The sequence below is a fragment of the Capra hircus genome, chromosome 3 (genome assembly GCF_001704415.2).
Source record: "Capra hircus breed San Clemente chromosome 3, ASM170441v1, whole genome shotgun sequence".
Taxonomy (NCBI): Eukaryota; Metazoa; Chordata; class Mammalia; order Artiodactyla; family Bovidae; genus Capra; species Capra hircus.
The window spans coordinates 107,454,225-107,526,313 of NC_030810.1; the positions used below are offsets into that span (position 1 = coordinate 107,454,225).

The window sequence follows — 72,089 nt, forward strand, 5'->3', positions numbered from 1 at the left end:
GGTTCTCAAGGCAAGAATACTGAAGTGGCTTGCCATTCCCTTTTCCAGTGGACCACATTCTGTCAGACCTCTCCACCATGACCCACAGGCATGGCTTGGTTTCATTGAGTTAGACAAGGCTGTGGTCCTAGTGTGATTAGATTGACTAGTTTTCTGTGAGTATGGTTTCAGTATGTCTGCCCTCTGATGCCCTCTTGCAACACCTACCATCTTACTTGGGGTCTCTTACCTGGGGCATGGGGTATCTCTTCACGGCTACTCCAGCAAGGCACAGCCGCTGCTCCTACCTTGGACGAGGGGTATCTCCTTACTGCCACTGTTCCTGACCTTCAACGTAGGATATCTCCTCTAGGCCCTCCTGTGCCTGCAAAGCCACCGCTCCTCGGGTTGCTCCTCCTGGCCACTGGCCCTGGCCTCGGGCGTGGGTGCCTCTTCCCAGCTGCCGCCCCTGACCTCAGGCCAGGGTGGCTCCTCAGGGTCACCGCCCCTGGCCTCAGGCGTGAGGCAGCTTCTCCCGACAGCCCCTGACCTCGGACGCAGGGTGGCTCCTCCTGGCCGCCCCTGACCTCAGACGTGGGGTAGCTCCTCTCAGCCACGCTTAAGTGCACCGGCTCGCCGCCGCCTGGGCTTAAGTTATGGCCACACAAAAATCTGCACATAGATGTTTATAGCAGCTATATTCACAACTGTCAAAACTTGGAAGCACCAACATGGGATTCAGTAGATAAATGGATACAAAACTGTGGCACATGCATACAATGGAATATTAGTACTAAAAAGAAATAAGCAATCAAGAAACGTAAATAGATAGCACTAAGTGAAAAATCAATCTGAGAAGCATATATACTGTACAATTCCAATGATATTACTTTCTTGAAAAGTTAAAGCTTTTCAGTAAAAGGATCAGTGTTTGCTAGGGGTGAGAAGAGAGTGAGGGATAAATGAGGATTTTTAGGTATTGAGACTTTTCAGTATGATACTATATTGGGAAATCCATGTTTACAAATGTACCAAAACCCATAGAACAACATCAAAAGTGAATCTTAATGCAAAGGATGGAATTTTGGTGATAATGATATTTCACTGTAGCTTCACTGTTTTTAACAAATATACTACTCTATTGGGAATGCAGAGAATGGGATAAGTTATGCATGTGTGAGGGCAAAAGGTGTATGGGAAGTCTTTGTACCTCCCATTCTGTTTGGTTGTGATCCCAAAATTGTTCTTAAAAAAAAAAAAAAAGTCTTAAGATATATACTTTAAAATGTTGGCAAAGAATTCTCCATGAGCACCTTGCATAGTTTCTAGAGAAAAGGGGGACTCAGAAGACCACCAAAATAAAAATACATTAATTAATTATAGTTAATTTATAGTAAAAATAAAATGAGTGGGCCAAATTTCATGTTTCCTAATTAGCATGGGATACTAGATATCTAGAGGCTTTGAGGAAACCAAATGATCATTAGAAATTTGGGGTAGGGGAGAATGAAATTTTGCCATTTACAGAGACATTGAAGGGCCTAGAGACTGTCACACAGAGTGAAGCAAGTCAGAAAGAGAAAAACAAATATCATATAATAGTTGCTTACATGTGGAATCGAGGAAAATGGTACAGATAAAGTTATTTGAAAAGCAGAAATAGAGACACAGGTGTAAAGAACAAACATATAGACACCAAGGGAAGAACAAGGGGATGGGATGAATTGAGAGATTGAAATTGACATATATACAGTACCATGTATAAAACAGATAGCTAATGAGAAACTACTGTAAGCACAGGGAACTCTACTCAGTGCACTGTGGTGACCCAAATGGGAAGGAAATCCAAAAAATGGGATATAGGTATACATATAGCTGATTCACTTTGCGGTACAGCAGAGACTAACAACATTATAAAGCAACTATACTCGACTAAAAATTAATTAAAATAAAATGCATGATATTAAGAAAAAAATTTTTTTCTGGTGAACTTTAAAGGAATGCAACTGATATTTTTAAATACTGTTTATGTCTTTATTATTCAGACTAAACTGTTGTAAAAACCACCCCAACATCTCACTGACTTAATACAAATAAAGTCTATTTTTTATTCATAACACAGTCAGCAGAGTATGACTATTCAGAGATTCACATAATCATTCAAAGATCCAGGCTCCTTTTAATCTTCTCAGTAGGCCCTTCCCTAGAACCTTGGGGTCTTCGCTAACAAGTCAGTTAGGAAGAGAAACAGCATGGAGAAAGCATACTGTTGTTAACTGCCTTGATGTGAAGTGGCATCCTTTCCACTGTGAGACAATGGACAAAGTTATATCATTGGAATTGTACAGTATATATGCTTCTCAGATTGATTTTTCACTTAGTGCTATTTATGATTCTTGATCGCTTATTTCTTTTTAGTACTAATATTCCATTGTCTGCCCCACCTAGACAAAAGGAGGCATCCCTGGTGGCTGGAGAAACCTGGGACCACAAGGAAACAAGTCCTGATGGGGACTGAGTGGGGCCAATTTGCAGCTGCAGCCTCAGGGTAAATTTCCAGTCCAGGAGAAAAGTGTCTCCCTCCCTACTGGAGATGATGTAGGTGCCTTGGTGTTTGGCTCCAGCTCCACAGGCCTGGAGGCCTACAGCTGCCCAGGACTCCTGTAGGAATGTGTAGTGAGCATGTGCGTGCTGAGCAGTTTGGGAGTTGCTAGAATCTGGAATGGGGCAAGGGTCAGGAGATGCCAGTTACAGGACAGGTTCTTTGGGCATAACGCATATGCTAACTGGCAACTCCTAAAATACTAAAGGGGTAATATTTTCATTGAATGCAGAGCTCCACTTTACTCCACTGCCTTGCCAGGGCAAGGGCAGGAATCTGGCTGGAGTACCATCTAGTAAGACAAACCTGGGATAGACTTGCGGCATGTCCAGGAAGAAGAAACACACATGAATGTTCGTGAGCACTCAGTCGCTGTCATTATGCTAATTTCTTCAGACTCTGATACACTATTTTTACACATGTGCATTCGGAAATCAAGATAAACAGCCATATTCTCGGGCCAGGGGACACTTTTCTTCTGCACTGTGCTAGCAGGCTAGTGTCAACCTAGTCCTTCAGCTTCTCAATTTCCTCTTTAATGACACATTCTAATTAGACCTCTAAGACTACCTTTTAGGCTTCTGTCATGCCTTGTCTTCTGGCTTTTTTAGATCACTTGGCCTCCTCCAACAGCTGTTGTTTTTATAGGACTGGTTCTCAGGTGTCTTACTGGTTGGAATTTTACAAAAGAAATTTTAATGTAAAATTGAAAGAAAATCAAAGTTTCTTTTGTGAAATTCCAACCTTGTTCTACTCTACTTAGGATAAAAGAGCTTTTCAATGACTCAATCAAGGCAGTTCAGCAGGTCTCTAGATTCTGCTCTGTTGGTCAAAAGTTCATTCAGATCTGTCCATAAGATGTTATGGGAAAATCCAAATGAACTTTTGGCCAACTCAATTGATATTACATGGTTTAGGGAACATGATACTCATCTGTGGGGAAAATCAGGAAGACCTGAGATAACTGATCAAACAGAGGCAAAATCTCTTTGAGTAGACATGATAGATACCAAAGTGTCCTTTAGGTCATCTTCTTCTCTTTTATGAAGCTAATTTTCCCTATTTTTTTCCATGATAGGAAATAGAGACAAAGTTCTCCATCCAGAGGAGAGAGCTGTATTACACACATCACTGCATCTGCCAGCAGGTTCTCTTCTACCTAATCCTACCTGAAAGGCCACCCTTGTAAAACTGACACACCTGCTTTCCCCTTGGGTAGAAAGAGTGTATCACACAGAGAGGCAACTCTTGAGACTGTGAGATCTACTTTATTAGCAAGCATAAATGCAGACACATTACAGGTACTCAACTCAGTCTCAGGGCCTGAAGTTGTTGGTATTTAGAACCAAGTCATGATTCTCTCCTTAGTTTCATCCTGTCTTGCATCAGACTTACATACCTTAAAATCTGAGTTGACAAAATTAAAATGATATCATCCACTTGGCATGAGGCACAACAGCACATTCCCCCAAATTCTTTCTGCATCTCTTCCTTTCCCTTCTAGTCGCAGGTCCATACATTTTTCCTTGGGAAAATTACAATACATTGTGGGATTCTTCTTGTTAAATGCACACCATGTTGGCAAGTTGTATATGGATAGTCAACAAAAGCATTTTATTATGGGCATTCAGAGGGTGTAATATTTCTTTTCCAAGTGTCATGGAAAGGTGTAGGATTACAGGATACTCTCTGCTCTTGAAATAATGTGTTTTCTTTAATCAGACAACAGGAGAATAGTGAGATGTTAATGTTGAAGGCTAAGAAAAAGTGTTGAAGTCTTGAGAAAAAACATTCAAAGAGCTTTCCCTCAAGTTTCAGATCATTATTTACCCATATTCCCCTTCAAATCTTCCTTTTGTTGTCTCCTTCCTTTCATGTTCTTTACAGACATGTATGTTTGGTCTTAGAAATGTCCTGTAGTGGTCAAAGGAACAGACCTGGGGATCCCAGGCTGGTTGGAAAGAAGCAGGAGGGGCCAGAATCAATGCCAGAGGGTCAACAGTGAGGAGCAGGTGACTGGGAGATCATCTTCCTTGGAGAGAGAGAATTCAACAACTCATATCTCCAGGAGATGATGGGGGTGCTTGGCTCAGAGCAAAGAGTGTCCAGATTCTTGCTGAGGGGCTGAGGGAGTGATAGCTGAGCCTACAGGCCCAGTGCTTGCACTAAGCCATTGGAGACCAGGAGAAAGCAAAGGACACTCAGGCCCTGCCAGAGTCAGGCCAAACATCAAAGATAAGGCTGCTCTTCTGTAAAGAGAAGAAGAATGTACAGTAAGGACCGGGACATGTCAAGAAAGGATTATTTCATTCAAGCTCAAAGAGGTCAAGAAAGAAGACTGGTTCCCAGAATAGGAAAGGGAGACCCTCCCAGATCCTAATCACATACCTATCTCACACTGATGTGAATCACATCAGAATTTAGTTCAGTGCCCTAGACTTATTCAACCAGCTCCCATGTGAGTCACAAACCATATTCACTTATATTAGCACTACTCGCTCTCCACAATCACAAAACTTTTCGAGAGAAATGGAGCAAATATCTCCTTTTGATTAGCTAAGATTAACTAGCCTCAGAATGGCAGGCTCAAGACTCAAACACTGGTCTTCCATCAATAAAGCCCTCCTTTTCTGGGCACTAGCTGCTCTTCATATTTTTTATCATCTCTCAGCTCTTAAACAATTCCCTGAGTATGTAACCAGGCAGCCCTGCAACCAGCATCCCACACTAATTACAAAGCTGGGCTGCAGAGTTGTAATTCTCTTAAGTAAGCCACACAAGGACTATACTTTGCATCTCCTGACTCATATGGGGACAAGATTTCTGCCTTTACCCTCCTGTGAAGTGAAAGTGAAAGTCGCTCAGTAGTGTCCAACTCTTTGAAACCCCATGGTCTATACTGTCCATGGAATTTTCCAGGCCAAAATACTGGAGGCCTTTCCCTTCTCCAGGAGATCTTCCCATCCAGGGGATCAAACCCAGGTCTCCCACATTGCAGGCAGATTCTTTACCAGGTGAGCCGCAAGGGAAACCCAACAATAGTGGGAGGTCTACAATTTACAGCTGGAATCCTGGCTTCTCTGAAAAGACGCTCTCATGGATAGTAACAAAGAGCCCCCTTCCCCCGGCCCCATTCCCACAGATTAATATAAATCTGGCTAGTGACAATAAGCCAAACCAGCGCACTAAGTGCGGGTGGCTGCAACTGGTGCACTAAGAATGGGCGAGAGGAGCGAAGTCAGGGGCGGCTGGGAGGAGCCACCCCGTTCCCGAGGCTAGGGGCAGTGGCCGGGAGGAGCAACCCCACATCCAAGGAGCAGTGGCTGCGAGGGCGCAGGGTGGCGTAGAGGAGCTATCCCACGTTGAGGGTCAGGAAGGACAGCGGTGAGGAGATACCCTTCGTCCGATGTAAGGAGCAGTGGCTGCGCTTTGCTGGAGCAGTCATGAAGAGATACCCCAAGCCCAAGGTAAGAGAAACCCAAATAAGATAGTAGGTGTTGCAAGAGGGCATTAGAGGGCAGACACAAAGAAACCATACTCACAGAAAATTAGTCAATCTAATCACACTAGGACCACAGCCTTGTCTAACTCAATGAAACCAAGCCATGCCTGTGGGGCAACCCAGGATGGGCGGGTCATGGTGGAGAGGTCTGACAGAATGTGATCCACTGGAGAAGGGAATGGCAAACCACTTCAGTATTCTTGCCTTGAGACTCGATGAACAGTATGAAAAGGCAAAATGATAGGATACTGAAAGAGGAACTCCCCAAGTCATTAGGTGCCCAATATGCTACTGGAGATCAGTGGAGAAATACCTCCAAAAAGAATGAAGGGATGGAGCCACAGTAAAAACAATACCCAGCTGTGGATGTGACTGGTGATAGAAGCAAGATTCGATGCTGTAAAGAGCAATATTGCATAGGAACCTGGAATGTCAGGTCCATGAATCAGGGCACATTGGAAGTGGTCAAACAAGAGATGGCAAGAGTGAACATCGGCATTTTAGGAATCAGCGAACTGAAATGGACTGGAATGGGTGAATTTATCTCAGATGACCATTATGTCTACTACTGTGGGCAGGAATCCCTCAGAAGAAATGGAGTAGCCATCATGGTCAACAAAAGAGTCCAAAATGCAGTACTTGGATGCAATCTCAAAAACAACAGAATGATCTCTCTTCATTTCCAAGGCAAACCAATCAATATCACAGTTATCCAAGTCTATGTCCCAACCAGTAATGCTGAAGAAGCTGAAGTGGAACAGTTCTATGAAGACCAACAAGACCTATTAGAACTAACACCCAAAAAAGATGTCCTTTTCATTATAGGGGACTGGAATGCAAAAGTAGGAAGTCAAGAAACACCTGGAGTAACAGGTAAATTTGGCCTTGAAATGTGGAATGAAGCAAGGCAAAGACTAATAGAGTTTTGTCAAGAAAATGCACTGGTCATAGCAAACAGCCTCTTCCAACAACAAAAGAGAAGACTCTACACATGGACATCACCAGATGGTCAACACCGAAATCACATTGATTATATGCTATGCAGCCAAAGATGGAGAAGCTCTATACAGTCAACAAAACAACCAGGAGCTGACAGTGGCTCAGATCATGAACTTCTTATTACCAAATTCAGACTGAAATTGAAGAAAGTAGGGAACACCACTAGACCATTCAGGTATGACCTAAATCAAATCCCTTATGATTATACAGTGGAAGTGAGAAATAGATTTAAGGACCTAGATCTGATAGATAGAGTGCCTGATGAACTATGGACTGACGTTCGTGACATTGTACACGAGACAGGGATCAAGACCATCCTCATGGAAAAGAAATGCAAAAAAGCAAAATGGCTGTCTGGGGAGGACTTACAAATAGCTGTGAAAAGAAGAGAGGCAAAAAGCAAAGGAGAAAAGGAAAGATATAAGCATCTGAATGCAGAGTTCCAAAGAATAGCAAAAAGAGATGAGAAAGCCTTCCTCAGGGATCAGTGCAAAGAAATAGAGGGAAACAACAGAATGGGGAAGACTAGAGATCTCTTCAAGAAAATTAGAGATACCAAGGGAACATTTCATGCAAAGATGGGCTTGATAAAGGACAGAAATGGTATGGACCTAAGAGAAGTGGAAGATATTAAGAAGAGGTGGCAAAAATACACAGAGGAACTGTACAAAAAAGATCTTCATGACCCGGAAAATCATGATGATGTGATCACTCATCTACAGCCAGACATTCTGGAATGTGAAGTCAAGTGGGCCTTAGAAAGCATCACTACAAACAAAGCTAGTGGAGGTGATGGCATTCCAGTTGAGCTATTTCAAATACTGAAAGATGATGCTGTGAAAGTGCTGCACTCAATATGCCAGCAAATTTGGAAAACTTGGCAGTGGCCACAGGACTGGAAAAGGTCAGTTTTCATTCCAATCCCAAAGAAAGGCAATGCCAAAGAAGGCTTAAACTACTGCACAATTGCGCTCATCTCACATGCTAGTAAAGTAATGCTCAAAATTCTCCAAGCCAGGCTTCATTAGTACATGAACCATGAACTACCTGATGTTCAAGCTGGTTTTAAAAAAGACAGAGGAACCAGAGATCAAATTGCCAACATCGGCTGGATCATGGAAAAAGCAAGAGAGTTCCAGAAAAAACATCTATTTCTGCTTTATTGACTATGCCAAAGGCTTTGCCTGTGTGGATCACAAGAAACTGGAAAATTCTGAAAGAGATGGGAATACCAGACCACCTGACCTGCCTCTTGAGAAATCTGTATGCAGGTCAGGAAGCAACAGATAGAACTGGACATGGAATAACAGACTGGTTTCAAATAGGGAAAGGAGTAGGTCAAGGCTGTATATTGTCACCCTGCTTATTTAATTTATATGCAGAGTACATCATGAGAATCACTGGACTAGAAGAAACACAAGTGGATCAAGATTGCTGGGAGAAATATCAATAACCTCATATATGCAGATGACACCACCCTTATGGCAGAAAGTGAAGAGGAACTCAAAAGCCTCTTGATGAAAGTGACAGAGGAGAGTGGAAAAGTTGGCTTAAAGCTCAACATTCAGAAAACGAAGATCATGGCATCCAGTCTCATCACTTTATGGGAAATAGATGGGGAAACAGTGGAAACAGTGTCAGACTTTATTTTTTGATGCTCCAGAATCACTGCAGATGGTGATTGCAGCCATGAAATTCAAAGACGCTTACTCCTTGGTAGAAAAGTTATGACCAACCTAGATAGCATGTTGAAAAGCAGAGACATTACTTTGTCGACTAAGGTCCATCTAGTCAAGGCTATGGTTTTTCCTGTGGTCATGTATGGATGTGAGAGTTGGACTGTGAAGAAGGCTGAGCGCCAAAGAATGATGCTTTTGAACTGTGATGTTGGAGAAGACTCTTGAGAGTCGCTTGGAAGGCAGATATCCCATGAATCCATTCTGAAGGAGATCAACCTGGGATTTCTTTGGAAGGAATGATGCTAAAGCTGAAACTCCAGTACTCTGGCCACCTCATGCGAAGAGTTGACTCATTGGAAAAGACTCTTATGTTGGGAGGGATTGGGGGCAGGAGGAGAAGGGGACGACAGAGGATGAGGTGGCTGGATGGCATCACTGACTTGATGGATGTGAGTCTCAGCAAACTCCGGGAGTTGGTGAAGGACAGGGAGGCCTGGCGTGCTTTGATTCATGGGGTCCCAAAGAGTCAGACAGACTGAGCGACTGAACTGAACTGAACTAACTGATAAAAAACTGTGGAATAACAAAGAGAAACATAGACTACACCGTTAGCCAAATCACAGTCTAATGGAAAAGTAGATACACAGACAGATAATTATTAATGCATAGAAAGCAAATACATGAATCGAATAAAGAAATACAACAATTGTATATATACAATTGTTGTGTGTGTGTGTGTGCGTGTGTGTGTGTGTGTGTGTGTGTGTGTGTGTATTGGCTTCCCAGGTGGCTCAGTGGGTATAGAATCCACCTGCAATGCAGGAGACTCAGGAGACCTGGCTGTTCAATCCCTGGATGGAAAAGATCCCCTGGATGAGGGCACGGCAACCCACTCCAGTATTCTTGCCTGGAGTATCCATGGACAGAGGAGCTTGGCAAGCTACTGTCCACACGATCACAAAGAGTCTGACACAACTGAAGCGACTGAGCATGCACTCATGCATGCATATATATGCCCAGTGTGTTAATTTCCTATGAGGAACTCCTGTCTACCTAACTAGATGATAGACTCCTTGAAACTGACAATGTTACAGTATATTTTGGGAGCTCATTTCTTCCCCATAATTCCAAATGAGCTTTAGATACAAAGGTTTAGTGGTTATTAGATCTGTGCATGTGGATGTGTATAAAGAAGAGAATCAGGTTCTCGGATAGATTGAAAAAAAAAGAAAGAAACTAAGATTGAAACTAAGAGATAATCATTAGGTCAACCAACTGTGGGTGCTAAGTCGCTCCAGTCATGTCCGACTCTGTGTGACCCTATGGACTGCAGCCCGCCGACTCCTCTGTCCATTGGATTCTCCAGGCAAGAATACTGGAGTGGGTTGCTGTGCCCTCCTGCAGGGGATCTTCCCCACCCAGGGATTGAACCCACGTCTCTTAAGTCTCTGCATTGACAGGCGGGTTCTTTATCACTAGTGCCACTGTTCCAGGAGAAGTAACAGTTCTAGATGAGGATATTTTTGTCTCCAGGGTCCACAGTTGAGAAAGGGCGAGTGCAGGACAAGGAATCAGTTAACCATTAGTTCATGGTGGAGAATAAAGATAAAGAGGACAAAGAGTGGTCAAACAGGGTATGGGCAGTTGGCATATAGTCATTGAGCCCTGCCATACTCACTCTCACATATTGCCCCTGCATCCTCGCTGTGGGAGCAATCATAAACGTCTTCCAGCTGGTCACATTTAATCAACTCATCTTCCGTCCCATTGCAGTTGACTTCTCGGATGAAGATTTTTTGCTTTTCATCCGCCAGGGGCTTATATAAATTACCACTGGGTGTCCCCTTGGCTGCTCCACAGCCCAGCTCCCGGCACAGCACTTCCGCGTCTTTCATGTTCCAGCTGTCGTCACACACAGTGCCCCACTCGCCATTCCGTTCCACTTCCACCCGCCCTTCACAGCGATGGGGACCTCTCACCAGTCGCACTTTGGGTGAAGACTCTGAAAAGAAATGAGATATTGGCTGCAGATTAGGAGTGGCCCAGAGAGCACTCAGGCATGTACGCAGTCTTCTTGGAGTTCTTCTACCACTTTCAGGATGTGGAGAACTGAAGGGTGAGAAAGTGGGGGTCAAAGGGGAAGACAAGGAAGAGGAGCTCCAGGACTCCATCTCTGAGTTCTGGTTCTGCTACACTCCTTTATTAATTATTATTATTATCTAAACTGTATTTCTACTTGGCCCTTGGTGAAACTTGGAAAAACAGGCTTAATATCCCTACCTTTGAATTTGGTACAAATAAGTGCTTCATATGATTACTTCAAAAGTATATTTTCTAACAGGAATTAAGATGCACGATGCTATAATGATCATATCAATAAGTACGTTGCATAAAGTTTTAGTTTGTCTTGTAATTACCTTCCAGCCAAACAAAGTATAGTGTATATACATGCATTTTTGTGTGAAATTTGAACAAAGTCTGTATTTCAGTTAATAATACTGTATCACAAGTTAGCTCTCTGTTTGTTTGGTTTTTCTTAACAACATAGTATACCTTTATATTCTCAGAATTGGATTAGAACTTTCAAGCCTCATTCAGTTTTTTTAAATCTAAGATAATAAACTTTCTAGTTTACCAGCAGTAACCCTAGATGCCAAAATATGTGGAACTAAGTCAAGGTTTTGAGTGAATATAAATTAGAAATCTAGCATTCTATTCATACTAGGTCAGACAAGTGAAGTCAAAATGTCATAAGTGTTTTAGCTAACCAAAAAATCGTATGTTTTCTAAAATATATGTATTATGCAAACTACATATATATGTATACCAAAGCTTTTCTACTATGCTCGATAAAGGCTTGAGAGCGAACACCCAAATAAAAGACTGAGAAACTGGAAAACATACACTAAATGAAACAGAAACATGAAGCACTGAACATGAAATAGAAAAGTTGAAACAGACTAGATAAAAGTAAAAGGTCATCATATATCCAGTTGTTTTTAAACATGGTGGCTCATTAGAAATACTTCTGGAGCTTTGGAGATAAAAAGCAGTCCCTCAGCATTTGCATGTTTCAAAAACTTCCAAGATAATTCTAATATGCATCTGGATTTTGAAAAGTGACTACAGGTTTTTCTATTAAATGGTAGTTTTAGTGATACACAATTCTTTTATTTTTCTGTTGACCAGAAAAATGGTCAATGGTATTAATTGGCTACTAGATACATGATCACAATAGTAAAAAATGTTTATTAGTTTCATAATCAATAGCCAGACAAAAACAAAAAGATAACTACAATTTGCAAGCCATAATGGAAACATGATTAACCTAGCAATATAAAATAAGTACATACAATTTGGGGAGTTAAGTAGGGTGCTGTGGTAAGTGTAAGTGCATAAATGCACATGTTCTCATTCACCCAGCCAGTCTAAGTCTTGTGGTTGGTATATTCAGTTCATTTACATTTAAGTAAATTTTCTTTTTTTTTCTTTTAATTTTAAATTGTATATATTTAATTTTATTTTTAATTTAAATTTATTTATTTTAATTCAAAGTTAGTTGCTTTATAATATTGTATTGGTTCTGCCACACATCAACATGAATCCGCTGCGGGAATACAGGTGTTCCCCGTCCTAAACCCTCCTCCCACCTCCCTCCCTGTACCATCCCTCCTGGTCATCCCAGTGCACCAGCCCCAAGCATCCTGTATCGAACCTGGACTGGCGATTCATTTCTTATATGATATTATACATGTTTCAATGCCATTCCCCCAATTAAGTTAATTTTCAATATGTGTGATCCTAGTACCATTTTCTTAATTTTTAAAGAAATTGTTTTAGGTTTATGTTGTGTATGTCTTTTCCTTCTCTTGTGTTTCCTGCCTAGAGAAGTTTCTTTAGCATTTGTGTAAAGCTGGTTTGGTGGTGCTGAGCTCTCTTAACTTTTGCTTGTTTGGAAAGCTTTTGATTTCTCCATCAAATCTGAATGAGAGTCTTGCTGGGTAATGTATTCTTGGTTGCAGGTTTTTCTTTCTTCGCTTTAAATATATCATACCATTCTCTTCTGTCTGGTAGAGTTTCTGTTGAGAAATCAGCTTACAACCTCATGGGAGTTCCCTTATATGTTATTTGTCATTTTTCCCTTGTTACTTTTAATATTTTATCTTTGTCTTTAACTTTTGTCAGTTTGATTACTATGTGTGTGTCTCATTGTGTTCCTCCTTGAATTTATCCTGCCTGGGACTCTGCACTTCCTGGACTTGTTAAACTATTTCCTTTACATCTTAGGGAAATTTTCATCTATAATTCAAATATTTTCTTGGGTCCTTTCTCTCTCTCTTCTCCTTCTGGGACCCCTATAATGCAAATGCGGATGTGTTTAATGTTGTCCCAGAGGCCTCTTAGTCTGGTCTTCATTGTTTTCATTCTTTTTTCTATATTCTGTCCTGTGGCAGTGATTTTCACCATGCAGTCCTCCGGGACCCTTATCTGTTCTTCCGCCTCAGTTATTCTGCTACTGATTCCTTCTAGTGTGAGGTTCATCTCCATTGTTTTTTTAGTTCTTACAGGTCTTTGGTAAACATCTCTTCCTTCTTCTCCATTCTATGTCTGAGATCCTATGATCTTTACTATCATTATCTTCACTATCATTTACTGGAAGTTTACCTATCTCTGCTTCACATAGTTGTTTTTCTGGGGCTTTATCTTGTCCCTTAATCTGGGACATAATCCTGTGATTTTTCATCCTGATTAACTTTCTGTAATGTGGTTTTCATTCTAGCCACTGTGAGATTGTGCGTTTTTGACCAGAGATTGAACCTATTTCCCCTGCACTGAAAGCATGGAGATGTCTAGATATAATTTGAGCTAAACAAATTTAGCCCTCCTGACACTCTCTCTCAGTATCAATGATCCACTCCCAACCATCCTTGCTACTTCCCATGACATTTCCCCATGTCCAAGAACCCAATTCAGAAGACATACAGAGAGTACTGAGTAAGGGAAGAGTCAGAGCCTCAAAGTCTCAGAGCCCTAAAACTGGGTCTAGAAGATTCTATGTGTTGGGAGTGGGAGATAGGCTTTACAGAGTCTCCAGATAAGTTCTGAGGAAACCAAGACTTAGACATGGAGTATAGAAGATTGTGTAGGGAGACAAGGGAAGAGCTTATCAGGAAACAAATTTCTGGATACTACATTCCAAGTACTGTTTTATGAACACAGGGAATAGTGATGATCAAGATAGCTAACACTGCTGTCCTCAAAAAGTTTCCTTTTAATAGGCCTGAAGCAGTCCCATCAACTCCTCTCAGCCCCAGAAATATATAGTGATGAAGAAGATCTAGGTTTGTCAAGCCTCCAGGGAGAGGTCTGTTGTACCTGGAGGGACAACATTTGGACTTGTGGTTTGTAATCTATCGGACTATGAACAGTAAAAACATGGGCTACATGGAATGACTCAGACACTGGTATGAATGAAATATGATTTCTCAGGACCCAAATTTCTATTGCCTACCTTGTTTGAGAAATTTGTATGCAGGTCAGGAAGCAACAGTTAGAACATAACATGGAACAACAGACTGGTTCCAAATAGGAAAAGGAGTACGTCAAGGCTGTACATTGTCACCCTGCTTATTTAACTTCTATGGAGAGTCCATCATGAGAAACCCTGGACTGGAAGAAACGCAACCTGGAATCAAAATTGCTGGGAGAAATATCAATAACCTCAGATATGCAGATGACACCACCTTTATGGCAGAAAGTGAAGAGGAACTCAAAAGCCTCTTGATGAAAGTGAAAGAGGAGAGCAAAAAAGTTGGCTTAAAGCTCTACATTCAGAAAACTAAGACCATGGCATCCGGTCCCATCACTCCATGAGAAACAGATGGGGAAACAGTAGAAACAGTGTCAGATTTTATTTTTGGGGGCTCCAAAATCACTGCAGATGGTGACTGTAGCCATGAAATTAAAAGACGCTTACTCCTTGGAAAACAAGTTACGCCCAACCGAGATAGTGTATTCAAAAGCAGAGACATTACTTTGCCGACTAATGTCTGTCTAGTTAAGGCTATGGTTTTCCCTGTGGTCATGTATGGAGTGAGCTTTGAACTGTGAAGAAGGCTGAGCGCCGAAGAATTGATGCTTTTGAACTGTGGTGTTGGAGAAGACTCTGAGAGTCCCTTAGACTGCTGGGAGATCCAACCAGTCCATTCTGAAGGAGATCAGCCCTGAGATTACTTTGGAAGAAATGATGCTGAAGCTGAAGCTCCAGTACTTTGGCCAACTCATGAGAAGAGTTGATTCATTGGAAAAGACTCTAATACTGGGAGGGATTGGGGGTAGGAGGAGAAGGGGACGACCGAGGATGAGATGGCTGAATGGCATCACGGACTCGATGGACGTGAGTCTGAGTGAACTCCGGGAGATGGTGATGGACAGGGAGACCTGGTGTGCTGCGATTCATGGGGTTGCAAAGAGTCGGATAAGACTGAGTGACTGAACTGAACTGAACTGAACTGAACTTTGTCTGAATTCTGCACAAACTCCCTAAAACTTGGCATCAACCCCAGAAGAAGTAGTTGGGTTAAAGACGTCTGACCTGGTTCATTTTAAACTGCATTGAGAAGTTTATATTTGGTTTATTATTTTGTTCTTATTTCTCTCCTCTTCTATACTGTCTGGAGGGAAATGACATGAGGACTGGAGGTTAGAGACAAAAATTAAAATAGAGCTATAAAAAACTAAGAAAAGTTCCCATTGTTGCACCCTGAAGTTTAACGCTGCCACTACTGCTAAGTCGCCTCAGTCGTGTCCGACTCTGTGCGACCCCGTGGACTGCAGCCTACCAGCCTCCTCCATCCATGGGATTTTCCAGGCAAGAGTACTGGAGTGGGTTGCCATGTATACATAATTCAAGAAAAGTCATCTAGAAATAACTTCTGGAGCATTGTAACTAAGATTAAAATTTGGATAGACATTATTTATGCTCTATCAAATATTTGATATCAGGATCATGCACAGGCTATTTTATTTTATTTTGAGTTATAAAATTTTCAGTTTACTTTTTATTTGGCCATGCCACATGGCATGTGGGATCTTAGTTCCTCAAGCAGGGATCAAATCTACCACCCTGCATTGGAAGTGTGGCATCTTAACTGCTGCACCACCAGGGAAGCCCTCAAATTCTGGTTTTAAATAAGTTTTCCTTTTCCATGGAGTAGAGGACTAGATCACATTGTAGGAGAGAAGAAATATGTTTAAGAGAGAGAAAGAGAATAAGTATCAAAGAAATGCAGCTAAAGGGAAGACAAGGGCTGAGAAGATTTAAAAGCTAGCGAGAAGAACAAAGGAGCTCATCAGGGCAGTTGTGTCCTAGACAGTGTTTTAGCCTACTTTATTAGCTGAGGGCTTGAGAGACAAGGACCCGGGGTGGGTCCTCCCTCCCTGGGTATAAAGAGAGCAGCTGTCTCATGGCACTTGCAGCAAGACATATCCCTGGAGGCCAGAGGAGAAAAACAAGGTCATCTGAGTATTGGACTGGGACCCAGAAACAGCATTTCTTTAAGGAAGCAAATTGACCCAGCAGGGTGTAAGGTCCTCCACATTCATAGCAGAGTTTGCAGCTGCTCCTCTTTTGTAATGCCTCTACTATCAAGAGAAAGAATAGGCTGAAGAGACAATGTCAAAGAAACTCATAATCCTCAACCAGTCCCCTTGATTTTTGGACCATCAGAGGCTTCCTCTTCCACAGACTAATTCTCTTTGTGCCTTCCCATCCTCTCCTCAGTTGAACCGTTTGTGCTCTGCTGAAAGACCCCTTGAAGAGCTGGCCAGCGGCCACTGAAATCCAGCCTGCACTCTGCTGATGAAGCCATGAGGTGCACAGAGGTTGGTGCATTTCTAGTTCAATGATAACATTAAAGTTGGCAGAGGGACCAGGAAGTAGTAGACTATAGAAGGGCAGAAGAAAGTTTATTTTCCAGGGGATGAGGTGTCTTCTGAGCCTGAAAGAAAGCCATCTGCTTTGTTAGATGATGGAGCTAGAGCTGGGCTAGCGTCTTGGGTCATACAGGCCAAACGGAGAGGAATCCCTTTGCAGTATAAACCACTCAAATTTTCTCTAAGTTTTGGCAATGCAAAACTACCCATATAAGACTGAGTAGGTGGGTTGGGAAACCAGAAAGAAAATCTACTGTGGCTCTTTTGAAACACAGCCTCTCTCCCTGGCCCCAGGTATCAAAATTTCCACTCTCCAGAGCTGAAAGTCCACCCTCTTAGGACCCAAAAAAATCTTACCTAGAAGTCCAGGTCCAGTGCAAAAGCCTGAGGGAATAAAAAGAGAGAAAGAGAGAAAGAAGTGAATGAGATCAAGTAGTCAATTTTTGTTCAAAAACACAACTCTCTAGAAAGTTTTGTTGAACTTTGTGGGACAGAGAGATAATTACACAGCCTCCAAGGTTAGACCTTGTTGGGACCTCCTCCTTCTCCTCTTAAAATGGCCAGCCTTAAAAAACACATGGACACTGACTAAGAGCCAAAAAGACCCACTCTACCATGGCTAACTAGACCTATCATGTTCCCTTTCCATCTGATGTTAGCTCTACCCCAGGCATGGATAGATTTGATTCTCTATGTTAATCTATTAGATTGATCGGTGATGACCACCTAAACTAGAAGTGTAGTGATGCAGTATCTGAGTCCAACAGGAAAACATGTTGGAGGTTTCTGGGAAGATGTGTTGGGACCAGTGTGAGAGAAGCAAGAGCGACTCCATCTTAAAGCCTGTCATCCATCTCAAAGACTGGATGTGAACTGGGACTGAACCCTGTCCAAGAGTGAGAAAACTGTTGCTAGTGAAAACCAGGTATGCTGGAGACTTCCCTCCCTATAGATGACAAACGGAGCTTGTAGTTGAGCTTAGGCTGCCCCTGTTAGATTAACCATGGAGATATCCCACTTGATGTGTAATCGTTGTCCACTCTCCACACACCCTTAACTTAATTGTTTGTTCTCCTAGCACCTATTTGTTGTAAAACTCAGTCATATACAACAAATAGGTTGCTAACAAGTAACCAGTCACATAGCAGGGGATGGGGAGGGGGGTATAAAACTGGGCCTCTCAGAAACATCAGGGTCCTTGTTGGGAACTGATTCTCCTTGGACCTGCTGGTGTAATAAACTGTAGTCCACTGTCTTGAGTGTCCTCTGAGGTGTGTTTTGTGACTCCAGATTCCACAACAGATGCACGGTTGGGGAGAATAAAGATGTCTTGAAAAGCAAATGAGAGGGTAACAGGCAGGAAGGCTAGGGGTCCTCAAGTGGAACAAACAAATTACAAGTAATCAAATATTGTTTCTTTTTCTTTTTTTTTTTTTTTCTTCTCTCCCCCACGCCTGAGGTCAGGGTGGCAACCAAGAGGAGCAAACCCACGACAAGGAGCAGGGGCTGGGTGGGGGCAGGAGGGCCTAGAGGAGCTACTCCACATTCAAGGTCAGGAAGGGCAGTGGTGAGGAAATAGCCCTATTCCAAGGTAAGGAGCAGCGGCTGTGCTTTGCTAGAGCATCCGTGAAGAGATACCTCACGTCCATGGTAAGAGAAACCGAAGTAAGATGGTAGGTGTTGCAAGAGGGCATCAGAGGGCAGACATACTGAAACCATACTCACAGAAAACTAGTCAATCTAATCACACTAGGACCACAGCCTTGTCTAACTCAATGAAACTAAGCCATGCCCTGTGGGGCCACCCAGGATGGGTGGGTCATGGTGGAGAGGTCTGACAGAATGTGGTCCACTGGAGAAGAGAATGGCAAACCACTTCAGTATTCTTTCCTTGAGAACCCCATAAACAGTATGAAAAGGCAAAATGATAGGATACTGAAAGAGGAACTCCCCAGGTCAGTAAGTTCCAAATACGCTATTGGAGATCAGTGGAGAAATCACTCCAGAAAGAATGAAGGGATGGAACCAAAGCAAAAACAATACCCAGCTGTGGATGTGACTGGTGATAGAAGCAAGATTCGATGCTGTAAAGAGCAATATTGCATAGGAACGTGGATGTCAGGCCCATGAATCAAGGCAAATTGGAAGTGGTCAAACAAGATATGGCAAGAGTGAACATCGACATTCTAGGAATCAGTGAACTAAAATGGACTGAATGAGTGAATTTAACTCAGATGACCATTATATCTACTACTGTGGGCAGGAATCCCTCAGAAGAAATGGAGTAGCCATCATGGTCAACAAGGGTCTAAAATGCAGTACTTGGATGCAATCTCAAAAACAACAGAATGATCTCTGTTCGTTTCTGAGATAAATCATTCAATATCACAGTAATCCAACTCTGTGACCCAACCAGTAATGCTGAAGAAGCTGAAGTGGAACAGTTCTATGAAGACGTACAAGACCTATTAGAACTAACACCCAAAAATGATGTCCTTTTCATTATAGGGGATTGGAATGCAAAAGTAAGAAGTCAAGAAACACCTGGAGTACAGGCAAATTTGGCCTTGAAATGTGGAATGAAGCAAGGCAAAGACTAATAGAGTTCTGCCAAGAAAATGCACTGGTCGTAACAAACACCCTCTTCCAACAACACAAGAGAAGACTCTACACATGGACATCACCAGATGGTCAACACTGAAATCAGATTGATTATATTCTTTGCAGCCTAAGATGGAGAAGCTCTATGCAGTCAACAAAACAAGACCAGCAGCTGACTGTGGCTCAGATCATGAACTCCTTATTACCAAATTCAGACTGAAATTGAAGAAAGTAGGGAAAACCACTAGACCATTTAGGTATGACCTAAATCAAATCCCTTATGATTATACAGTGGAAGTGAGAAATAGATTTAAGGACCTAGATCTGATAGATAGAGTGCCTGATGAACTATGGACTGAGGTTCGTGACATTGTACAGGAGACAGGGAATAAGACCATCCTCATGGAAAAGAAATGCAAAAAAGCAAAATGGCTGTCTGGGGAGGACTTACAAATAGCTGTGAAAAGAAGAGAGGTGAAAAACAAAGGAGAAAAGGAAAGATATAAGCATCTGAATGCAGAGTTCCAAAGAATAGCAAGAAGAGATAAGAAAGCCTTCCTCAGGGATCAGTGCAAAGAAATAGAGGAAAACAACAGAATGGGGAAGACTAGAGATCTCTTCAAGTAAATTAGAGATACCAAGGGAACATTTCCTGCAAAGATGGGCTCGATAAAGGTCAACAATGGTATGGACATAACAGAAGCAGAAGATATTAAGAAGAGGTGGCAAGAATACACAGAACTGTACAAAAAAATCTTCACAACCCAGATAATCACGATGGTGTGATCACTCATCTAGAGCCAGACATCCTGGAATGTGAAGTCAAGTGGGCCTTAGAAAGCATCACTACATACAAAGCTAGTGGAGGAGATGGAATTCCAGTTGAGCTATTTCAAATTCTGAAGGATGATGCTGTGAAAGTGCTGCACTCGATATGCCAGCAAATTTGGAAAACTCAGCAGTGGCCACAGGAATGGAAAAGGTCAGTTTTCATTCCAGTCCCAAAGAAAGGCAATGCCAAAGAAGGCTCAAACCAGCACACAATTGCACTGATCTCACGTGCAATGGACGGTACTCCAGACTCTGGCCTGGAAAGTCCCATGGATGGAGGAGCCTGGTGGGCTGCACTCCATGGGTTCGCTGAAGGTCGCACACGACTGAGTGAATTCCTTTTCACTTTTCACTTTAATGCATTGGAGAAGGAAATGGCAACCCACTCCAGTGTTATTGCCTGGAGAATCCCAGGGACGAGGGAGCCTGGTGGGCTGCCATCTATGGGGTCGCATAGAGTCGGACACGACAGAAGTGCCTTTGAACCAGTACATGCTAGTAAAGAAATGCTCAAAATTCTCCAAGCAAGGATTCAGAATACATGAACCATGACTTCCTGATGTTCAAGCTGGTTTTGAAAAGGCAGAGGAACCAGAGATCAAATTGCCAACATCTGCTGGATCATAGAAAAAGCAAAAGAGTTCCAGAAAAACATCTATTTCTGCTTTCTTGACTATGCGAAAGCCTTTGACTGTGTGGATCACAAGAAACTGTGGGAGATTCGGCAAGAGATGGGAATACCAGACCACCTGACCTGCCTCTTGAGAAATCTGTATACAGGTCAGGAAGCAACAGTTAGAACTGGGCATGGAACAACAGACTAGTTCCAAATAGGAAAAGGAGTATGTCAAGGCTGTATATTGTCATCCTGCTTATTTAGCTTATATGCAGAGTATTCATGAGAAATGCTGGACTAGAAGAAACACAAGCTGGAATCAAGATTGCTGGGAGAAATATCAATAACCTCAGATATGCAGATGACACCACCCTTATGGCAGAGTGAAGAGGAACTCAAAAGCCTCTTGATGAAAGTGAAAGTGGAGAGTGAAAAAGTTGGCTTAAAGCTCAACATTCATAAAACGAAGATCATGGCATCCAGTCCCATCACTTTATGGGAAATAGGCGGGGAAAATTGGAAACAGCATCAGAGTTTAATTTTGGGGGGCTCCAAAATCCTGCAGATAATGATTGCAGCCATGAAATTCAAACACGCTTACTCCTTAGAAGAAAAGTTATGACCAACCTAGATAGCATGTTGAAAAGCAGACACATTACTTTGCCGACTAAGGTCCGTCTAATTAGGACTATTGTTTCTCCTGTGATCATGTATGGATGTGAGAGTAGGACTGCGAAGAAGGCTGAGCGCTGAAGAATTGATGCTTTTGAACTGTGGTGTTGGAGAAGACTCTTGAGAGTCCCTTGGACGGCAAGGAGATCCAACCAGTCCATTCTGAAGGAGATCAGCCCTGGGATTTCTTTGGAAGGAATGATGCTAAAACTGAAACTCCAGTACTTTGGCCACCTTGTGCAAAGAGTTGACTCATTGGAAAAGAATCTGAAGCAGGGAGGGATTGGGGGCAGGAGGAGAAGGGAATGACAGAGGATGAAGTGGCTGGATGGCATCACTGACTCGATGGATGTGAGTCTCAGCAAACTCCGGGAGTTGGTGATGGACAGGGAGGCCTGGCGGGCTGCGATTCATGGGGTCACAAAGAGTCGGACATGACTGAGCAACTGAACTGAACTGAACTAAACTAACTGATAAAAAAACTGTTGAATAACAAAGAGAAACATAGACTACACCGTTAGCCAAATCACAGTCTAATGGAAAAGTAGATAGACATACAAAAAATTATTAATGCATAGAAAGCAAATACATGAATGGAATAAAGAAATACAACAATTGTATATATACAATTGTTAAATGTGTGTGTGTGTCTGTGTCTGTGTCTGTGTCTGTGTGTATGTATTGGCTTCCCAGGTGGCTCAGTGGGTAGAGAATCCACCTGCAATGCAGGAGACTCAGGAGACCTGGCTGGGTCAATCCCTAGATGGAAAAGATCCCCTGGAGGAGGGCACGGCAACCCACTCCAGTATTCTTGCCTGGAGTATCCATGGACAGAGGAGCTTGGCAAGCTACTGTCCATACGATCACAAAGAGTCCGACACAACTGAAGCAACCGAGCATGCACTCATGCATACATATATATGCCCAGTGTGTTAATTTCCTATGAGGATCTCCTGTCTACCTAACTAGATGATAGACTCCTTGAAACTGACAATGTTACAGTATATTTTGGGAGCTCATTTCTTCCCCATAATTCCAAATGAGCTTTAGATACAAAGGTTTAGTGGTTATTAGATCTGTGCATGTGGATGTGTATAAAGAAGAGAATCAGGTTCTCGGATAGATTGAAAAAAAAGAAAGAAACTAAGATTGAAACTAAGAGATAATCATTAGGTCAACCAACTGTGGGTGCTAAGTCGCTCCAGTCATGTCCGACTCTGTGTGACCCTATGGACTGCAGCCCACCGACTCCTCTGTCTATTGGATTCTCCAGGCAAGAATACTGGAGTGGGTTGCTGTGCCCTCCTGCAGGGGATCTTCCCCACCCAGGGATTGAACCCACGTCTCTTAAGTCTCTGCATTGACAGGCGGGTTCTTTATCACTAGTGCCACTGTTCCAGGAGAAGTAACAGTTCTAGATGAGGATATTTTTGTCTCCAGGGTCCACAGTTGAGAAAGGGCGAGTGCAGGACAAGGAATCAGTTAACCATTAGTTCATGGTGGAGAATAAAGATAAAGAGGACAAAGAGTGGTCAAACAGGGTATGGGCAGTTGGCATATAGTCATTGAGCCCTGCCATACTCACTCTCACATATTGCCCCTGCATCCTCGCTGTGGGAGCAATCATAAACGTCTACCAGCTGGTCACATTTAATCAACTCATCTTCCGTCCCATTGCAGTTGACTTCTTGGATGAAGATTTTTTGTTTTTCATCCGCCAGGGGCTTATATAAATTACCACTGGGTGTCCCCTTGGCTGCTCCACAGCCCAGCTCCCGGCACAGCACTTCCGCGTCTTTCATGTTCCAGCTGTCGTCACACACAGTGCCCCACTCGCCATTCCGTTCCACTTCCACCCGCCCTTCACAGCGATGGGGACCTCCCACCAGTCGCACTTTGGGTGAAGACTCTGCAAAGAAATGAGATATTGGCTGCAGATCAGGAGTGGCCCAGAGAGCACTCAGGCATGTATGCAGTCTTCTTGGAGTTCTTCTACCACTTTCAGGATGTGGAGAACTGAAGGGTGAGAAAATGGGGGTCAAAGGGGAAGACAAGGAAGAGGAGCTCCAGGACTCCATCTCTGAGTGCTGGTTCTGCTACACTCCTTTATTATTATTATTATTATTATTATTATTATCTAAACTGTATTTCTACTTGGCCCTTGGTGAAACTTGGAAAAACAGGCTTAATATCCCTACCTTTGGATTTGGTACAAATAAGTGCTTCATATGATTACTTCAAAAGTATATTTTCTAACAGGAATTAAGATGCACGATGCTATAATGATCATATCAATAAGTACATTGCATTAAATTTAGGTTGTCTTGTAATTACCTTCCAGCCAAACAAAGTATACTGTATATACATGCATTTTTGTGTGAAATTTGAACAAAGTCTGTATTTCAGTTAATAATACTGTATCACAAGTTAGCTCCCTGTTTGTTTGGTATTTCTTAACAACATAGTATACCTTTATATTCTCAGAATTGGATTAGAACTTTCAAGCCTCATTCAGTTTTTTTAAATCTAAGATAATAAACTTTCTAGATTACCAGCAGGAACCCTAGATGCCAAAATACGTGGAACTAAGTCAAGGTTTTGAGTGAATATAAATTAGAAATCTAGCATTCTATTCATACTAGGTCAGACAAGTGAAGTCAAAATGTCATAAGTGTTTTAGCTAACCAAAAAATCGTATGTTTTCTAAAATATATGTATTATACAAACTATATATATGTATACCAAAGCTTTTCTACTATGCTCGATAAAGGCTTGAGAGAGAACACCCAAAAAAAAAGACTGAGAAACTGGAAAACATACACTAATGAAACAAAAACATGAAGCACTGAACATGAAATAGAAAAGTTGAAACAGACTAGATAAAAGTAAAAGGTCATCATATATCCAGTTGTTTTTAAACATGGTGGCTCATTAGAAATACATCTGGAGCTTTGGAGATAAAAAGCAGTCCCTCAGCATTTGCATGTTTCAAAAACTTCCAAGATAATTCTAATATGCATCTGGATTTTGAAAAGTGACTACAGGTTTTTCTATTAAATGGTAGTTTTAGTGATACACAATTCTTTTATTTTTCTGTTGACCAGAAAAATGGTCAATGGTATTAATTGGCTACTAGTTACATGATCACAATAGTAAAAAATGTTTATTAGTTTCATAATCAATAGCCAGACAAAAACAAAAAGATAACTACAATTTGCAAGCCATAATGGAAACATGATTAACCTAGCAATATAAAATAAGTACATACAATTTGGGGAGTTAAGTAGGGTGCTGTGGTAAGTGTAAGTGCATAAATGCACATGTTCTCATCCACCCAGCCAGTCTAAGTCTTGTGGTTGGTATATTCAGTTCATTTACATTTAAGTAAATTTTCTTTTTTTTTCTTTTAATTTTAAATTGTATATATTTAATTTTATTTTTAATTTAAATTTATTTATTTTAATTCAAAGTTAGTTGCTTTATAATATTGTATTGGTTCTGCCACACATCAACATGAATCCGCTGTGGGAATGCAGATGTTCCCCATCCTAAACCCTCCTCCCACCTCCCTCCCTGTACCATCCCTCCAGGTCATCCCAGTGCACCAGCCCCAAGCATCCTGTATCGAACCTGGACTGGCGATTCATTTCTTATATGATATTATACATGTTTCAATGCCATTCCCCCAATTAAGTTAATTTTCAATATGTGTGATCCTAGTACCATTTTCTTAATTTTTAAAGAAATTGTTTTAGGTTTATGTTGTGTATGTCTTTTCCTTCTCTTGTGTTTCCTGCCTAGAGAAGTTTCTTTAGCATTTGTGTAAAGCTGGTTTGGTGGTGCTGAGCTCTCTTAACTTTTGCTTGTTTGGAAAGCTTTTGATTTCTCCATCAAATCTGAATGAGAGTCTTGCTGGGTAATGTATTCTTGGTTGCAGGTTTTTCTTTCTTCGCTTTAAATATATCATACCATTCTCTTCTGTCTGGTAGAGTTTCTGTTGAGAAATCAGCTTACAACCTCATGGGAGTTCCCTTATATGTTATTTGTCATTTTTCCCTTGTTGCTTTTAATATTTTATCTTTGTCTTTAACTTTTGTCAGTTTGATTACTATGTGTGTGTCTCATTGTGTTCCTCCTTGAATTTATCCTGCCTGGGACTCTGCACTTTCTGGACTTGCTTAACTATTTCCTTTGCATCTTAGGGAAATTTTCATCTATAATTCAAGTATTTTCTTGGGTCCTTTCTCTCTCTCTTCTCCTTCTGGGACCCCTATAATGCAAACGCTGGTGTGTTTCATGTTGTCCCAGAGGCCTCTTAGTCTGGTCTTCATTGTTTTCATTCTTTTTTCTATATTCTGTTCTGTGGCAGTGATTTTCACCATGCAGTGCTCCGGGTCCCTTATCTGTTTTTCTGCCTCAGTTATTCTGCTACTGATTCCTTCTAGTGTGAGGTTCATCTCCATTGTTTTTTTAGTTCTTACAGGTCTTTGGTAAACATCTCTTCTTTCTTCTCCATTCTATGTCTGAGATCCTATGATCTTTACTATCATTATCTTCACTATCATTTACTGGAAGGTTACCTATCTCTGCTTCACATAGTTGTTTTTCTGGGGCTTTATCTTTTCCCTTAATCTGGGACATAACCCTGTGATTTTCATCCTGATTAACTTTCTGTAATGTGGTTTTCATTCTAGCCACTGTGAGATTGTGCGTTTTTGACCAGAGATTGAACCTATTTCCCCTGCACTGAAAGCATGGAGATGTCTAGATATAATTTGAGCTAAACAAATTTAGCCCTCCTGACACTCTCTCTCAGTATCAATGATCCACTCCCAACCATCCTTGCTACTTCCCATGACATTTCCCCATGTCCAAGAACCCAATTCAGAAGACATACAGAGAGTACCGAGTAAGGGAAGAGTCAGAGCCTCAAAGTCTCAGAGCCCTAAAACTGGGTCTAGAAGATTCTATGTGTTGGGAGTGGGAGATAGGCTTTACAGAGTCTCCAGATAAGTTCTGAGGAAACCAAGACTTAGACATGGAGTATAGAAGATTGTGTAGGGAGACAAGGGAAGAGCTTATCAGGAAACAAATTTCTGGATACTACATTCCAAGTACTGTTTTATGAACACAGGGAATAGTGATGATCAAGATAGCTAACACTGCTGTCCTCAAAAAGTTTCCTTTTAATAGGCCTGAAGCAGTCCCATCAACTCCTCTCAGCCCCAGAAATATATAGTGATGAAGAAGATCTAGGTTTGTCAAGCCTCCAGGGAGAGGTCTGTTGTACCTGGAGGGACAACATTTGGACTTGTGGTTTGTAATCTATCGGACTATGAACAGTAACAACATGGGCTACATGGAACGACTCAGACACTGGTATGAATGAAATATAATTTCTCAGGACCCAAATTTCTATTGCCTACCTTGTTTGAGAAATTTGTATGCAGGTCAGGAAGCAACAGTTAGAACATGACATGGAACAACGGACTGGTTCCAAATAGGAAAAGGAGTACGTCAAGGCTGTATATTGTCACCCTGCTTATTTAACTTATATGGAGAGTCCATCATGAGAAACGCTGGACTAGAAGAAACACAAGCTGGAAACAAAATTGCTGGGAGAAATATCAATAACCTCAGATATGCAGATGACACCACCTTTATGGCAGAAAGTGAAGAGGAACTCAAAAGACTCTTGATGAAAGTGAAAGAGGAGAGCAAAAAAGTTGGCTTAAAGCTCAACATTCAGAAAACTAAGACCATGGCATCCGGTCCCATCACTCCATGAGAAACAGATGGGGAAACAGTAGAAACAGTGTCAGATTTTATTTATGGGGCTCCAAAGTCACTGCAGATGGTGACTGCAGCCATGAAATTAAAAGACGCTTACTCCTTGGAAGAAAAGTTATGACCAACCGAGATAGTTTATTCAAAAGCAGAGGCATTACTTTGCCGACTAAAGTCCGTCTAGTTAAGGCTATGGTTTTCCCTGTGGTCATGTATGGAGTGAGCTTTGGACTGTGAAGAAGGCTGAGCGCCGAAGAATTGATGCTTTTGAACTGTGGTGTTGGAGAAGACTCTGAGAGTCCCTTAGACTGCTGGGAGATCCAACCAGTCCATTCTGAAGGAGATCAGCCCTGGGATTACTTTGGAAGAAATGATGCTGAAGCTGAAGCTCCAGTACTTTGGCCAACTCATGCGAAGAGTTGATTCATTGGAAAAGACTCTAACGCTGGGAGGGATTGGGGGTAGGAGGAGAAGGGGACGACCGAGGATGAGATGGCTGAATGGCATCACAGACTCGATGGACGTGAGTCTGAGTGAACTCCGGGAGATGGTGATGGACAGGGAGACCTGGTGTGCTGCGATTCATGGGGTCGCAAAGAGTCGGACAAGACTGAGCGACTGAACTGCACTGAACTGAACTTTGTCTGAATTCTGCACAAACTCCCTAAAACTTGGCATCAACCCCAGAAGAAGTAGTTGGGTAAAGACGTCTGACCTGGTTCATTTCAAACTGCATTGAGAAGTTTATATTTGGTTTATTATTTTGTTCTTATTTCTCTCCTCTTCTATACTCTCTTGAGGGAAATGACATGAGGACTGGAGGTTAGAGACAAAAATTAAAATAGAGCTATAAAAAACTAAGAAAAGTTCCCATTGTTGCACCCTGAAGTTTAACGCTGCCACTACTGCTAAGTCGCCTCAGTCGTGTCCGACTCTGTGCGACCCCGTGGACTGCAGCCTACCAGCCTCCTCCATCCATGGGATTTTCCAGGCAAGAGTACTGGAGTGGGTTGCCATGTATATATAATTCAAGAAAAGTCATCTAGAAATAACTTCTGGAGCATTGTAACTAAGATTAAAATTTGGATAGACATTATTTATGCTCTATCAAATATTTGATATCAGGATCATGCACAGGCTATTTTATTTTATTTTGAGTTATAAAATTTTCCGTTTACTTTTTATTTGGCCATGCCACATGGCATGTGGGATCTTAGTTCCTCAAGCAGGGATCAAATCTACCACCCTGCATTGGAAGTGTGGCATCTTAACTGCTGCACCACCAGGGAAGCCCTCAAATTCTGGTTTTAAATAAGTTTTCCTTTTCCATGGAGTAGAGGACTAGATCACATTGTAGGAGAGAAGAAATATGTTTAAGAGAGAGAAAGAGAATAAGTATCAAAGAAATGCAGCTAAAGGGAAGACAAGGGCTGAGAAGATTTAAAAGCTAGCGAGAAGAACAAAGGAGCTCATCAGGGCAGTTGTGTCCTAGACAGTGTTTTAGCCTACTTTATTAGCTGAGGGCTTGAGAGACAAGGACCCGGGGTGGGTCCTCCCTCCCTGGGTATAAAGAGAGCAGCTGTCTCGTGGCACTTGCAGCAAGACATATCCCTGGAGGCCAGAGGAGAAAAACAAGGTCATCTGAGTATTGGACTGGGACCCAGAAACAGCATTTCTTTAAGGAAGCAAATTGACCCAGCAGGGTGTAAGGTCCTCCACATTCATAGCAGAGTTTGCAGCTGCTCCTCTTCCGTAATGCCTCTACTATCAAGAGAAAGAATAGGCTGAAGAGACAATGTCAAAGAAACTCATAATCCTCAACCAGTCCCCTTGATTTTTTGACCGTCAGAGGCTTCCTCTTCCACAGACTAATTCTCTTTGTGCCTTCCCATTCTCTCCTCAGTTGAACCGTTTGTGCTCTGCTGAAAGACCCCTTGAAGAGGTGGCCAGCGGCCACTGAAATCCAGCCTGCACTCTGCTGATGAAGCCATGAGGTGCACAGAGGTTGGTGCATTTCTAGTTCAATGATAACATTAAAGTTGGCAAAGGGACCAGGAAGTAGTAGACTATAGAAGGGAAGAAGAAAGTTTATTTTCCAGGGGATGAGGTGTCTTCTGAGCCTGAAAGAAAGCCATCTGCTTTGTTAGATGATGGAGCTAGAGCTGGGCTAGCGTCTTGGGTCATACAGGCCAAACGGAGAGGAATCCCTTTGCAGTATAAACCACTCAAATTTTCTCTAAGTTTTGGCAATGCAAAACTACCCATATAAGACTGAGTAGGTGGGTTGGGAAACCAGAAAGAAAATCTACTGTAGCTCTTTTGAAACACAGCCTCTCTCCCTGGCCCCAGGTATCAAAATTTCCACTCTCCAGAGCTGAAAGTCCACCCTCTTACGACCCAAAAAATCTTACCTAGAAGTCCAGGTCCAGTGCAAAAGCCTGAGGAAATAAAAAGAGAGAAAGAGAGAAAGAATTGAATGAGATCAAGTAGTCAATTTTTGTTCAAAAACACATCTCTCTAGAAAGTTTTGTTGAACTTTGTGGGACAGAGAGGTAATTACACAGCCTCCAAGGTTAGACCTTGTTGGGACCTCCTCCTTCTCCTCCTTCTCCTCTTAAAATGGCCAGCCTTAAAAAACACATGGACACTGACTAAGAGCCAAAAAGACCCACTCTACCATGGCTAACTAGACCTATCATGTTCCCTTTCCATCTGATGTTAGCTCTACCCCAGGCATGGATAGATTTGACTCTCTATGTTAATCTATTAGATTGATCGGTGATGACCACCTAAACTAGAAGTGTAGTGATGCAGTATCTGAGTCCAACAGGAAAACATGTTGGAGGTTTCTGGGAAGATGTGTTGGGACCAGTGTGAGAGAAGCAAGAGCGACTCCATCTTAAAGCCTGTCATCCATCTCAAAGACTGGATGTGAACTGGGACTGAACCCTGTCCAAGAGTGAGAAAACTGTTGCTAGTGAAAACCAGGTATGCTGGAGACTTCCCTCCCTATAGATGACAAACAGAGCTTGTAGTTGAGCTTAGGCTGCCCCTGTTAGATTAACCAGGGAGATATCCCACTTGATGTATAATCATTGTCCACTCTCCACACACCCTTAACTTAATTGTTTGTTCTCCTAGCACCTATTTGTTGTAAAACTCAGTCATATACAACAAATAGGTTGCTAACAAGTAACCAGTCACATAGCAGGGGATGGGGAGGGGGGTATAAAACTGGGCCTCTCAGAAACATCAGGGTCCTTGTTGGGAACTGATTCTCCTTGGACCTGCTGGTGTAATAAACTGTAGTCCACTGTCTTGAGTGTCCTCTGAGGTGTGTTTTGTGACTCCAGATTCCACAACAGATGCACGGTTGGGGAGAATAAAGATGTCTTGAAAAGCAAATGAGAGGGTAACAGGCAGGATGGCTAGGGGTCCTCAAGTGGAACAAACAAATTACAAGTGTCAAATGTTGTTTCTTCTTTTTTTTTTTTTCCTTCTCTCCCCCACGCCTGAGTTAGGGCGGCGGCCAAGAGGAGCCACTCCACGTCCAAGGAACAGGGTCTGGGTGGGGGCAGGAGGGCCTAGAGGAGTTACTCCATGTTCAAGGTCAGAAAGGGCAGTGGTGAGGAGATAGCCCTCATCCAAGGTAAGGAGCAGTGGCTGTGCTTTGCTGGAGCAGTCAAGAAGAGATACCTCACGTCCAAGGTAAGAGAAACCGAAGTAAGATGGTAGGTGTTGCAAGAGGGCATCAGAGGGCAGACATACTGAAACCATACTCACAGAAAACTAGTCAACCTAACCACACTAGGACCACAGCCTTGTCTAACTCAATGAAACTGAGCCATGCCCTGAGGGGCCACCCAGGATGGGCGGGTCCTGGTGGAGAGGTCTGACAGAATGTGGTCCACTGGAGAAGGGAATAGCAAACCACTTCAGTATTCTTTCCTTGAGAACCCAATGAACAGTATGAAAAGGCAAAATAATAGGATACTGAAAGAGGAACTCCCCAGGTCAGTAGGTGCCCAGCACGCTACTGGAGATCAGTGGAGAAATAACTCCAGAAAGAATGAAGGGATGGAGCCAAAGCAAAAACAATACCCAGCTGTGGGTGTGACTGGTGACAGAAGCAAGATCCAATGCTGTAAAGAGCAATATTGCATAGAAACCTGGAACGACAGGTCAATGAGTCAAGGCAAATTGGAAATTGTCAAAAAAGAGATGGCAAGAGTGAACATCGACATTCTAGGAATCAGCGAACTAAAATGGACTGAATGAGTGAATTTAACTCAGATGACCATTATATCTACTACTGCGGGCAGGAATCCCTCAGAAGAAATGGAGTAGCCATCATGGTCAACAAAAGAGTCCGAAATGCAGACTTCGGCTGCTTGGCTGACCGTGGCGATCCACTAGCTGGAACTGCAGGTGCCCCGGAGGAACCAAGTTGGCGGCTGGGCCCGGGCGGCCAATTCTTTCTAGGGGCTAAGATGGATATTGTACTCAGTATTGCAGATTATTATGTTTTTACACCGTACATATATCCAGCCACATGGCCAGAGGACAACATCTTCCGATAAGCTATCACTCTCCTGATTGTAACAAATCTTGGTGCTTTTATACTGTATTTCTTCTTTGCAACATTGAGTTATTATTTTGTCTATGATCATTTATTAATGAAACACCCACAATTTTTAAAGAATCAAGTCTCTTGAGAGATTGTGCATTCTGTCCAGTCAATGCGATGGATGACGGTTTTACTGTTCCTACTAGAGGTGAGAGGTTACAGCAGACTCTATGACGGCATAGGAGAGTTTCCATATGGCTGGTTTCAGCTCGCTGCTAGTGTCTTGTCCTTTCTCTTCTTCACTGACATGCTGATCTACTGGATTCACAGAGGCCTTCATCATAGACTTGTTTATAAGCGCTTACACAAACCTCATCATGTCTGGAAGATTCCAACTCCATTTGCGAGTCACGCTTTTCACCCTCTGGACGGCTTCCTTCAGAGTCCGCCTTACCACATATACCCTTTTATCTTCCCATTACACAAGGCAGTTTATTTAGGCTTGTACATCTTGGTCAATATCTGGACAATTTCCATTCATGATGGTGATTTTCGTGTTCCCCAGCTCTTAAAGCCTTTTTATTAATGGCTCGGCTCATCACACAGACCACCATATGCTTTTTGACTATAATTATGGACAGCATTTCACCTTGTGGGATAGAATTGGAGGCTCATTCAGAAATCCCTCCTCCTTTGAGGGGACTGGACCTCTTAATTATGTGAAGAAAATGGCAGAAGAAAAGCACAATAACCTTGGAAGAAATGGTTATAAAAATGAAAAATTATTCAATGGAGAGTGCACAAAGACTGAGTAGATTATTTCCCATTAAAAAATTTTAATCAAGGAAAAATAATCTACATACATTACTGCTAGGAGGCATAGCAAGTGAACAGGATCATTTGAAAAATCAGTATTGTGGGTATAGCTGAGGAATGCTCATAATGGTAGATCAAGGGAACATGCCATGTGTACCACTATTTTAACCTCAGGCTCCAAATACTGGATGTTGCTCTAAGGGACAAGTTGTGTCTTTCTAGCCAGCAGATCTGTAATTTTTATAGCCTCAACAGCAGTTTTTTAAAGTAAAAGGATAGATTATTGAGGGGACTGGGCTATGTCCTTTTGCCTTAATTTGTGCATATTCATTAAAGTAAAATTCATTGTGTTTAATGATATCAAGACTAAACGGCACAGCAAAGAAGTACTAATATGAAGATGATTCCTCATATCAGGAATGATTAGGTATTTGGTACATACAGTAAGTTCCCTATGTAAAAACAAGTTCCCTTCCGAGAGCCACGTTCGTAAGTCAAATTTGTCCAAGAAAATTAGCTTATCTACCCAACCAACACAATTGGCTATATAGTACTGTTCTGTAATAGATTTGTAAGACTTCTCACACAAATAATATGTAAACACAAAACAATAAACATCTTTACTTGTATAGTACAGTACCTTGAAAAGTACAGTAATATAGTATAGCAGATGGCACACGGGCTGTCATCGACTGAACAGGCGAGGAGAGTTACTAACTCAAGGAGGTGGGAGATGGAAGAGCTCCAGATCATCAGCAATAGGGGATACCAGCTAAATCACCACTGCTTTTCTGCTTGCTTCAGACATCCTGGGCTTGAAATAAAAATACCGTACTCTGCAGCACTGTACAGTAAAGTACACGAAAGCGCGGCCACTTGTAAAGGGTGCGCGCGTGCGACAGTGTACACTAGATATGTGAGCTTACCTGATGGGGCATGCGAGCGCGTGTCCTCATCTTTGAAGGTTAGAAACGTGAAGTTTTGTATGTAGGGGACTTACTGTGTTGATATGACAACTTGTGCTTTGTAGACACATAGGTTTGAAAAAAATCACAATGTATTATCAGCTCAGTAACCTGATTAATAGCAGGTGTTACAAGATTATTGTCTTTCCAAACATGAAAAACTTACTCTCTGGCGACATCGTCAACTATTATGTTTTACTGATGAACAGATACATTGGGATTTTAGAAAACATTATTACTACCTTGATTTAATCCAGATCCGGGATTTAAAATTTTGATGGTTATTGTTTTCAATTGTTATTTAATAGGTGTAAAATGACGTGACTCTGAATATATGTAGAAAGGGAAATTTGATGCCCAGGTAATGTATTTAACACTACTGGTGTTTTTAATTAAATTGATGCACTGCACTTTTGATATGTTTCAAACTTACAATCCTGTGATCTCTATAAAAGGAAATAATTGCCAAATGTTTTAGGCCTATCACTGAAGATTAGTTTAGAAATCTTATTTCGACACCCTCCTGTTTCTTTATTTCTTCCCACTCCCTCTGTGAAAAGATTTAACAGATAACTTTCATTAAGAAATGTCATGTGTTGTAATATAAGTATGTTGAGAAAACATGTTTGCAAAGGTATTGTCTAATCTATTTATGTAAACAATAAAAGTTGATTATGACTGTTAAAAAAAAAAAAAGAGTCTGAAATGCAGTACTTGGATGCAATCTCAAAAGCAACAGAATGATCTGTTGGTTTCCAAGGCAAATCATTCAATATCACAGCAATCCAACTCTGTGACCCAACCAGTAACGCTGAAGAAGCTGAAGTGTAAAGATTCTATGAAGACCTACAAGACCTTTTGGAACTAACACCCAAAAAAGATGTCCTTTCCATTATAGCGGACTGGAATGCAAAAGTAGGAAGTCAAGAAACACCTGGAGTAACATGCAAATTTGGCCTTGAAATGCGGAATGAAGCAAGGCAATGACTAATAGAGTTTTGCCAAGAAAATGCACTGGGCGTAGCAAACACCCTCTCCAACAACACAAGAGAAGACTCAACACGTGGACATCACCAGATGGTCAACACCGAAATCAGACTGATTATATTCCTTGCAGCCAAAGATGGAGAAGCTCTATACAGTCAACAAAAACAAGACCAGGAGCTGACTGTGGCTCAGATCATGAACTCCTTATTACCAAATTCAGACTGAAACTGAAGAAAGTAGGGAAAACCGCTAGACCATTCAGTTATGACCTAAATCAAATCCCTTACGATTATACAGTGGCAGTGAGAAATAGATTTAACAGCCTAGATCTGATAGACAGAGTGCCTGATGGACTATGGACTGAGGTTCGTGACATTGTACAGGAGACAGGGATCAAGACCATCCCCATCGAAAAGAAATGTAAAAAAGCAAAGTGGCTGCCTGGGTAGGCCTTAGAAATAGCTGTGAAAAGAAGAGAGGTGAAAAACAAAGGAGAAAAGGAAAGATATAAGCATATGAATGCAGAGTTCCACAGAATTGCAAGAAGAGATAAGAAAGCCTTCTTCACCAATCAGTGCAAAGAAATAGAGGAAAACAACAGAATGGGAAAGACTAGAGATCTCTTCAAGAAAATTAGAGATACCAACGGAACATTTCCTGCAAAGATGGGCTCGATAAAGGACAGAAATAGAATGGACCTACCAGAAGCAGAAGATATTAAGAAGAGGTGGCAAGAATACTCAGAAGAACTATACATAAATGATTTTCACGACCCAGATAATTACGGTGGTGTGATCACTAATCTAGAGCCAGATATCCTGGAATGTGAAGTCAAGTGGGCCTTAGAAAGCATCACTACAAACAAAGCTAACAGAGATGATGGAATTCCAGTTGAGATTTCAAATCCTGAAAGATGATGCTGTGAAACTGCTGCACTTGATATGCCAGCAAATATGGAAAACTCAGCAGTGGCCACAGGAATGGAAAAGGTCAGGTTTCTTTCCATTCTCAAAGAAAGGCAATGCCAAAGAAGGCTCAAACTACCTCACAATTGCACTCATCTCACATGCAATGGTACCCCACTCCAGTACTCTTGCCTGGAAAGTCCCATGAACGCAGGAGACTGGTGAGCTGCAGTCCATGAGGTCGCTGAGCGTCAGACACGACTGAGCGACTTCCCTTTCACTTTTCACTTTCATGCATTGGAGAAGGAAATGGCAACCCACTCCAGTGTTATTGCCTGGAGAATCCCAGGGATGAGGGAGCCTGGTGGTGCCATCTATGGGGTTGCATAGAATCAGACACGACTGAAGCGACTAACAGCAGCACATGCTAGTAAAGTAATGCTCAAAATTCTCTAAGCCAGGGTTCAGCAATACGTGAACCATGAACTTCCTGATGTTCAAGCTGGTTTTAGAAAAGGCTGAGGAACCAGAGATCAAATTGCCAACATCTGCTGGATCATAGAAAAAGCAAAAGAGTTCCAGAAAAACATCTATTTCTGCTTTCTTGACTATGTGAAAGCCTTTGACTGTATGGATCACAATGACCTGTAGAAGATTCTGAAAGACATGGGAATACCAGACCACCTGACCTGACTCTTGAGAAATCTGTATGCAGGTCAGGAAGCAACAGTTAGAACTGGACATGGAACAACAGACTGGTTCCAAATAGGAAAAGGAGTACGTCAAGGCTGTTTGTTGTCACCCTGCTTATTTAACTTATATGCAGAGTACATCATGAGAAACACTGGACTAGAAGAAACACAAGCTGGAATCAAGATTGCTGGGAGAAATATCAATAACCTCAGATATGCAGATGACACCACCCTTATGGCAGAAAGTGAAGAGGAACTCAAAAGCCTCTTGATGAAAGTGAAAGTGGAGAGTGAAAAGTTGGCTTAAAGCTCAACATTCAGAAAACGAAGATCATGGCATCCAGTCCCATCACTTCATGGGAAATAGATGGGGAAACAGTTCAAACAGTGTCAGACTTTATTTTGGGGGGCTCCAAAATCACTGCAGATGGTGACTGCAGCCATGAACTTAAAAGACGCTTACTCCTTGGAAGAAAAGTTATGACCAACCTAGATAGCATATTGAAAAGCAGAGACATTTCTTTGCCGACTAAAGTCTGTCTAGTCAAGGCTAGGGTTTCTTCTGTGGTCATGTATGGATGTGAGAGTTGGATTGTGAAGAAGGCTGAGCACCAAAAAATTGATGCTTTTGAACTGTGGTGTTGCAGAAGACTCTTGAGAGTCCCTTGGATTATAATGAGGTCCAACCAGTCCATTCTGAAGGAGATCAGCCCTGGGTGTTCTTTGGAAGGAATGATGCTAAAGTTGAAACTCCAGTACTTTGGCCACCTCATGCAAAGAGTTGACTCATTGGAAAAGACTCTGATGCAGGGAGGGATTGGGGGCAGAAGGAGAAGGGGATGACAGAGGATGAGGTGGCTGGATGGCATCACCAACTCAATGGACGTGAGTCTGAATGAACTCCAGGAGTTGGTGATAGACAGGGAGGCCTGGCGTGCTGCGATTCATGGGGTCACAAAGAGTCAGACACGACTGAGTGACTGAACTGAACTGAACTAACTGATAAAAAAACTGGAATAACAAAGAGAAACATAGACTAAATCCTTAGCCAAATCACAGTCTAATGGAAAAGTAGATAGACATACAAAAAATTATTAATGCATAGACAGCAAATATATGAATGTAATAAAGAAACACAACAATTGTATATATACAATTGTTGAATATGTGTGTGTGCGTGTGTCTGTGTGTGTGTCTGTGTGTGTGTCTGTGTGTATGTATTGGCTTCCCAGGTGGCTCAGTGGGTAGAGAATCCACCTGTAATGCAGGAGACTCAGGAGACCTGGCTGGGTTCAATCCCTAGATGGAAAAGATCCCCTGGAGGAGGGCACGGCAACCCACTCCAGTATTCTTGCCTGGAGTATCCCATGGGCAGAGGATCTTGGCAAGCTACTGTCCATACGATCACAAAGAGTCAGACACAACTGAAGCAACTGACCATGTACTCATGCATACATATATATGCCCAGTTGTTGTGTGTTAATTTCCTATGAGGATCTCCTGTCTACCTAACTAGATGATAGACTCCTTGAAACTGACAAAGTTACAGTATATTTTGGGAGCTCATTTCTTCCCTATAATTCCAAATGAGCTTTAGATACAAAGGTTTAGTGGTCATTAGATCTGTGCATGTGGATGTGTGTAAAGAAGAGAATCAGGTTCTCGGATAGATTGAAAAAAAAGAAAGAAAGAAAGGAACTAAGATTGAAACTAAGAGATAATCATTAGGTCAACCAACTGTGGGTGCTAAGTCACTCCAGTCATGTCCGACTCTGTGTGACCCTATGGACTGCAGCCCACCAACTCCTCTGTCTATTGGATTCTCCAGGCAAGAATACTGGAGTTGGTTGCTGTGCCCTCCTGCAGGGGATCTTCCCCACTCAGGGACTGAACCCACGTTTCTTAAGTCTCTGCATTTGCAGTCGGGTTTTTTATCACTAGTGCCACTGTTCCAGGAGTAGTAACAGTTCTAGATGAAGATATTTTTGTCTCCAGGGTCCACAGTTGAGAAAGGGCGAGTGCAGGACAAGGAATCAGTTAACCATTAGTTCATGGTGGAGAATAAAGATAAAGAGGACAAAGAGTGGTCATGAGGGATATGGGCAGTTGGCATATAGTCATTGAGTCCTGCCATACTCACTCTCACATATTGCCCCTGCATCCTCGCTGTGGGAGCAATCATAAACGTCTTCCAGCTGGTCACATTTAATCAACTCATCTTCCGTCCCATTGCAGTTGACTTCTTGGATGAAGATTTTTTGTTTTTCATCCGCCAGGGGCTTATATAAATTACCACTGGGTGTCCCCTTGGCTGCTCCACAGCCCAGCTCCCGGCACAGCACTTCCGCGTCTTTCATGTTCCAGCCGTCGTCACACACAGTGCCCCACTCGCCATTCCGTTCCACTTCCACCCGCCCTTCACAGCGATGGGGACCTCCCACCAGTCGCACTTTGGGTGAAGACTCTGCAAAGAAATGAGATATTGGCTGCAGATCAGGAGTGGCCCAGAGAGCACTCAGGCATGTATGCAGTCTTCTTGGAGTTCTTCTACCACTTTCAGGATGTGGAGAACTGAAGGGTGAGAAAGTGGGGGTCAAAGGGGAAGACAAGGAAGAGGAGCTCCAGGACTCCATCTCTGAGTGCTGGTTCTGCTACACTCCTTTATTATTATTATTATTATTATTATTATTATTATTATTATCTAAACTGTATTTCTACTTGGCCCTTGGTGAAACTTGGAAAAACAGGCTTAATATCCCTACCTTTGGATTTGGTACAAATAAGTGCTTCATATGATTACTTCAAAAGTATATTTTCTAACAGAAATTAAGATGCACAATGCTATAATGATCATATCAATAAATACATTGCATAAAATTTTAGTTTTTGTAATTACCTTCCAACCAAACAAAGTATAGCATATATACATGCATTTTTGTGTGAAATTGAACACAATCTGTATTTCAGTTAATAATGCTGCTAAAGTGATCAATGGTATTAAGCGGCTACTAGTTATATGATCCAAATAGTAAAAGATGTTTATTTATTAGTTTCATAATCAATAGCCAGACAAAAATAAAAGATAACTGCAATTGCAAGCCGTAATGGAAACATGATTAACCTAGCAATATAAAATAATTACATACACTTTGGGGAGTTAAGTAGAATGCTGTGATAAGTGTAAGTGCATACATGCACATGTTCTCATCCACCCAATCAGTCTAAGTCTTGTAGTTGGTGTATTTAATTCATTTACATTTAAGTTAATTTTCAATATGTATGATCCTATTGCCATTTTCTTCATTGTTTTAGGTTTATGTTGTGTATGTTTTTTCCTTCTCTTGTGTTTCCTGCCTAGAGAAGTTTCTTTAGCATTTGTGTAAAGCTGGTTTGGTGGTGCTGAGCTCTCTTAAACTTTTGCTTGTTTGGAAAGCTTTTGATTTCTCCATCAAATCTGAATAAGAGTCTTGCTGGGTAATGTATTCTTGGTTGCAGGTTTTTCTTTCTTCACTTAAAATATATCACGCCATTCTCTTCTGGCTTGTAGAATTTCTGTTGAGAAATCAGCTTACAGCCTCATGGGAGTTCCCTTATATTTTTCCCTTGTTGCTTTTAATATTTTATCTTTGTCTTTAACTTTTGTCAGTTTGATTACTATGTGTGTGTCTCATTGTGTTCCTCCTGGAATTTATCCTGCCTGGGACTCTGCACTTTCTGGACTTGTTTAAATATTTCTTTTCCATCTTAGGGAAATTTTCATCCATTATTCAAATATTTTCTTGGGTCCTTTCTCTCTCTCTTCTCCTTCTGGGGCCCCTATAATGCAAATGCTGGTGTGTTTAATGTTGTCCCAGAGGCCTCTTAGTCTGGTCTTCATTGTTTTCATTCTTTTTTCTATATTCTGTCCTGTGGCTGTGATTTTCACCATGCAGCCCTCCGGGTCCCTTACTGTTCTTCTGCCTCAGTTATTCTGCTACTGATTCCTTCTAGTGTGTGGTTCATCTTCGTTGGTTTTTTAGTTCTTATAGGTCTTTGGTAAACATCTCTTCCTTCTTCTCCATTCTATGTCTGAGATCCTATGATCTTTACTATCATTATCTTCACTATCATTTACTGGAAGTTTACCTATCTCTGCTTCACATAGTTGTTTTTCTGGGGCTTTATCTTGTCCCTTAATCTGGGACATAACCCTGTGATTTTCATCCTGATTAACTTTCTGTAATGTGGTTTTCATTCTAGCCACTGTGGGATTGTGGGTTTTTGACCAGAGATTGAACCCATTTCCCCTGCACTGAAAGCATGGAGATGTCTAGATATAATTTGGGCTAAACAACCTGACTCCCTCTCTCAATATCAATGATCCACTCCAACCATCCTTGCTACTTCCCATGATATTTTCTCATGTCCAAGAACCTAGCTCAGAAGAAATACAGAGAGTACTGAGTAAGGGAAGAGTCAGAGCCTCAAAGTCTCAGAGCCCTAAAACTGGGTCTAGAAGATTCTATGTGTTGGGAGTGGGAGATGGGCTTCACAGAGTCTCCAGGTAAGTTCTAAGGAAACCAAGACCTAGACATGGAGTACAGAGGACTGCATAGGGAGACAAGGGACAAGTCTATCAGGAAACTTCTGAATACTACATTCTAAGCACTGTCTTATGAACACAGAGAACAGTGATGATCAAGATAGTTAGCATTGCTGTCCTCAAGAAGATTCTATTTAATAGGCTTGAAGCAATCCTATCAAGTCCCCTCAGCCCAGGAGAGATATAGTGATAAAGAATATCTAAGTTTGCCAAGACTCCATGGAGAGGTCTGTTGTACCTGGATGGACAATATTTGCACTCTTCGCTTGTGGTCTATCACTATGAACAGTATATGACAACATGGGCTACATGGAATGACTCAGATACCTATATGAATTAAGTACAATTTCTCAGGACCCAAATTTCTACTCCATATATATATATAATTGTTGTTATATTCCTTTATTCCTTTCATATATTTGCTTTCTATGCATTAATCATTTTCTATGTGTTTATCTCCTTTTCCATTAGACTGTGATTTGCCTAAGGGACTAGTATACATATATACATACACAATATATATATGCTAATATAATCTATATATAATTGTTGTATATGAATATGTGTACATATATATAGGCTTCCCAGGTGGCTCAGTGGGTACAGAATCCACCTGGGTTCAATCTCTGGGTGGAAAAGATCCCCTGTAGGAGGGCACGGCAACCTATTCCAGTATTCTTGCATGGAGCATCCCTTGGACAGAGGAGATTGGCAGACTACAGTCCATAAGGTCACAAAGAGTCAGACACAACTGAAGTAACTGAGCATGCACTCATGCATACATATATATACACACAGTTGTTGTGTGTTGGTTTCCTGTGAGTATCTCCAGTTTACCTAACTAGATGATAGACTCCTTGAGAGCTGATAAAATTACATTGCATTTTGGGAGCTCATTTCTTCCCCATAACTCCATCTGAGCTTTAGATACAAATGTTTAGCAGTTATTAGACCTGTGCATGTTTGTGTGCATGAAGAGAGAATCAGGTTCTTGAATAGATTGAAACAAAGAAAAACTAAGATTGAATGTAAGAGAAAATCATTAATTCAACCAAGTGTGTGTGCTCAGTTGCTTCTTTCATGTCTGACTCCATGTGACCCTATGGACTGTAGCCCGCCAGACTCCTCTGTCCATTGGATTCTCCAGACAGGAATACTGGAGTGGGTTGCTGTGCCCTCCTGCAGGGGATCTTCCCAACCAAGAAACTGAACCCACGTCTCTTAAGTCTCTGCATTGGCAGGCGGGTTCTTTATCACTAGTGCCACTGTTCAACCAAGGAGTAACAGTTCTAGATGAGGATATATTTGTCTCCAGGGTCCACAGTTGAGAAAGGGTGAGAAGTGAAGGACAAGGAATCAGTTAACCATAAATTCATGGTGGAGAATAAAGATAAAGAGGATAAAGAGTGGTCATGAGGGATATGGGCAGTTGGCTTATAGTCTTTAAGTCCTGCCATACTCACTCTCACATATTGCCCCTGCATCCTCGCTGTGGGAGCAATCATAAACGTCTTCCAGCTGGTCACATTTAATCAACTCATCTTCCGTCCCATTGCAGTTGACTTCTTGGATGAAGATTTTTTGTTTTTCATACGCCAGGGGCTTATATAAATTACCACTGGGTGTCCCCTTGGCTGCTCCACAGCCCAGCTCCCGGCACAGCACTTCCGCGTCTTTCATGTTCCAGCTGTCGTCACACACAGTGCCCCACTCGCCATTCCGTTCCACTTCCACCCGCCCTTCACAGCGATGGGGACCTCCCACCAGTCGCACTTTGGGTGAAGACTCTGCAAAGAAATGAGATATTGGCTGCAGATCAGGAGTGGCCCAGAGAGCACTCAGGCATGTATGCAGTCTTCTTGGAGTTCTTCTACCACTTTCAGGATGCGGAGAACTGAAGGGTGAGAAAGTGGGGGTCAAAGGGGAAGACAAGGAAGAGGAGCTCCAGGACTCCATCTCTGAGTTCTGGTTCTGCTACACTCTTTTATTATTATTATAATTTAAGCTGTATTTCTACTTGGCCCTTGGTGAAACTTGGAAAATCAGGCTTAATATCCCTACCTTTGGATTTGGTACAAATAAGTGCTTCATATGATTATTTCAAAAGTATATTTCCTACAGGAATTAAGATGCACAATGCTATAATGATCATATGAATAATATGTTGCATAAAATTAAAGTTTGTCTTGTAATTACCTTCCAGCCAAAGTATAGCATATATACATGGATTTTTGTGTGAAATTTGAACAAAATCTGTATTTCAGTTAATAATGCTGCTAAGTCGCTTCAGTCGTGCCTGACTCTGTGCGACCACATGGACTGCAGCCTACCAGGCACTTTCGTCCATGGGATTTTCCAGGCAAGAGTACTAGAGTGCGTTGCCATTGTACTGTATCACAAGTTAGCTTGCTGTTTGTTTGGTTTTTCTTAACAACATAGTATTCCTTTATATTCTCAGAATTGGATTAGAACTTTCAAGCCTCATTCAGTTTTTTAAAAATCTAAGATAATAAACTTTCTAAATTACCAGCAGTAACCCTAGATGCCAGAATATGTGGAACTAATTGAAGGTTTTGAGTGAATATCAATTAGAAATTTAGCATTCTATTCATACTAGGTCAAACAAGTGAAATCAAAATGTCATAAGTGTTTTAGCTAACCAAAAAATCATATGTTTTCTAAAATACATGTATTATACAAACTATATATATATGTATACCGAAGCTTTTCTACTATGCTCAATAAAGGCTTGAGAGAGAACATCAGAAAAAAAAAAAAGACTGAGAAGCTGGAAAACATACACTAAATGAAACTAAAACATGAAGCACTGAACATGAAATAGAAAAGTTGAAACAGACTAGATAAAAGTAAAAGGTCATCATATATCCAGTTGTTTTTAAACATGGTGGCTCATTAGAAATACATCTGGAGCTTTGGAAATAAAAAGCAGTCCCTCAGCATTTGAATTTTTCAAAATCTTCCTAGATAATTCTAATATGCATCTGGATTTTGAAAAGTGACTACAGGTTTTTCTATTAAATGGTAGTTTTAGTGATACAGAATTCTTTTATTTTTCTGTTGACCGGAAAAATGGTCAATGGTATTAAGTGGATACTAGTTATATGATCACAATAGTAAAAGATGTTTATTAATTTCACAATCAACAGACAGACAAAAAATAAAAGATAACTACAGTTGCAAGCCATAATGGAAACATGATTAACCTAGCAATATAAAATAATTACATACACTTTGGGGAGTTAAGTAGAGTGCTGTGGTAAGTGTAAGTGCATACATACACATGTTCTCATCCACCCAATCAGTCTAAGTCTTGTAGTTGGTGTATTTAATTCATTTACATTTAAGTTAATTTTCAATATGTATGATCCTATTGCCATTTTCTTCATTGTTTTAGGTTTATGTTGTGTATGTTTTTTCCTTCTCTTGTGTTTCCTGCCTAGAGAAGTTTCTTTAGCATTTGTTGTAAAGCTGGTTTGGTGGTGCTGAGCTCTCTTAAACTTTTGCTTGTTTGGAAATCTTTTGACTTCTCCATCAAATCTGAATGAGAGTCTTGCTGGGTAATGTATTCTTGGTTGCAGGTTTTTCTTTCTTCACTTAAAATATATCACGCCATTCTCTTCTGGCTTGTAGAGTTTCTGTTGAGAAATCAGCTTACAGCCTCATGGGAGTTCCCTTATATGTTATTTGTCATTTTTCCCTTGTTGCTTTTAATATTTTATCTTTGTCTTTAACTTTTGTGTGTCTCATTGTGTTCCTCCTTGAATTTATCCTGCCTGGGACTCTGCACTTCCTGGACTTGTTTAAATATTTCTTTTCCATCTTAGGGAAATTTTCATCCATTATTCAAATATTTTCTTGGGTCCTTTCTCTCTCTCTTCTCCTTCTGGGACCCCTATAATGCAAATGCTGGTGTGTTTAATGTTGTCCCAGAGGCCTCTTAGTCTGGTCTTCATTGTTTTCATTCTTTTTTCTATATTCCGCTCTGTGGCAGTGATTTTCACCATGCAGTCCTCAGGGACCCTTATCTGTTCTTCTGCCTCAGTTATTCTGCTACTGATTCCTTCTAGTGTGTGGTTCATCTCCATTGGTTTTTTAGTTCTTACAGGCCTTTGGTAAACATCTCTTCCATCTTCTCCAATCTATGTCTGAGATCCTATGATCTTTACTATCATTATCTTCACTATCATTATTCTGAATTCTTTTACTGGAAGGTTACCTATCTGTACTTCACATAGTTGTTTTTCTGGGGCTTTATCTTCTCCCTTAATCTGGAACATAACCCTGTCATTTTTCATCCTGATTAACTTTCTGTAATGTGGTTTTCATTCTAGCCACTGTGAGATTGTGGGGTTTTGACCAGAGATTGAACCTATTTCCCCTGCACTGAAAGCATGGAGATGTCTAGATATAATTTGGGCTAAACAACCTGACTCTCTCTCTCAGTATCAATGATCCACTCCCAACCATTCTTGATACTTCCAATAACATTTTCCCATGTCCAAGAACCTAGCTCAGAAGAAATACAGAGAGTGCTGGGTAAGAGAAAGTCAGAGCCTCAAAGTCTCAGAGCCCTAAAACTGGGTCTAGAAGATTCTATGTGTTGGGAGTGGGAGATGGGCTTCACAGAGTCTCCAGGTAAGTTCTGAGGAAACCAAGACTTAGACCATGGAAAAGAAATGCAAAAAAAGCAAAATGGCTGTCTGGGGAGGCCTTACAAATAGCTGTGAAAAGAAAAGAGGTGAAAAACAAAGGAGAAAAGGAAAAATATAAGCATCTGAATGCAGAGTTCCAAAGAATAGCAAGAAGAGATAAGAAAGCCTTCTTCAGTGATCAATGCAAAGAAATAGAGGAAAACAGCAGAATGGGAAAGACTAGAGATCTCTTCAAGAAAATTAGAGATACCAAGGGAATATTTCATGCAAAGATGGGCTCAATAAAGGACAGAAATGGTCTGGACCTAACAGAAGCAGAAGATATTAAGAAGAGCTGGCAAGAATACACAGAAAACTGTACAAAAATGATCTTCATGACCAAGATAATCACGATGCTATGGTCACTCATCTAGAGCCAGACATCCTGGAATGTGAAGTTAAGTGGGCCTTGGAAAGCATCACTATGAACAAAGCTAGTGGAGGTGATGGGATTCCAGTTGAGCAAATCCTGAAAGATGATGCTGTCAAAGTGCTGCACTCACCATGCCACCAAATTTGGAAAACTCAGCCGTCGCCACAGTACTGGAAAAGGTCAGTTTTCATTCCAATCCCAAAGAAAGGCAATGCCAAAGAATGCTCAAACTACTGCACAATTGCACTCATCTCACATGCTAGTAAAGTAATGCTCAAAATTCTCCAAGCCAAGCTTCAGCAATACGTGAATCGTGAACTTCCTGATGTTCAAGCTGGTTTTAGAAAAGGCAGAGGAACCAGAGATCAAATTGCCAACATCTGCTGGATCATGGAAGAAGCAAGAGAGTTCCAGAAAAACATGTATTTCTGCTTTATTGACTATACCAAATCCTTTTACTGTGTGGATCACAATAAACTGTGGAAAATTCTGAGAGAGATGGGAATACCTGCCAGGGGCCAGCGTGAGGAACTCCACCCATGGCAAAGGTCATGAGGAAGGAGGCTTGGCATACGCAAAGGCGTGATCAAGCCTCAGGAAACTCCCTATTCCCGAGCATCTAACCCCAAAACCAGAGTCTGTTTTATGCTCTCCTCCATAACCGTTTTTCTTGGAGAAGGAGTAATCGTGCAGCTCCAAGGCAATAAAAATTCTTGGGCGTGACAAGAGTGTTTCAGATTACGGACCCCTCTGAAGGTTATCTAGCCTGCCTGTATAGGTTCGTCTGGCCACATGTGATTGTTTACAGCCTCCCAATCTGAGAGGCAGGAGATGTTTTAGACTTACTAAAGGCAAATTCTTTGGGGGAGTTAGAAATTATTAGTAGAGTGGCTTGGTTAGGAATTATATTGGTGAAGGGTTTTTCATTTTTTGTGTCAATAATTGCTGCTAATTCCCTGCTCTGGGTGGGACAAGGATGTCTCAGATCACACCTCTCTGCTGACAGACTAGCTTGTGTGACAGGATTATCCATACTCCTGCCACTACACACATGATTGTTTACTACCTCTCAACCATAAACAGCACAGAGAGTTTTGGAGTATTTTGAGAGTCTTAATTAGCATTGGGCTTTTTCTTCTTGTTGAGTCAATGATTGCCGCCAGGCCTCCATATCCCTAGGCACCTGGGAATATATTAATCAATGTATTTGGAATATAGTAAAGGAAATATAGTAGTTTTTGATGTTAGCAATACTAAACTTTTTGAGTTAATGGATTTTCTCTTTTGTAATAGATCACTGTACTTTGTTATAAATCACTGTGTCCTTGCTATGGAAAAATGTAACTTTATCACTATCTTAAGACTAAATAGATCTTAAGGGGAGCATTGGTGAAAGGATTTTCATTTGTTGGGCTGATGTTTGCTGCTAAATCTCCATGTTCCCTACCCTTATAATGAATATAACTAGCATATAGGAAGAAGTAAGTATTAACCTTTAAGCATATAGGAGAAATAAGCATTAACCTTTAAGATTAATCATGTTAACCTTGGGTTAAATAAATTCCTTTCTTGATTGTAACTCACTACATCCTCACCCTATAGGAATGTAACTTTATTTGGAGGGTGGTGCCTGGTTTAAGAAAAAACACCTTTGGAAGAAATAAGTTTTCCAGTTATCAGAAAGAAAGGATCATAAAATCCCTAAGACCTTTTTATGCAAAGCACCTGATTTTGATAAACATAGAGACTGCTGACCCCCGTGTATATATAAGCAAACCCCAAAATAAAGAAATCGATTCAGTTTCCAGAAAGACTAATTCCCCCATGTCGCTTCTTTCTTGTCCCCTTTTTTCTGGCTGAATTCCCATCTGGAGCATGGATGCTATTCCACGTAATCCAAGCTATTCAGCCTCTTTTTCTCCACTAATCTTCCTACTATACTATCCGTTTCTTTCTTGCTCCCGTTTCTCTGGCTGAATTCCCATCCGGATTCAGCCTCCTTTTCTCCACTACACTATCTCCTACTACACTATCCGTTTCTAATCTCTCTCTATATCTGTAATTAAATATGTATTTTTCCAAAGACGCTGACGCCATCCCCCCACCTTCGAATCACCCTGGATCCACCGGGGCTGGACCCCGGCAAATACCTGACTACCTGACCTGCCTCTTGAGACATCTGTATGCAGGTCAGTTAGCACCAGTTAGAACTGGACATGGAACAACAGACTGGTTCCAAATAGGAAAAGGAGTACATCAAGACTGTATACTGTCACCCTGCTTATTTAACTTATATATAAAGTACATCATGAGAAAAGCTGGACTGGAAGAGATGCAAGCTGGAATCAAGATTGCCGGGAGAAATACCAATAACCTCAGATATGCAGATGACACCATCCTTATGGCAGAAAGTGAAGAGGAACTCAAAAGCCTCGATGAAAGTGAAAGTGGAGAGTGAAAAAGTTGGCTTAAAGCTCAACATTCAGAAAACGAAGATCATGGCATCTGGTCTCATCACTTCATGGGAAATAGTTGGGGAAATAGATGGGGAAACAGTGGAAAAAGTGTCAGACTTTATTTGAGGGGGGCTCCAAAATCACTGCAGATGGTGATTGTAGCCATGAACTTAAAAGACGCTTACTCCTTGGAAGATAAGTTATGACCAACCTAGATAGTATATTCAAGAGTAGAGACATTACTTTGCCAACTAAGGTCTGTCTAGTCAAGGCTATGGTTTTTCCTGTGGTCATATACGGATGTGAGAGTTGGACTGTGAAGAAGACTGAGCGCCGAAGAATTGATGCTTTTGAACTGTGGTGCTGGAGAAGACTCTTGAGAGTTCCTTGGACTGTAAGGAGATCCGACTAGTCCATTCTGAAGGAGATCAGCCCTGAGTGTTCTTTGGAAGGAATGATGCTAAAGCTGAAACTCCAGTACTTTGGCCACCTCATGAGAAGAGTTGACTCCTTGGAAAAGACTCTGATGCTGGGAGGGATTGGGGGCAGGAGGAGAAGGGGACGACAGAGGATGAGGTGGCTGGATGGCATCACTGACTCGATGGACGTGAGTCTGAGTGAACTCCGGGTGTTGGTGATGGACAGGGAGGCCTGGTGTGCTGCAATTCATGGGGTCACAAAGAGTCGGACACGACTGAGTGACTGAACTGAACTGAACTGATGAAGACTGTGTAGGGAGAAAATGGAAGAGCTTATCAGGAAACAAATTTCGGAGACTACATTCCAAGTACTGTTTTATGAACGCACAGAGCAGTGATGTTCAAAATAGCTAGCACTGCTGTCCTCAAGAAGATTCTATTTAATAGGCTTGAAGCAATCCCATCAAGTCCTCTCAGCCCCAGAGAGAATAGTGATAAAGAAGATCTAAGTTTGCCAAGCCTCCAGGGAGAGCTCTGTTGTACCTGGAGGGACAACTACTGTATATGTGGCCAGTGGTCTTTCAGACTATGAACAGTATAGGACAACATGGGCTGCATGGAACGACTCAGACACCTCTGTGAATGAAATACAATTTTTCAGGACCCAAATATCTACTGCCTACATTGTCTCAACTCTGCACAAACTCCCTATAACTTGGCATTAATTTACAGAATAAGTAGTTGGGTGAAAGATGTCTGATCTGGTTGATTTTAAACTGCATTGAGAAGTTTATATTTGGTTTATTCATTTGTTCTTTTTTCTCTCCTCATCTTCTATACTTTCTTCAGGGAAATGACATGAGGATGGGAGGTTAGAGAAAAAAATTAAAATTGAAGTATAAAAAACTAAGAAAAGTTCCCATTGTTGCACTCTGAAGTTTAAGGCATGTATATACAATTCAAGATAAGCCATCAAGAAATAACTTCTGGATCATTGTAACTAAGATTAGAGTTTGGATAAGCATTATTGTTTGCTCTAGCAAATACTCAATATCAGTATCATGCACAGACTATTTTATTTTATTTTGAGTTATAAAATTTTCAGTTTACTTTTTATTTGGCCATGCCACATGCCATGTGGGATCTTACTTCCTCAACCAGGGATCAAATCCACCACCCTGCATTGGAAGCATGGCATCTTAACTGCTGGACCACCAGGGAAGCCCTCAAATTCTGGTTTTAAATAAGTTTTCCTTTTCCATGGAGTAGAGGACTAGATCACATTGTAGGAGAGAAGAAATATGTTTTAGAGAGAGAAAGAGAATAAGTATCAAAGAAATGCAGCTAGGGAAGGGAAAGGTTGAGAAGATTTAAAAGCTAGAGAGAAGAACAAAGGAGCTCATCAGGGCAGTTGTGTCCTAGACAGTGTTTTAGCCTACTTTATTAGTGAGGGCTTGAGAGACAAGGACCTGGGGTGGGTCCTCCCTCCCTGGGTATAAAGAGAGCAGCTGTCTCGTGGCACTTGCAGCAAGGCATAACCCTGGAGGCCAGAGAAGAAAAACCAGGTCATCTGGAGCATTGGACTGGGACCCAGAAACAGCATTTCTTTAAGGAAGCAAATTGACCCAGCAGGGTGTAAGACCCTCCACATTCATAGCAGAGTTTGCAGCTGCCCCTCTATCATAAAGCCTCTCTATCAAGAGAAAGAATAGGCTGAAGAGACAATGTCAAAGAAACTCATAATCCTCAACCAGTCCCCTTGATTTTTGGACCATCAGAGGCTTCCTCTTCCACAGACTAATTCTCTTTGTGCCTCTCCATTCTCTCCTCAGTTGAACCGTTTGTGCTCTGCTGAAAGACCCCTTGAAGAGCTGGCCAGTGACCACTGATATCCAGCCTGCACTCTGCTGATGAAGCCATGAGGTGCACAGAGGTTGGTGCATTTCTAGTTCAATGATAACATTAAAGTTGGCAGAGGGACCAGGAAGTAGTAGAATATAGAAGGGCAGAAGAAAGTTTATTTCCCAGGAGGTGAGGTGTCTTCTGAGCCTGAAAGAAAGCCATCTGCTTTGTTAGACGATGGAGCTAGAGCTGGGCTAGTGTCTTGGGTCACACAGGCCAAATGGAGAGGAATCCCTTTGCAGTATAAACCACTCAAACTTTCTCTAAGTTTGGAAGTGGAAATCTACCCATATAAGACTGGTGGCTTGTGAAACCAGAAAGAAAATCTACTGGGGCTCCTTTGAACCACAACCTCTCTCCCTGGCCCTGGGAAATCAAAATTTCCACTCTCCAGAGCTGAAAGTCCACCCTCTTAGGACCCCAAAAAATCTTACCTAAAATTCCAGGTCCGGTGCAAAAGGCTGAGCAAATAAAAAAGAGAGAAAGAGAGAGAGAAGTGAATGAGATCAAGTAGTCTATTGCCAAGACTTTGTTCAAAAACACAACTCTCTAGAAAGTTTTGTTGAACTTTGTGGGACAGAGAGGTAATTACACAGCCTCCAAGGTTAGACCTTGTTGAGATCTTCTCCTTCTCCTCCTTCTCCTCCTTCTCCTCCTTCTCCTCCTTCTCCTCCTTCTCCTCCTTCTCCTCCTAGAATGACCAGCCTAAAATAACACATGGATGCTGACTAAGAGCCAAAAAGGCCCACTCTGCCATTGCTAACTAAACCTATCATGTTCCCTTTCCATCTGATGTTGGCTCCCCCCCGGCATGGATATATTTGATTTTCTATTTTAATCTATTAGATTGATCGGTGATGACCACCTAAACTAGAAGTGTGGTGATCTGAGTCCAACAGGAAAACATGTTGGAGGTTTCTGGGAAGATGTATTGGGGCCAGTGTGAGAGAAGCAAGAGAGACTCTCATCTTGAAGCCTGTCATCCATCTTAAAGACTGGATGTGAGCTGGGACTGAACCTGTCCAATAGTGAGAAAACTGTTGCTAGTGAAAACCAGGTCTGCTGGAGACTTCCCTCCCTACAGATGACAAATGGAGATTGTAGTTGAGGTCAGGCTTCCCCTGTTAGATTAACCATGGAGATACCCCCCTTGATGTATAATCATTGCCCCCCACCACCACCACCACCCTTAACCATAGTTTGTTCTTCTAGCACCTATTTGTTGTAAAACTCAGTCATATACAACAAACAGGTTGCTATCATATAACCAGTCACATAGTGGGGGGTTGGAGAGGTGGCTACAAAACTGGGTGTCTCAGAAACATCAGGGTCCTTGTTGGGAACTGATTCCCCTTGGACCTGCTGGCATAATAAACCATACTCCACTATCTTGAGTGTTCTCTGAGGTGTGTTTTGTGACTCCAGATTCCACAACAGATGCACGGTTGGGGAGGATAAAGATGTCTTCAAAAGCATATGAGAGGGTAACAGGAAGGAAGGCTAGGGGCCCGCAAGTGGAAGAAACAAACGGCAAGTGTCAAATTTTTTTTTTTTTTTTTCCTTCTCTACCCCACTCCTGTGGTCAGGGGTGGCAGCCGAGAGGAGCAACCCCACACCCAAGGAGCAGTGGCTGCACAGGCGCAGGAGGCCCTAGAGGAGCTACTCCATGTTCAAGGTCAGGAAGGGGCGGTGAGGAGATACCCCTCATCCAAGGAGCAGCAGCTGCACTTTGCTGGAGCAGCCGTGAAGAGATACCCCACACCCAAGGTAAGAGAAACCCAATTAGACGGTAGGTGTTGCAAGAGGGCATCAGAGGGCAGACACACTGAAACCATACTCACAGAAAACTAATCAATCTAATCACACTAGGACCACAGCCTGTTGAACTCAATGAAACTAAGCCATGCCCTATGGGGCCACCCAAGACTGGCGGTCATGGTGGAGAGGTCTGACAGAATGTGGTCCTCTGGAGAAGGGAATGGCAAACCACTTCAGTATTCTTGCCTTGAGAACCCCATGAACAGTACGAAAAGGCAAAATGATAGGATACTGAAAGAGGGGCTCCCCAGGTCACTAGGTGCCGAATATGCTACTGGAGATCAGTGGAGAAATCACTCCAGAAAGAATGAAGAGATGGAGCCAAAGCAAAAACAATACCCAACTGTGCAGGTGACTGGTAATAGAAGCAAGGCATAGAAACCTGGAATGTTAGGTCCATCAATCAAGGCAAATTGGAAGTGGTCAAACAGGAGATGGCAAGAGTGAACGTTGACATTCTAGGAATCAGTGAACTAAAATGGACTGGAATGGGTGAATTTAACTCAGATGACCATTATATCTACTACTGCGGGCAGGAATCCCTTAGAAGAAATGGAGTAGCCATCATGGTCAACCAAAGAGTCCAAAATGCAGTACTTGGATGCAATCTCAAAAACGACAGAATGATCTCTGTTTGTTTCCAAGGCAAACCACTCAATATCACAGTAATCCAAGCCTATGCCCCAACCAGTAAGGCAGAAGAAGCTGAAGTTGAATGGTTCTATGAAGACCTACAAAACCTTTTAGAACTAACACCCAAAAAACTGTCCTTTTCATTATAGGGGACTGGAATGCAGAAGTAGGAAGTCAAGAAACACCTGGAGTAACAGACAAATTTGGCCTGGGAATACAGAAAGAAGCAGGGGAAAGGCTAATAGAGTTTTCCCAAGAGAACACACTGGTCATAGCAAACACACTCTTCCAACAACACAAAAGAAGACTCTACATGTAGACATCACCAGATGCTCAACACTGAAATCAGACTGATTATATTCTTTGCAGCAAAAGATGGAGAAGCTTTATACAGTCAGCAAAAACAAGATGGGAAGCTCACTGTAGCTCAGATCATGAGCTCCTTATTGCCATATTCAGACTTAAATTGAAGAAAGTAGGGAAAACCGCTAGACCATTCAGGTATGCCCTAAATCAAATCCCTTATGATTATACAGTGGAAGTGAGAAATAGATTTGAGGGCCTAGATCTGATAGATAGAGTGCCTGATGAACTATGGATGGAGATTCGTGACATTGTACAGGAGACAGGGATCAAGACCATCCCCATGGAAAAGAAATGCAAAAAAGCAAAATGGCTGTCTGGGGAGGCCTTACAAATAGCTGTGAAAAGAAGAGAGGCAAAAAGCAAAGGAGGAAAGGAAAGATATAAGCATCTGAATGCAGAGTTCCAAAGAATAGCAAGGAGAGATAAGAAAGCCTCCTTCAGGGATCAGTGCAAAGAAATAGAGGAAAACAACAGAATGGGAAAGACTAGAGATCTCTTCAAGAAAATTAGAGATACCAAGGGAACATTTCATGCAAAGATGGGCTCGATAAAGGATACAAATGATCTGGACCTAACAGAAGCAGAAGATATTAAGAAGAGCTGGCAAGAATACACAGAAGAACTGTACAAAAAAGATCTTCATGACCCGGATAATCACGATGGTATGATCGCTCACCTAGAGCCAGACATCCTGGAATGTGAAGTCAAGTGGGCCTTGGAAAGCATCACTACGAACAAAGTTAATGAAGGTGATGGAATTTCAGTTGAGCTATTTCAAATCTTGAAGGATGATGCTGTCAAAGTGCTGCACTCAATATGCCAGCAAATTTGGAAAATTCAGCAGTGGCCACAGGACTGGAAAAGGTCAGTTTTCATTCCAATCCCAAAGAAAGGCAATGCCAAAGAATGCTCAAACTATGGCACAACTGCACTCATCTCACATGCTAGTAAACTAATGCTCAAAATTCTTCAAGCCAGGCTTCAGCAATACATGAACCATGAACTTCGAGATGTTCCAGTTGGTTTTAGAAAAGGCAGAGGAACCAGAGATCAAATTGCCAACATCCGCTGGATCATGGGAAAAGCAAGAGAGTTCCAGAAAAAACTGCCTTATTGACTATGCCAAAGCCTTTGACTGTGTGGATCACAAGAAACCATGGAAAATTCTGAAAGAGATGGGAACATCAGACCACCTGACCTGCCTCTTGAGAAACCTATATGCAGGTCAGGAAGCAACAGTTAGAACTGGACATGGGACAACAGACTGGTTTCAAGTAGGAAAAGGAGTATGTCAAGGCTATATACTGTCACCCTGCTTATTTAACTTATATGCAGAGTACATCATAAGAAACGCTGGGCTGGAAGAAGCACAAGCTGAAATCAAGATTGCTGGGAGAAATACCAATAACCTCAGATATGCAGATGACACCACCCCTAGGAAACAAAATGAAGAGGAACTAAAAAGCCTCTTGATGAAACTGAAAGAGGAGAGTGGAAAAGTTGGCTTAAAGCTCTACATTCAGAAAACGAAGATCATGGCATTTGGTCCCATCACTTCATGGGAAATAGATGGGGAAACAGTTCAAACAGTGTCAGACTTTATTTCTGGGGCTCCAAAAATCACTGCAGATGGTGACTGCAGCCATGAAATTAAAAGACGCTTACTCCTTGGAAGATAAGTTATGACCAAACTAGATAGCATATTCAAAAGCAGAGACATTACTTTGCCGACTAAGGTCCATCTAGTCAAGGCTATGGTTTTACCAGTGGTCATGTATGGATGTGAGAGTTGGACTGTGAAGAAAGCTGAGAGCCGAAGAATTGATGCTTTTGAACTGTGGTGCTGGAGAAGACTTTTGAGAGTCCCTTCGACTGCAAGGAGATCCAACCAGCCCATTCTGAAGGAGATCAGCCCTGGGATTTCTTTGGAAGGAATGATGCTAAAGCTGAAACTCCAGTACTTTGGCCACCTCATGCGAAGAGTTGACTCATTGGAAAAGACCCTGATGCTGGGATGGTTGTTGGCAGGAGGAAAAGGGGATGACAGAGGATGAGATGCCTGGATGACATCACTGACTCGATGGACGTGAGTTTGAGTGAACTCCAGGAGTTGGTGACGGACAGGGAGGCCTGGCGTGTTGCAGTCATGGGGTCGCAAAGTGTCAGACACAACTGAGTGACTGAACTGAATTGATACAAAATTAAAAGGAGAGTTCTTTTAAAATTCTGTGTTGCCGTGACAACACCTGGTTCCACCTGTACTTAACTCTTTTCAAATCTTGAGCTAACCAAAGCATTTTTCTTATGGAAATGTTTTCCTTACGCTATGTTAATGTATTTACCGTATTTACCTTTCTTCAAGTCGATTTGCCTGTCTCAGAACACGTAATAGCTCAACACATCAGTGTGTTTTACTCATGGAAGTGTTCTCTTGAGCTATGTTAATGAAACTATGCATTTGCTTGGAAATCTGCCTTTCTTCAAGATTCATGTCAGTTGTTCTATGGCCTGGGATGACTCACCTTGTGTCAAGGCTATCTCAAAATGCATGTTCTCGGAGAAGGGCCTGGTGTCACTCTCAGCTTTGAGACTTTTTTTTCTCTCTCTCTCTCTTTAATAAGCAGCTTGATAATAGTTATATAACTCCTTGCTCAAAACTATCAAGGGGATATTCTTTCTGCCCCCTCTGATGTCTATGTCAGAAGCTTTCTCTATCTCTTTTATACTTTAATAAAACTTGATTACACAAAAAGCTCTGGCAACCCAGCCTCATCACTGGCCACAGGTTGAATGTCTCTCCTCCATAGGCCAAGAATCCCAGCATCATTCACAGGGTGCTGTTCATAGCAGCAACCTTTCACATAGAAGAAAATGGCAGCATTTTTTGTGTTCACTGACACTGCATTCAGACAATGGTCAACAAACTTTTGTGTGAAAGGCCAAATAGCAAACATTTTAGGCTTCATGGGCTATACAGTCTCTGTTATAACCAATCAGCTCTGTCAATGCAACCATATACATGTAAATGAATAAGCCTGGCTGTGTTCCAATAAACCTTTGTTTATGAACAATTCAATTTAGATTTCATGTCATTCTCATGTGTCACAAAATATTATTCCTTTCACTTTTCCCACAGTTTAAAAATGTAATATCCATTCTTAGTTTCCAGGCTGTGGTTTGCTGAACCTGGTTAAGAGTTCAGAAAGCAGTTCTAGGCTAATTTCCAAACTTCCAGGCTTAAGTATCAGCACATCTTTGAATGATCAGAGTTTCTTCCTACAAGATCTCTGTGTAATCAGACTCATCTACTCATTAGGCTCCAGCCTAATGCAAACTTTGAGAGATGGTGAAGGACAGGGAAGTCTGACATGCTGCAGTCCAGGGTGTCACAAAGAGACAGACACGACTTAGCTACTAAACAACAGCAAATGCTATCGAGAGAGTCCTGTGACTATCAGTGGTCTCTGAAACCCAGTATTTTGAACTGCAAAACTCATCCCCCAATACCACCCCCATCTTATAGGATCTTTCTGAAGGAGTTAATATGATTGGACTTCCAGCCTAGAGCTTTTTAGGCAAATCCATGTATTTCATTGACTTGTCCTGGAATATTTTCTTCCAAATATTTGCTTTGCAACATGACTCAAAAAGACTTTGTCTGCAATTGCCTAAAACTCAAGGTTATATCATGAATAGCACCTTACAAGTCTAATAAAGAACACAAACCATGTATATATGCAAAGGAAACTGAATGTGATGAGCCTGATAGGTGTGAAAGTGACATAGCCCAAAGGTGACTTGAGAACTCTGTAGTGGGGTTGATCACCATGTGTATCACAGGTCAGAAAGACTTCATGAAGGAGATGCAACTGAAGATAAGCCTGAGATTCAATAGTAACTTCACAAGAGGAGGTGGGGTACTATCTGCTAGGTAACATAAGGGGTGTATGGGTGTTTAGAAATGTGACCAGCACTGTGCATAGAACACACAAATGCCCAACTGAGAGACCGATAGGTTTCAGTGGTATACCGGATCATCAAGAAAGTTAAAATGGATGTGACTGATTAGGGAAGGGACCTAGCAGGCTCTTTTATCTTGTGGAAAGGCTCTTAACAAACCTCTGAGGAACATAACATTACTTCATAGATATGAGAATGAGATTTTGGAGGGCTATGATAACTTTAAAATTCAGATAGCTAAGAAATCAAAGAGCAAAAATTGAAATCCAGATCTCTTTGATTCCAAAATTTCAATTTACTCTAAATTAATCTGAGCAATAAGAAACTGGGAAAATCTAGGGAAACACATGAAATACATTTGAGAAGAATCAATATGATCAATGAAAGGTGTTTGTCCTGCAGTTCTACTTCCTTTCTTGCTGTTACCCATGGTCCATTTATTTGTCTTATTATAAATAGTGCGTTTAGGAAAATTTGTGTGAAAAAGCAATAGTATAAATTATTACTGAATTGATAGCGTGAATATAGGGAAATAGAAAGTTTTCTGGTAATCAAGGTGGATTATAAACTGAGTATAGATTAAGTGGCTTTGGGGATTTAGAATAATTACCAGATATAGAGAAAGGAGAGTAGAGACTTTCCTTGAAAGATACCTAGATCTGTACCAGATGGGCAAGGAAAGGCTTCCCCCAATCAAAGTTCCAGAGTACTCTGAAGCCTGGACCCAAAGGAGCAGAAATACTCACCAAAGATCAAGAAGAAAAACAGGGCCATGTCCCAGATGGCTGAAGACAGTGAACTGAAATGTAAGGCTGGAAGGAGGCCCCACAACAGGAATATGCAGCTTTGGTTGCAAGTGTGCTGTGAGGAGGGAAGGAGGCAGGTCCTGTCTGTAGTAGAGGATTTATCAGACAACCAAAAATCAATGGGCTCAAAGGTCAGGACTGATAGAGCTGGACTTGCTGAATTCAGCATGTCCCAGAGGAAGGGAGGTGGCCGGAATTGGCAGAAAGATGATGAAAACAAAAGAAAACAAACAAACAAAACAAAAAACCCCAAGCTGCTGTGCTTTGGTTCTGCTGTAATCCCAGCCCCATCGAGCTCTGCTTTAGTCCCCTCACTATGCAAACAAGGAAAACAACACACACAAGGAAAGGCAAGCACCAAGAATAAGGGCCACTTCACATTAGAAGGTCAAGCAATACTTGGTCCTCATGTATGGTTTGTGGGGGTTAATTAGCCAATTTCAATTCTTTCCTTGCAGATGGCAGTGACTGGAAAATATAGAGGCCAAAGATCATAGAACAATTCCAAAGTTGCCCTTGAAGTTGCCATAATTCAGAGTCAGGATGGCAATCCAGAGTCAAGGTGCCAATCTTTGCAAATATGGCTTGATTTATTTCTCTCAAACCAGCTTCTCCAGTGCTAAGTAGAGGGCCTAATATATGGATCTGCTCTTCTGTGCTTGTCCTGGATTATGCCCATCTTTGGAAACTGAATGGAAGCAGGTTCTTGTCATAACGAAATCAGGTTGTTCTTAAGTCTAAGATATGATGGACAGGGAGTTCCAGAAAAACATTTACTTCTGCTTCATTGACTATGCTAAAACCTTTGTCTGGATCACAACAAACTGGAAAATTCTGAAATGCAAGTACCAGACCACCTTACCGGTCTCCTGAGAATCTTGTATGCAGGTCAAGAAGGAACAGTTATTATAGGACAGGGAGCTGTATTCTGTTAGGCAGGGTGGTCGGCTCAATGAGGTGCATAACAGCACCGGGGACCTGAGTCATGTTTCCTGTTTTCTTGAAGAACATTCCTTAACCAAATAAGGAAAGATTTCTATATGCGATAGCATAAGGAAGGCGTTGCATGAGCTCATTCTGCCTGTCCAATCAGGTATCGCCAAGTACCGTGTAACTGAGACAAAGAGCTGACTGTATATAAACCGCCATACTGCTTTGTTCGGGGCTCTCGTCTGATTCCGCTGTGTCGCATGAGGCTTGAGCCCCAGCGCACTAGAAACAAAAGATTCCCTTCTTGCCTTTGCATTACCACGGTGGACTTGTTCGCTCTCTCGGTCGGTTCGGAGATACGGGCTCGGTGCATAACATTTGGGGGCTCGTCCGGGATCTCCGGCCTACCAGGGAGGACAGCTCTCCTGGTAGAAGGGAATAACCTCATTAGGAATTGAGAGCTCTGAGCACCGGTGCTAGCAGTGCAGAGGCCTAGATTAAGTCCGGGGCCCAGTATCGTACTGGGGAGGCATCTAGGTGTAAAGTGCAGAGGCAAGTCCAGCATAAGGCTGGGTCCCCAGTAGCGAACCGGGAGGGCAGCTGACACTAAGGACGTCCTGACGGTAAGACGCTTGCAAGTAGAGAAGGGGTCTCTAGTGCTATAAAGGAGACTGAAAGTAATATTGAGAGTTGGAATCTGTTTGTTGTGTCGTTTTTGTGATTCTGTGTGCCGGCACTGTCTGTGTGAGTCTTGTTGTCATTGTCCATGTTCTCTGTACCCATGGGGCAATCTACTTCTACTCCGCTGTCTCTGATGACTGACCATTTTTCTGATTTTAAGTCTAGAGCTCAGAATCTTTCGTTACTGGTGAAGAAGAGCAAATTGGTGACTTTCTGTTCTGCCTAGTGGCCCACCTTTGACGTTGGATGGCCACAAGAGGGAACCTTCAATCCCCAAATTATCCAGGCAGTTAAAGAGAGGGTGCTTACCCCTAGTCCTGCCAGGCACCCAGACCAGACTCCCTAAATTCTGGTCTGGCAGGATCTAGTGAGAAACCCGCCGGAATGGCTTAAACCCTTTGTTCTCACTCCTTCTAAACCTCCTAAACCTCCCTGTCCCTCTTCCCCGACTCCAACCTCACTAAACCCACAGGTGCTAGTCATGAAAGCTTCTGAAGAAAAAGAAGAAAAACAGGATGAAAATGACCTAAGCCGGTGTTCCAGGAATCTTCTTCTCCATATCCTAATCTGATTGACCTGGAAACCGAGTTGTTCCCACCCCCGTACACCCTTGCTTCCACAGGTTCCACAAGTTTCATCGGGAGAAGCCCGGAGGAGGGCCGAGCCCTCAGCTCCTCCTAGAGAAGGGGTCCCCGCCCAGGGAACTCGGGGAAGAGCAAGGGAAATGACCAGCACAGCGGAAGAAGAAGGCCCGGAAATTCCCTCCTCCACTGTTCACGAGTTTCCGGTCCGGGTGGGGCCAGCCAGAGAGGGTGGGGAACGGACATATCAGTATTGGCCCTTTGCCACTAGTGATTTGTACAATCGGAAGACTCAAGCTCCCTCTTTCTCTGAGAAACTGCAGGGTCTTATTGATCTTTTAGAATCTATCCTCTTTACTCACAATCCCACTTGGGATGATTGTCAGCAACTGTTACAGGTACTTTTTACTACAGAAGAGCGTGAACGGATCCTGTCAGAAGCCCGGAAAAATGTGCCAGGGGTGGACAGGAGGCCCACAATACAGCCTCACCTCATTGAAGAGGGGTTCCCCTTGGTGCGACCCAATTGGGACTTCGAACGTGCTGAAGGTAGGGAGCGTCTCCGAGTGTACCGTCAGACTTTCATGGCTGGCCTTAGAGCGGCCGCCAGAAAGCCAACTAATTTGGCCAAGGTAAATTCAGTGAGGCAAGAGCCAAATGAGAGCCCGGCAGCCTTCCTTGAAAGGATAATGGAAGCTTTTAGACCGTATACTCCTATGGACCCACAGGCAGATGAGTCTCGAGCAGCAGTTATGCTAGCATTTGTGACTCAGGCAGCCCCCAATATTAGGAGAAATTTACAAAAGATAGAGAGGCTGGGTGACCAGTCCCTGCAAGATCTAGTGAGGGCAGCAGAGAGAGTTTTCAATCATAGAGAGACCCCAGAGGAGAGAGAGGACCGCATTAGAAGGGAAGAATGAGAATTTAGAGCTGAATAAAACCGTAAGAACCAACAAGAGCTGGCTCAGATATTTTTCGCCAGAATTGAAAACAAAAATAGGTTCCAAAAAGGGAAAAAGCTAGACTCAAAGACTGAGGAAAAACCTGCAAGGCGCAAGCTTGGAAAAAAACAATGTGCGTTTTGTAAGGAGATTGGACATTGGAAAGATAAATGCCCCAAGGAAAACCTAAAAGAGGGGCCCAAAAATCCCAAGAACGAGACTCCCTCTCCTGACAGTCATATCCTCTACGCGGGTGAGGATAGCGACTAGGGGGGTCAGGGCTCGACGCCCCTCCCCGAGTCCTGGGTAACTATAAATGTGGAGGGGAAACCGGTTGGCTTCATGGTGGATACAGGAGCTCAATACTCAGTCTTAAACCAAAGAGATGGACCCATGTCTAAGAAAAGTAGCTGGGTGCAGGGAGCAACCGGGACTAAGCGATATGGATGGACTACAAAACGGCATGTGAACTTGGGGACCCACCAAGTGACCCATTCCTTTCTGGTGATACCTGAGTGTCCAGCGCCCTTGCTGGGAAGAGATTTACTGTCTAAAGTAAATGTCCAAATTCATTTCGACCACGGGCAAGTGTCAGTTTTAGATGGAACCGGGCATCCTCTTCAGGTCTTGTCTCTGGCATTAAAGGATGAATACAGACGGTACTTGCCAGAGGCCCCAGCGACAATAAGTCCCAAAGTACAGCCATGGGTTCGGAGATACCCTCAGGCCTGGGCTGAAACAGCAGGAATGGGACTGGCAAAATAGAGGCCCCCTATTATTGTGGAACTGAAAGCCAGTGCCACACCGGTGAGAGTGCGGCAGTATCCCATGAGTCAAGAGGCTCAGCAAGGAATTACTCCTCACATACAATGCCTCATAGACGCTGGGGTCTTGAGAAAGTGCCAGTCCCCATGGAACACTCCCCTGCTTCCCATATAGAAGCCTGGGGGAACTGATTTTAGACTGGTTCAAGACCTGCGAGAAGTCAACAAATGGGTGAGTGACATTCATCCTATGGTTCCTAACCTTTATACATTGCTAAGCAGCTTGCCACCAAGCTACATTTGGTACACTGTTTTAGATTTTTTTTTTTAATTTTAAAATCTTTAATTCTTACATGCGTTCCCAAACATGAACCCCCCTCCCACTTCCCTCCCCACAACATCTCTCTGGGTCATCCCCATGTACCAGCCCCAAGCATGCTGCACCCTACGTCAGACATGGACTGGCAGTTCAATTCTTACATGACAGTATACATGTTAGAATTCCCATTCGCCCAAATCATCCCACCCTCTCCCTCTCCCTCTGAGTCCAAAAGTCCGTTATACACATCTGTGTCTTTTTTTTCCTGTCTTGCCTACAGGGTCGTCATTGCCATCTTCCTAAATTCCATATATATGTGTTAGTATACTGTATTGGTGTTTTTCTTTCTGGCTTACTTCACTCTGTATAATTGGCTCCAGTTTCATCCATCTCATCAGAACTGATTCAAATGAATTCTTTTTAACGGCTGAGTAATACTCCATTGTGTATATGTACCACAGCTTTCTTATCCATTCATCTGCTGATGGACATCTAGGTTGTTTCCATGTCCTGGCTATTATAAACAGTGCTGCGATGAACATTGGGGTACATGTGTCTCTTTCAATTCTGGTTTCCTCAGTGTGTATGACCGGCAATGGGATTGCTGGGTCATAAGGTAGTTCTATTTGCAATTTTTTAAGGAATCTCCACACTGTTCTCCATAGTGGCTGTACTAGTTTGCATTCCCACCAACAGTGTAGGAGGGTTCCCTTTTCTCCACACCCTCTCCAGCATTTATTGCTTGCAGATTTTTGGATCGCAGCCATTCTGACTGGTGTGAAGTGGTACCTCATTGTGGTTTTGATTTGCATTTCTCTAATAATGAGTGATGTTGAGCATCTTTTCATGTGTTTGTTAGCCATCTGTATGTCTTCTTTGGAGAAATGTCTATTTAGTTCTTTGGCCCATTTTTTGATTGGGTCGTTTATTTTTCTGGAATTGAGCTGCAGAAGTTGCTTGTATATTTTTGAGATTAGTTGTTTGTCAGTTGCTTCATTTGCTATTATTTTCTCCCATTCAGAAGGGTGTCTTTTCACCTTGCTTATATTTTCCTTTGTTGTGCAGAAGCTTTTAATTTTAATTAGATCCCATTTGTTTATTTTTGCTTTTATTTCCAGAATTCTGGGAGGTGGATCATAGAGGATCCTGCTGTGATTTATGTCTGAGAGTGTTTTGCCTATGTTCTCCTCTAGGAGTTTTATAGTTTCTAATCTTACATTTAGATCTTTAATTCATTTTGAGTTTATTTTTGTGTACGGTGTTAGAAAGTGATCTAGTTTCATTCTTTTACAAGTGGTTGACCAGTTTTCCCAGCACCACTTGTTAAAGAGATTGTCTTTACTCCATTGTATATTCTTGCCTCCTTTGTCAAAGATAAGGTGTCCATATGTGTGTGGATTTATCTCTGGGCTTTCTATTTTGTTCCATTGATCTATATGTCTGTCTTTGTGCCAGTACCATACTGTCTTGATGACTGTGGCTTTGTAGTAGAGCCTGAAGTCAGGCAAGTTGATTCCTCCAGTTCCATTCTTCTTTCTCAAGATTGCTTTGGCTATTCGAGGTTTTTTGTATTTCCATACAAATCTTGAAATTATTTGTTCTAGTTCTGTGAAAAATGTGGCTGGTAGCTTGACAGGGATTGCATTGAATTTGTAAATTGCTTTGGGTAGTATACTCATTTTCACTATATTGATTCTTCCGATCCATGAACATGGTATATTTCTCCATCTATTAGTGTCCTCTTTGATTTCTTTCATCAGTGTTTTATAGTTTTCTATATATAGGTCTTTAGTTTCTTTAGGTAGATATATTCCTAAGTATTTTATTCTTTTCGTTGCAATGGTGAATGGAATTGTTTCCTTAATTTCTTTTTCTACTTTCTCATTATTCGTGTATAGGAATGCAAGGGATTTCTGTGTGTTGATTTTATATCCTGCAACTTTACTATATTCATTGATTAGCTCTAGTAGTTTTCTGGTGGAGTCTTTAGGGTTTTCCATGTAGAGGATCATGTCATCTACCAACAGTGAGAGTTTTATTTCTTCTTTTCCAATTTGGATTCCTTTTATTTCTTTTTCTGCTCTGATTGCTGTGGCCAAAACTTCCAGAACTATGTTGAATAGTAGCGGTGAAAGTGGACACCCTTGTCTTGTTCCTGACTTTAGGGGAAATGCTTTCAATTTTTCACCATTGAGGATAATGTTTGCTATGGGTTTGTCATAGATAGCTTTTATTATGTTGAGGTATGTTCCTTCTATTCCTGCTTTCTGGAGAGTTTTTATCATAAATGGGTGTTGAATTTTGTCAAAGGCCTTCTCTGCATCTACTGAGATAATCATATGGCTTTTATTTTTCAATTTGTTAATGTGGTGAATTACATTGATTGATTTGCGGATATTGAAGAATCCTTGCATCCCTGGGATAAAGCCCACTTGGTCATGGTGTATGATCTTTTTAATGTGTTGTTGGATTCTGATTGCTAGAATTTTGTTGAGGATTTTTGCATCTATGTTCATCAGTGATATTGGCCTGTAGTTTTCCTTTTTTGTGACATCTTTGTCAGGTTTTGGTATTAGGGTGATGGTGGCCTCATAGAATGAGTTTGGAAGTTTACCTTCCTCTGCAATTTTCTGGAAGAGTTTGAGGAGGATAGGTGTTAGCTCTTCTCGAAATTTTTGGTAGAATTCAGCTGTGAAGCCGTCTGGACCTGGGTTTTTGTTTGCTGGAAGATTTCTGATTACCGTTTCAATTTCTGTGCTTGTGATGGGTCTGTTAAGATTTTCTATTTCTTCCTGGTTCAGTTTTGGAAAATTGTACTTTTCTAAGAATTTCTCCATTTCTTCCACGTTGTCCATTTTATTGGCATACAACTGCTGATAGTAGTCTCTTATGATCCTTTGTATTTCTGTGTTGTCTGTTGTGATCTCTCCATTTTCATTTCTAATTTTATTGATTTGATTTTTCTCTCTTTGCTTCTTGATGAGTCTGGCTAATGGTTTGTCAATTTTATTTATCCTTTCAAAGAACCAGCTTTTGGCTTTGTTGATTTTTGCTATGGTCTCTTTTGTTTCTTTTGCATTTATTTCTGCCCTAATTTTTAAGATTTCTTTCCTTCTACTAACTCTGGGGTGCTCCAACTCTTCCTTTTCTAGTTGCTTTAGTTGCAGAGTTAGGTTATTTATTTGACTTTTTTCTTGTTTCTTGAGGTATGCCTGTATTGCTATGAACTTTCCTCTTAGCACTGCTTTTATAGTGTCCCACAGGTTTTGGGTTGTTGTGTTTTCATTTTCATTAGTTTCTATGCATATTTTGATTTCTTTTTTGATTTCTTCTGTGATTTGTTGGTTATTCAGAAGTGTGTTGTTCAACCTCCATATGTTGGAATTTTTAATAGTTTTTCTCCTGTAATTGAGATCTAATCTTAATGCATTATGGTCAGAAAAGATGCTTGGAATGATTTCGATTTTTTTGAATTTATCAAGTTTAGATTTATGGCCCAGGATGTGATCTATCCTGGAGAAGGTTCCATGAGCACTTGAAAAAAAAGTGAAATTCATTGTTTTGGGGTGAAATGTCCTATAGATATCAATTAGGTCTAACTGATCTACTGTATCATTTAAAGTTTGCGTTTCTTTGTTAATTTTCTGTTTAGTTGATCTGTCCATAGGTGTGAGTGGGGTATTAAAGTCTCCCACTATTATTGTGTTATTGTTGATTTCCCCTTTCATTCTTGTTAGCATTTGTCTTACATATTGCGGTGCTCCTATATTGGGGGCATATATATTTATAATTGTTATATCTTCTTCTTGGATTGTTCCTTTGATCATTATGTAGTGGCCTTCTTTGTCTCTTTTCACAGCCTTTGTTTTAAAGTCTATTTTATCGGATATGAGTATTGCCACTCCTGCTTTCTTTTGGTCTCTATTTGCGTGGTATATCTTTTTCCAGCCCTTCACTTTCAGTCTGTATGTGTCCCTTGTTTTGAGGTGGGTCTCTTGTAAGCAGCATATAGAGGGGTCTTGTTTTTGTATCTATTCGGCCAGTCTTTGTCTTTTGGTTGGGGCGTTCAACCCATTTACGTTTAAGGTAATTATTGATAAGTATGATCCCGTTACCATTTACTTTATTGTTTTGGGTTCGGGTATATACACCCTTTTCGTGTTTCCTGTCTAGAGAATATCCTTTAGAATTTGTTGGAGAGCTGGTTTGGTGGTGCTGAATTCTCTCAGCTTTTGCTTGTCTGTAAAGCTTTTGGTTTCTCCTTCGTATTTGAATGAGATCCTTGCTGGGTACAGTAATCTGGGTTGTAGGTTATTGTCTTTCATCACTTTAAGTATGTCTTGCCATTCCCTCCTGGCCTGAAGAGTTTCTATTGAAAGATCAGCTGTTATCCTAATGGGAATCCCCTTGTGTGTTATTTGTTGTTTTTCCCTTGCTGCTTTTAATATTTGTTCTTTGTGTTTGATCTTTGTTAATTTGATTAATATGTGTCTTGGGGTGTTTCGCCTTGGGTTTATCCTATTTGGAACTCTCTGTGTTTCTTGGACTTGGGTGATTATTTCCTTCCCCATTTTAGGGAAGTTTTCAACTATTATCTCCTCAAGGATTTTCTCATGATCTTTCTTTCTGTCTTCTTCTTCTGGGACTCCTATAATTCGAATGTTGGAGCGTTTCATATTGTCCTGGAGGTCTCTGAGATTGTCCTCATTTCTTTTAATTCGTTTTTCTTGTTTCCTCTCTGATTCATTTATTTCTACCATTCTATCTTCTATTTCACTAATCCTATCTTCTGCCTCCGTTATTCTACTAATTGTTGCCTCCAGAGTGTTTCTGATCTCATTTATTGCATTATTCATTATATTTTGACTCTTTTTTATTTCTTCTAGGTCCTTGTTAAACCTTTCTTGCATCTTCTCAATCCTTGTCTCTAGCCTATTTATCTGTGATTCCATTTTGATTTCAAGATTTTGGATCATTTTCACTATCAATATTCGGAATTCCTTCTCCGGTAGATTCCCTACTTCTTCCACTTTTGTTTGGTTTGGTGGGCAACTCTCCTGTTCCTTTACCTGCTGTGTATTCCTCTGTCTCTTCATCTTGGTTATATTGCTGCGTTTGGGGTGGCCTTTTTATACTCTGGTAATTTGTGGAGTTCTCTTTATTATGGAGCTTCCTCACTTTGGGTGGGGCTCTATCAGTGGCTTGTCAAGGTTTCCTGGTTAGGGAGGCTTGTGTTGGAGTTTTGGTGGGTGGAGCTGGGTTTCTTCTCTCTGGAGTGCAATGGAGTGACCCGTAATGGGTTACGAGACATCAAAGGTTTTGGGATAATTTTGAGCTGCCTGTATATTGAAGCTCAGGGGAGTGTTCCTGTGTTGCTGGAGAATTTGCGTGGTATGTCTTGTTTTGGAATTTGTTGGCCCTTGGGTGGAGCTTGGTTTCGGTGTAGGTATGAAGGCATTAGATGGGCTCCTATTGCTTAATGTTCCCTGAATTCAAGAGTTCTTTAATGTTTTCAGGCTTTGGATTTAAGCCTCCAGCTTCTGGTTTTCAGTTTTATTTTTACAGTAGCCTCTAGACTTCTCCATCTATATAGCACTGATGATAAAACATCTAGGTTAAAGATGAAAAGTTTCTCCACATTCAGGGACACTCAGAGAGGTTCACTGAGTTATAAGGAGAAGAGAAGATGGAGGGGGTAGTTAGAGGTAACTGGAATGAGATGTGGTGAGATCAAAAGAGAAGAGAGCAAGCTAGCCAGTAGTCACTTCCTTATGTGCACTCTATAGTCTGGACCGCTCAGAGGTATTTACAGAGTTATACGGGGAAGAGGAGAGGGAGGAAGTAGACAGAGGTGACCAGGAGGATCAGAGAGAGGAATGAGTAGGAGAGAGGCAAATCCTGCCAGTAACCTGTTCCTTAGGTGTTCTCCACCGTCTGGAACACACAGAGATTCACAGAGTTGGATAGAGGAGAGATGGGGGAGAAAGGAGACAGAGGCCACCTGGTGGAGAAAAAGGAGAGTCCAGAGGAGGAGAGAGTGGTTAAGCCAGTAATCTCGCTCTCAGGTAAACTGGGATAGTGAAGTTTGGGTTTTTAAATGTACAAAATTGACCACAAAAACCTAAGAGCAAAGATTAAAAATCTAGAGTAGAGGTTGGATTTTCAAAGATACAATATTAGAGAGAAGCAGAAGGAAAAAGGAAGAAAGAAAGAAAAAAAAAAGGAAAGAAAAAGAATTATTAAAAAACAAACAAACAAACAAACAATCAAAAAAAAAAAGCCATCAACAACCATCCAAAGACTGTATATGGTGTTTGCCTTAAAAAAAAAAAAAAGTCTTTTTAAAAAACAAACAAAAAAAATATAGTAATAATAGGTTATAGAAATAAAAATTAGAGGAGAAATAGAAGACTTAACAATCAAAAAAAAAGTTAGAAAAAAAAGCAAAAAAAAAAAAAAGGAATGATTTTAAAAATATTAAAAATATCTGGCCCTTTCTGGTGTAATGGGCAGTGTGGGATCACTTCCAAGGTGGTTCCCTCTGTTTAACTTCTTCTGTTTGCTGGTTTTTTAGGCTCACTAGTTCAGTCGCGCTGTGGGGAGGGGGGCTGCTGCTAACAAATAGCACTGTCGTGTGCACACAGTATCTCTGCCCCGCTTGACCTGTCCTTTCTCGCGGCGCACAAACTGCTCCGGCTCTAGGATGCTCAGCCGGGAACCGTCTGGGGCCGGCCCTAGGCTGCGTGCACTTCCCCGGTCCAAGCCGCTCAGGTTCGGCGCTCAGGCAGCCCTCAGAGGCACAGATTCGGCTGGAACTGCGCTTTGTGCCCTTCCCAGGTCCGAGTAGCTCAGGAGTTTGGCGAGCGCGATCGCCGCGGCTTGTCACCTTTTCTGCTGCTGCTGCTCAGCTTTCTGGGTGGACCGCTGGCGCACCCCGTGCGGTAGATTGTGACTGTCCAGCACCCCCAGAAGTCTTAGCAAAGGAGCCTGCTTGCAGTTAGGTAAGTACAGTCTCTCCGGGTCTGCAATTGCCCCTTTCCAGTCCTTACGACTCTGGCTGCCTGTCCCCGGCGGGGGATGGTCTGCAGCTGGCTTTTCCCGTTCCGTCCTTTGTTCTGTGCTCGGTCCTGGCGGTGTCTTATGTTCGAGCTTTTCGCGTGGTAGCTATCCCACAGTCTGGTTTGCTAGCCCAAGTTAGATCGTTCTGGTTGCACGTGGGGCGTTCCTGCCCGATTCTTACAAAGCTCTGCAGCCCGCGCCTCCCGCGTGTCCCTGCCCTGCCCCCACTTCCCAATGGGGGATGCAGGCGTCTGTGCTGCTTTTCCGCTGGGGGAGTTACTGTTGGGCTTGTAATCTGTTGGTTTTAATTATTTATCTATTTTTCCTTCCTGTTATGTTGCCCTCTGTGTTTCCAAGGCTCGCCACAGACTCAGCAGGGAGAGTGTTTCCTGGTGTTTGGAAACCTCTCTTCTTAAAATTCCCTTCCCGGGACGGGCTTCCCTTCCTGGGACGGAGCTCCCTCCCCACCTCCTTTGTCTCGTTTTTCGTCTTTTATATTTTTTCCTACCTGTTTTTGAAGACAATGATCTGCTTTTCTGGCTGCCTGATGTCCTCTGCCAGCCTACAGAAGTTGTTTTGTGAAGTTTGCTCAGCGTTGAAATGTTCTTTTGAGGAATTTGTGAGGGAGAAAGTGGTCTTCCCGTCCTATTCCTCCGCCATCTTTCCCTCCTCCCCTGTTTTAGATTTAAAAGATGCCTTTTTCAGTCTGCCTCTTGCCCTTGCAAGCCAAGAGATCTTCGCCTTCGAATGGCAGGAAGACGGTGGTCAGACTCCTGTGCAGCTGACGTGGACTCGCTTACCACAGGGTTTCAAAAACTCACCCACATTGTTTAACGAGGCCTTGGATGAAGACCTCCGTGAGTATCAGGTTGAACACCCTACCATTGTTTTGTTACAATATGTTGATGACCTTATGCTGACAGCGACTACGGAAAAAGAGTGCCAAGAGGCAACAGGTGACCTTCTCCAAACCTTGGGGACTTTAGGTTACAGGGCCGGTGCCAAAAAGGCCCAGATTGCCAAGCAAGAGGTTGCATACCTCAGTTATAAGATGAAACAGGGCCAGAGGTGGCTAACACAGGCTATGAAAGAAACCATCCTCCAGATCCCTGAGCTGGCCAACCCTAGACAAGTGAGAGAATTTCTGGGAACTGTGGGATATTGCCGATTATGGATCTTGGGGTTTGCAGAAAAGGCCAGGCCCCTGTTTGAAGGGACCAAAGAAAACAAAGACTGGAAATGGACTGAGTCAATGAAAATGGCCTTTCAGGAGCTCAGGCGTGCCTTGCTGGAAGCTCCTGCCCTTGCCCTTCCTGACCCATCTAAGCCTTTCCAATTATTTATAGATGAAAGGTGAGGGATAGGAAAAGGGGTACTAGCACAGAAGTGGGGACCTTGGAAGCGTCCCATAGCTTACCTTTCCAAGAAATTGGACCCAGTGGCAGTCGGATGGCCACCTTGCCTCTGAATCATCGCGGCCACCGCACTCCTAGTCCATGATGCTGATAAACTGACTTATTGACAGAGACTCTTGGTCTACACTCCTCATGCTATAGAGAGAGTTCTGAAACAACCCCCGGGTAAACGGATTTCCAATGCCCGCTTGACACACTACCAGGCCCTGCTACTTGACACCTCACGGATTCATTTTCAAACGCCCTGCACTCTAAACCCGGCTACTCTTTTGCCCAATCCGGAGGGGGATAGCCCCCTCCACGATTGCAATGAGATACTGGCTGGGGTAACGGAAATACGGAAGGACTTAACAGATACACCACTGGATAACAGTGAGCTGATGTGGTTTACAGATGGAAGCAGTTATGTAAAAGATGGACAGAGACGGGCGGGGGCCGCAGTGGTAGATGATTCTGGATGGACGATATGGGCGGAGACTCTTTCCCCAGACACCTCAGCACAAAGAGCAGAGTTAATTGCCCTGATTCAAGCATTAGAGAGAGCTAAAGGAAAAAGAATAACTATTTTTACTGACAGTCGCTATGCTTTTGTCACGGTACACATCCAGGGCCCGATATATCGGGAACGGGGGTTTTTGACAGCTGAAGGAAAAGAGATTAAAAACTTGCCAGAAATCCGTCGACTTCTGGAGGCTGTGCAGTTGCCTCGGGCTGTGTCAATAGTACATGTACCTGGACATCAAAAAGGGGACAGCCCCAAGGCATGAGGAAATCGTGCCGCAGATCTGGCAGCTCGAAAAGCGTCTAATGAAGATTTCATCGCTCCGGTGTTGGCGATCAGACTTCCACCCCCAGGTATGGGAACTTTGCCCCCAACCCCTGAGTATTCATCCACAGACCTTGCCTGGATCCAGGAACGTCCCTACCTCCAACAAGGAGAGGATGGATGGTACCGAGACTCCGATGGTTACTTGATACTCCCTGCTCAGTTGGGACGGCAACCGTGTGAGCATCTACACTCGTCTACTCATCTGGGAGAGAAAAAGACTCAGATGCTTTTTCAAACTGAGTGCCTGAGATTCCCCCGGCACCAAACAACTGTGAAGAATATAGTACATGCTTGTAAGTCATGTCAACAGATGAGGCCAGGAAAGAGGCAACATGCAGGACTGAGGTATCAGGAAAAAGGGCCAGGGCAGCACTGGGAAATAGATTTCACCGAGGTAAGGCCAGGCAA

General features: G+C 42.1%; 1 protein-coding gene and 1 pseudogene across 1 annotated transcript; one reads left to right on the plus strand and one right to left on the minus strand.

Moving 5' to 3' along the window:
• LOC102186680 (CD5 antigen-like) lies at window positions 3,830-58,251 on the minus strand. The gene is made up of 9 exons (XM_018046337.1): window positions 58,103-58,251; window positions 51,014-51,040; window positions 42,181-42,504; window positions 38,276-38,599; window positions 29,615-29,641; window positions 23,002-23,325; window positions 17,054-17,080; window positions 10,440-10,763; window positions 3,830-4,830 (listed from the first exon to the last, which is right to left on the minus strand). Exons 1-9 carry the CDS (start codon window positions 58,128-58,130, stop codon window positions 4,811-4,813), a joined length of 1,425 nt encoding a protein of 474 aa, XP_017901826.1. The 5' UTR covers window positions 58,131-58,251; the 3' UTR covers window positions 3,830-4,810.
• Window positions 31,600-32,585, plus strand: LOC102186389 (annotated as a pseudogene).

Coding starts and splice junctions, on each gene's coding strand:
- LOC102186680 (XM_018046337.1), bottom strand. CDS start 58,130: ATGGCCCTGTTTTTCTTCTTGATCTTTG. Junction 10,764..17,053: donor CACTGGACCTGGACTTCTAG/GTAAGATTTTTT, acceptor ATTTCTTTTCAG/AGTCTTCACCCAAAGTGCGA. Junction 4,831..10,439: donor TGCAGGGGCAATATGTGAGA/GTGAGTATGGCA, acceptor TTCTCTTTACAG/AAGAGCAGCCTTATCTTTGA.